Here is a 72,089-nt window from a genome sequence, read left to right as displayed (position 1 = left end):
TCTTAAGTTAAAGACATACAATGCGGAATCCAGAAATGTTTTTAATTATACGGATCTTTTTTTAAACTTTTTTGTTTCCTTTCTGATGTATAATAGGAAAGAATGAAAAATACTTTCAGATTGCTTGAATTGCTATTTAACTCATTTAAAAAATTCATACAATTTTTGTTCGTTGTATTGACCAAAGGGGAAGACGAAATATGGTTTGTGCATGAACCACTGTTTTCTTGTTTAATTCTATCTCATCTATTAGAATGGTTTGGATAAAGAACCACATTTTGTTTCCGAAATGACTTATATAATTGAGCACACCCTTATTAGTTAAATAACTTAGACTAAAGTGTTACATGCCTGGTAAATAAATCTAGTTGTATCATCATTTCATTTTTCTACATTAATATTTATCAAACGAAAAACACACATAATTCAGGAAAATATATGCATAAATATTTTATTGATATCTCTCCTGAGGTACACAATAAATATCCTTTATCCCGCCGCAAGAATGACGAGTGTGTCGAATGGTTTAAAAAAATAAATTTTGTAGATTTTTTGTCTGATTGTTGATTCAAGTCGAGAAAATTGATATTTTTGTTCCTGATTGCTGCTTCTAGTATAGAAGATCGAAATATTTTTTTCCTTCTTCTTATTGCTTCAAGTAAAGAGGTACGATAGAATTTTTTTCCCCTGATTGTTGCTTCAAGTACAGAAAACTGATAGATGTTTTTCTTCTTCTGATTGTTGCTTCAAGAAATGGATTATTTGTTTGATTGTGCTTCAAGTAGAGAAGATCGATTGAATTATTTTTTTTACCTACCATTACCAAATAAGGTTTCTCATTAAAACCGACCCATCATATCAGTATATTGCAATCAGTTCATATTATCGACCTTAGTATGCATGTTCGATAAATTCTATGCATGGTGATCTGACGTCTGACAGTTCTTTTCAAGACTATCATGTTGAAAAAGCATCGTATGTAATTCCCAACAGTGGCCGATATTAGAGTGTTAGAATGCTTGTTTTCCATGGCAGCTTATATATCTACAAATTTATCTTATAAAAAGTTTTTTTATGGACCTTGATTGGTAGTGTGGGACTTTTATTAACGACTTGTATAAACTATATGCACTTCTTAGAACTTGGTTTAGTGTTAATCAAAGTTAAACAGTATATATTATTTGGCATGAACATAATTATTATTTACCAAATTGAACTTAATTATAAGAATCTGGAAGCAAACTACTTGTATATCTCATGTTTGTTGCTTAAGTTGTCATATCAATCCATTTCCTAATATTACCAAGCACATTTTATATGTTAAATACTCATGAATTAGAATGTATTGAAATAAAAAAAATATTCCACTAAATGTAAAAAAAAGTAATAAAAACCCCAATCAGATGCGGATCCAGGATTTTGAACCCTGAACAGTTGGGGCAGGTATGGACAAAAGGTTCAAGCTTGATACAGCTCTGAATTTTGATTGTGATTAAATATTTGACATGCACAGCACAGGTTTCTGCCACAGAATGAATTAATGTGGCCAAAGAACTGAAAAATCTGAAATTGGATTTTACCTTTTATGGTCCAATATCCAAAATCTAAATCCATGGTTAGAATCAGCATATCCAAATGCACCAAGAATTTAATTTATCTATTTTGTAATGGACCATAATATCCAAGTATACCAAGAATTTAATTATAATTCATTAATGGACAATACATATTGTGTATTAGCTCTGTTTTTATAGGAGTTCACTTCATAAAAAAAATCGTAAGGGTTCGATGGAACCCAGTGTCTTGCCTTCTTTTGTGGATGACGACAGAAAGAAGGATCGCTATGTTTCGCTTTTGCAACAAAAGTCTCAGGCTCACCAATAATGGGGAAAAATTTTGTTAAAATTTTCCTCTAGATTTTATCTTTTGATTGTATGAAGCTTCTGTCCAAGTTTGGTAAAAATCAAGGATTGTTTATGAATCTTATAAATGTTTTGAAAAATTTAACTGCAGACTGTATGTAATATTAACTGGAACAAAACTAAGTCCATTCATAAGTTATATAGGGAAACTTTAACCACAGAGTGAATGTAATGTTAACTGGCAAAAAAACTAAGCCCATTTATAAGTAAAATACTGATAAACCGGATTTTTTTTTTACAAAATTTACTTCTGGATACTATCTTATGATCATAACCAAGCTTCTATCCAAGTTTGGTAGAAATCCAGGATATTTTAATAAAAATATTAAAGTTTTAAAAACTTTAACCACTGAGTGAATGTAATGTTAGCTGGCAGAAAAACAAAGACCATTTATAAATAAAATACAGATAAACGGGTTTTTTTTTACAAAATTTACTTCTGGATACTATCTTATGATCATAAACAAGCTTCTGTCCAAGTTTGGTAGAAATCCAGGATAGTTTAAGAAAGTTATTAAAATTTGAAAAACTTTAACCACAGAGTGAATAATTGTGGACACCATCGACAACAGAATGTAGGATCGCTATGTCTCGCTTTTGTGACAAAAGTCGCAGGCTCAACAAAAATGTATATATAAATTAATGTGGATCTATTTGATAATGGGGCTAAAAATTCAATACACTACAAACTACTCCGAGTCTGAAAAGACCAGTTTTTGTGCTCGACCAGTAAAGTCGAGCACACATTTTACTCGACTAGTCTCGACATTGTCTCGACAGTACTTAACTGTACTTAATTGTACTCGACTAAGTCTCCACTTTACTTAATTAGTCTGATTCAGTACTTGATGATCTTGGTGTAGTCTGAAATGGTCTCGACCAAGGCTCGACCAGTCTCGACCTATCTCAACCAGTCTCGACTAGTCTCGATTCAGTCTCAACCAGTCTCGACCTGTCTCGACTAGTCTGGACCTTCAAATTTAGTCTTCACTGGTGTAAATCAGCTCATCTAACTAAATTATATATAGATCTTACAAAATACCAGTCTATTTGGTAGTTTGATTCATTACTGTGAAATGAAAGAATTTAATTAATAGGTAAAAAAAAAGATTAAATTCAGATAGGCATCTATAATTTTTTTTATAACTTTTTCAAATCAACTTGGATTTTCATCAAACTATGTAGCTATCTTAGTAATATATTGATCTTACTGAATCCCAGGTCATTATGTAGTTTGATGTATTGCTGTCAAATTTAAGATTTAAATTAATCTAGGTAAAAAAAGCTAGGATTTGCAGTTCGGACAAAATTCAGACAGTACACTTTAATATTTTTTATAACTTTTTCTAATCAACTAGGATTTTCATCAAACTATTCAGCTATCTTAGTAATATATTGATCTTACTGAATCACAGGTTGTTATGTAGTTTGGTGTATTGCTGTTAAATTTAAGATTCAAGTTAACCTAGGTAAAAAAAGCTAGGATTTGCAATTTCTGACAAAATTCAGATAGTACACTTTAAATTTGTTTATAACTTTTTCTAATCAACTTGGATTTTCATTAAACTATACAGCTACCTTGGTAATATATTGATCTTATTGAATCACAGGTCCATATGTAGTTTGGTGTATTGCTGTCAAATTTAAGAATTAAATTAATCTAGGTAAAAAAGCTAGAATTTGCAGTTAGGACTATATTCAGATAGTACACTTTAATTCTTTTAATTACTTTTTCAAATCAACTTGGATTTTCATCAAACTATACAACTATCTTAGTAATATATTGATCTTACTGAATCCCAGGTTGTTATGTAGTTTGGTGTATTAATTGCTGTTAAATTTAAGATTCAAATTAACCTAGGTCAAAAAAGCTAGGATTTGCAATTTCGGACAAAATTCAGATAGTACACTTTAATTTTTTTTATAACTTTTTCAAATCAGCTATGATTTTCATCAAACTATACAGCTATCTTAGTAATATATCAATCTTACTGAATCATAGGTCATTATGTAGTTTGGTGTATTGCTGTCAAATTTAAGGATTAAATTAATCTAGGTAAAAAAGCTAGAATTTGGAGTTAGGACTATATTCAGATAGTACACTTTAATTCTTTTAATAACTTTTTCAAATCAACTTGGATTTTCATCAAACTATACAACTATCTTAGTAATATATTGATTTTACTGAATCCCAGGTTGTTATGTAGTTTGGTGTATTGCTGTTAAATTTAAGATTCAAATTAATCTAGGTAAAAAAAGCAAGGATTTGCAATTTCAGACAAAATTCAGATAGTATACACTTTATTTTTTTTATAGCTTTTTCAAATCAACTTGTTTTTTCATCAAACTATACAGCTATCTTAGTAATATATTGATCTTACTGAAACCCAGGTCATTGTATAGTTTGGTGTATTGCTGTCAAATTTAAGAATTTAATTAATCTAGATAAAAAAAGCTAGGATATTTGAAATATATCTTTTATTATAATTTGGGATAAAGTATATATGATATAGTTATATAATTTCTTAAATGTTTTATCCCTTTTTTATATAGATAATATGAATATATCAAAAAGGGATCAAACTTTAAAGAAATTATTAAAATATTTCTTCTGATTAGTGGTGATGTATAAAGCAATACCTCCTGCTTGGGGAAACTTATTAAAAAGATCACACCTACCAGAGAGTTTTAAATTCTAAATAACATTCATTCAAATTGCAACATCCTGTTAAACTTAAATTGCAGGGCTTTTTGAATTCACTAGATAAGTAGTACACAAGTTTAAGAAAAGTAGGGCTTTCTTTTTACCTGTAAAACTCACTTGTACTGAGGTAATTAAACCATATTAAAGTGGTTCTTGTATGCCATGTCTTTAAATTTGACAAAAATTATTTTTAGATATGATTAAAATACATTTTTACTGTAACTTTGGAACACATTTCCTTTTTCAAAAGGTTATCAAGGATTGTTATGAAAGTTAATGATATGAAATTCTTGTTTTAACAAAAAAAGGTGTCTTTTTTTAAAATTTCATAACCTTTTTCAAATCAGCTTGGTTTTTTATCAAACTTTTCAGCTATCTTTATTATATATTTATCATGCAAAAAAACAGGTTGTTTTGTATATTGGTGTATTACTGTCAAATTTAATGACCTAGTTAATAGGTAAAAAAAGGCCAAAATTTTCAGTTTTGACAAAATTCAGATAGATACCTATAATTTAGATATTTAAATTTGACAGCAATAAACCAAATTACCAAATAACCTGTTTTTTTGGAAAAATAATATATAATAAAGATAGCTATAGATTTGGATGAAAATCCAAGTTGCTTTGAAATAATCTAAAGTGTACTATCTGAATATAGTCCGAATTGCAAATTCTAGCTTTTTTGAACTAGATTAATTTAATCCTTAAATTTGACAGCAATACACCAAACTACATAATGACCTATGATTCATTAAGATCAATATATTACTAAGATAGCTGTATAGTTTGATGAAAATCCTAGTTGATTTGAAAAAGTTATGAAAAAAATTAAAGTGTACTATCTCTATTTTGTCTGAACTGCAAATCCTAGCTTTTTGGACCTAGATTAATTTAATTCTTAAATTTGACAGCAATACACCAAACTTCTTAACAACCTGGGATTCAGTAAGATTAATATATTGCCAAGGTAGCTGTATAGTTAGATGAAAATCTAAGTTGATTTGAAAAAGTTATAAAAAGAATTAAAGTGTACTAACTGAATATAGTCCGCACTGCAAATTCAAGCTTTTTTGACCTAGATTAATTTAATCCTTAAATTTGACAGCAATACACCAAACTACATAATGACCTATGATTCAGTAAGATCAATATATTACTAATATAGCTGCATAGTTTGATGAAAATCCAAGTTGATTTGAAAAAGTAATAAAAAAAAATTAAAGTGTACTATCTGAATTTTGTCCAAAATTGCAAATCCTAGCTTTTTTGACCTAGATTAAATTTGACAGCAATACACCAAACTACATAATGACCTTTGATTCAGTAAGATCATTATATTACCAAGGTAGCTGTATAGTTTGATGAAAATCCAAGTTAAATTGAAAAAGTTATAAAATGATTTAAAGTGTACTATCTGAATATAGTCTGAACTGCAAATTCTAGCATTTTTGACCTAGATTAATTTAATCCTTAAATTTGACAGCAATACACCAAACTACATAATGACCTATGATTCAATAAGATCATAATATAACTAAGATAGCTGTATAGCTTGATGAAAATCCTAGTTGATTTGAAAAAGTTATAAAAAGAATTAAAGTGTACTATCTGAATATAGTTCGAACTGCAAATTCAACCTTTTTTTACCTAGATTAATTTAATTCTTAAATTTGACAGCAATACACCAAACTACATAATGACCTGTGATTCATCAATATATTACTAATATAGCTGCATAGTTTGATGAAAATCCAAGTTGATTTGAAAAAGTTATAAAAAGAATTAAAGTGTACTATCTCTATTTTGTCTGAACTGCAAATTCTAGCATTTTTGACCTAGATTAATTTAATCCTTAAATTTGACAGCAATACACCAAACTTCTTAACAACCTGGGATTCAGTAAGATTAATATATTACCCAGGTAGCTGTATAGTTAGATGAAAATCTAAGTTGATTTGAAAAAGTTATAAAAAGAATTAAAGTGTACTATCTGAATATAGTCCGAACTGCAAATTCAACCTTTTTTGACCTAGATTAATTTAATTCTTAAATTTGACGGCAAAACACCAAACTACATAATGACCTGTGATTCAGAAAGATCAATATATTACTAATATAGCTGCATAGTTTGATGAAAATCCAAGTTGATTTGAAAAAGTAAAAAAAAAAATTAAAGTGTACTATCTGAATTGTGTCCAAAATTGCAAATCCTAGCTTTTTTGACCTAGACTAAATTTGACAGCAATACACCAAACTAGATAATGACCTTTGATTCAGTAAGATCAATATATTACCAAGGTAGCTGTATAGTTTGATGAAAATCCAAGTTGATCTGAAAAAGTTATAAAAAGATTTAAAGTGTACTATCTGAATATAGTCCAAACTGCAAATTCTAGCTTTTTTGACCTAGATTGATTTAATCCTTAAATTTGACAGCAATACACCAAACTACATAATGACCTATGATTCAGGAAGATCAATATATTACTAAGATAGCTGTATAGTTTGATGAAAATCCTAGTTGATTTGAAAAAGTTATAAAAAAAATTAAAGTGTACTATCTGAATATAGTCCGAACTGCAAGTTCAATCTTTTTTTACCTAGATTAATTTAATTCTTAATTTGACAGCAATACACCAAACTACATAATGACCTATGATTCAGTAAGATCAATATATTACTCAGATAGCTGTATAGTTTGATGAAAATCCTAGTTGATTTGAAAAAGTTATAAAAAAAATGAAAGTGTACTATCTCTATTTTGTCTGAACTGCAAATCCTAGCTTTTTTGACCTAGATTAAATTTGACAGCAATACACCAAACTACATAATGACCTTTGATTCAGTAAGATCATTATATTACCAAGGTAGCTGTATAGTTTGATGAAAATCCAAGTTAAATTGAAAAAGTTATAAAATGATTTAAAGTGTACTATCTGAATATAGTCTGAACTGCAAATTCTAGCATTTTTGACCTAGATTAATTTAATCCTTAAATTTGACAGCAATACACCAAACTTCTTAACAACCTGGGATTCAGTAAGATTAATATATTACCCAGGTAGCTGTATAGTTAGATGAAAATCTAAGTTGATTTGAAAAAGTTATAAAAAGAATTAAAGTGTACTATCTGAATATAGTTCGAACTGCAAATTCAACCTTTTTTTACCTAGATTAATTTAATTCTTAAATTTGACAGCAATACACCAAACTACATAATGACCTGTGATTCATCAATATATTACTAATATAGCTGCATAGTTTGATGAAAATCCAAGTTGATTTGAAAAAGTTATAAAAAGAATTAAAGTGTACTATCTCTATTTTGTCTGAACTGCAAATCCTAGCTTTTTGGACCTAGATTAATTTAATTCTTAAATTTGACAGCAATACACCAAACTTCTTAACAACCTGGGATTCAGTAAGATTAATATATTACCCAGGTAGCTGTATAGTTAGATGAAAATCTAAGTTGATTTGAAAAAGTTATAAAAAGAATTAAAGTGTACTATCTGAATATAGTCCGAACTGCAAATTCAACCTTTTTTGACCTAGATTAATTTAATTCTTAAATTTGACGGCAATACACCAAACTACATAATGACCTGTGATTCAGAAAGATCAATATATTACTAATATAGCTGCATAGTTTGATGAAAATCCAAGTTGATTTGAAAAAGTAAAAAAAAAAATTAAAGTGTACTATCTGAATTGTGTCCAAAATTGCAAATCCTAGCTTTTTTGACCTAGATTAAATTTGACAGCAATACACCAAACTAGATAATGACCTTTGATTCAGTAAGATCAATATATTACCAAGGTAGCTGTATAGTTTGATGAAAATCCAAGTTGATCTGAAAAAGTTATAAAAAGATTTAAAGTGTACTATCTGAATATAGTCCGAACTGCAAATTCTAGCTTTTTTGACCTAGATTGATTTAATCCTTAAATTTGACAGCAATACACCAAACTACATAATGACCTATGATTCAGGAAGATCAATATATTACTAAGATAGCTGTATAGTTTGATGAAAATCCTAGTTGATTTGAAAAAGTTATAAAAAAAATTAAAGTGTACTATCTGAATATAGTCCGAACTGCAAGTTCAATCTTTTTTTACCTAGATTAATTTAATTCTTAATTTGACAGCAATACACCAAACTACATAATGACCTATGATTCAGTAAGATCAATATATTACTCAGATAGCTGTATAGTTTGATGAAAATCCTAGTTGATTTGAAAAAGTTATAAAAAAAATGAAAGTGTACTATCTCTATTTTGTCTGAACTGCAAATCCTAGCTTTTTTTACCTAGATTAAATTTGACAGCAATACACCAAACTACATAATGACCTTTGATTCAGTAAGAACAATATATTACCAAGATAGCTGTATAGTTTGGTGAAAATCCTAGTTGATTTGAAAAAGTTATAAAAAAAATTAAAGTGTACTATCTGAATATAGTCCGAAATGCAAATTCAAGCTTTTTTGACCTAGATTAATTTAATCCTTAAATTTGACAGCAATACACCAAACTACATAATGACCTATGATTCAGTAAGATCAATATATTACTAAGATAGCTGTATAGTTTGATGAAAATCCTAGTTGATTTGAAAAAGTTATAAAAAAAATTAAAGTGTACTATCTCTATTTTGTCTGAACTGGAAATCCTAGCTTTTTGGACCTAGATTAATTTAATTCTTAAATTTGACAGCAATACACCAAACTTCTTAACAACCTGGGATTCAGTAAGATTAATATATTACCAAGGTAGCTGTATAGTTAGATGAAAATCCAAGTTGATTTGAAAAAGTTATAAAAAAAATTAAAGATGCCTATCTGAATTTAATCATTTTTTTTTTACCTATTAATTAAATTCTTTAATTTCACAGCAATGAATCAAACTAACAAATAAACTGGAATTTTGTAAGATCTTTATTTAATTTAGTTAGATGGGCTGATTCATACCAGTGAAGACTAAATTTGAAGGTCCAGACAAGTTGAGACAGGTCGAGACTGGTAAAGACTGAGTCGAGACTGGTTGAGACAGGTCGAGACTGGTCGAGCCTTGGTTGAGACCATTTCAGACTACACCAAGATCATCAAGTACTGAATCAGACTAATTAAGTAAAGTCAAGACCTAGTCGAGTACAATTAAGTACAGTTAAGTACTGTCGAGACAATGTCGAGACTAGTCGAGTAAAATGTGTGCTCGACTTTACTGGTCGAGCACAAAAACTGGTCTTTTCAGACTCTGAGCAGTTTGTAGTGATATATGACTACACAGTTAGATTTGTTATTCTCATCAGATTTTGTCAAATGTCTTATCGTTTGTAGTTGTAAATCTTGTTTTTTTCTGTTGTATTCATGTGTTATGGTAAAGATAATTAATCACCCAGTTTATTTATTAGATTTTAGTTTGGGTCAACTAAATTTATACGATATATTTGGTTTACAGTTTGATTTAGAAGAAACACCTACATAGCTAGATAATACAATTATTTATCTTATTACTACCACAATTTTAAATTAATTAGTATTGTAATTTGCATTGTTATTAATAAATGTTATACGAGTATTACAAACCTAATCTTGAATTCTATCCTAATTCTATCCTATTTTGGGGAAATAAAAAAAAAAATGCATCTACTGTACATGTACATGTAGCTGTAGCCTTTTGCTAAAGATGTTCATTGCCAGCATGGTTTTCTGTTCTGTTAATCCACCAATCGTCTATGGAACTTTGCTGTATTATGCATACCAGTGGATTGAGAAAAGTGCAGCAGATTTTACAACAATGCATGCTGACTGTCACCATGCTCAAACCAGTGAATTTGCATTTCATTGATACACAAAACTTCAAGTCTCACTCTGTTGAAAAAATTAAAATCATCATTATAAACAACTTATATACAATTAAAAATAAAATGCTCCGCAGGACGCAGCTTGATACGACCGCAGAGGTCGAACCCTGAACAGTTGGGGCAAGTATGGACACAACATTCAAGCTTGATACAGCTCTGAATTTGGATTGTGATTAAATATTTGACACAGCATAGGTTTCTGACACAGAATGAATGTGGTCTAAGAACTTAAAAATTTTAAATTGGACATTCACCTATTATGGTCCAATATCCAAAATCTAAATACATGGTTAGATTCAGCATATCAAAGAACCCCAAGAATTCAATTTTTGATGAAATCAAACAAAGTTTAATTTTGGACCCTTTTGATCTCAATGTGGACAAAAATGATAACAGGGCCCAAAAATCAAAAATCTAAATACATGGTTAGATTCAGCATATCAAAGAACCCCATATATTCAATTTTTGTTGAAATCAAACAAAGTTTAATTTTGGACCCCGATTTGGACCAACTTGAAAACTGGGCCCATAATCAAAAATCTAAATACATGTTTAGATTCAGCATATCAAAGAACCCTAAAAATTCAATTTTTGTTAAAATCAAACTAAGTTTAATTTTGGACCCTTTGGACCTTTATGTAGACCAATTTGAAAACGGAACCAAAACTTAAGAATCTAAATACACGGTTAGATTCGGCATATCAAAGAACCCCAATAATTCAATTTTTGATGAAATCAAACAAAGTTAAATTTTGGACCCTTTGGACTTCAATGTGGACCAATTTAAAAACGGGATCCAAAATCCAAAAACTTAATACACGGTTAGATTCAGCATATTACAGAACCCCATATATTCAATTTTTGTTGAAATCAAACAAAGTTTAATTTTGGACCCCGATTTGGACCAACTTGAAAACTGGGCCCATAATCAAAAATCTAAATACATGGTTAGATTCAGCATATCAAAGAACCCCATATATTCAATTTTTGTTGAAATCAAACAAAGTTTAATTTTGGACCCCGATTTGGACCAACTTGAAAACTGGGCCCATAATCAAAAATCTAAATACATGGTTAGGTTCAGCATATCAAAGAACCCCATATATTCAATTTTTGATGAAATCAAACAAAGTTTAATTTTGGACCCTTTTGATCTCAATGTGGACAAAGTTGATAACGGGGCCCAACAATCAAAAATCTAAATACATGGTTAGATTCAGCATATCAAAGAACCCCATATATTCAATTTTTGTTGAAATCAAACAAAGTTTAATTTTGGACCCCGATTTGGACCAACTTGAAAACTGGGCCCATAATCAAAAATCTAAATACATGGTTAGATTCAGCATATCAAAGAACCCCATATATTCAATTTTTGTTGAAATCAAACAAAGTTTAATTTTGGACCCCGATTTGGACCAACTTGAAAACTGGGCCCATAATCAAAAATCTAAATACATGGTTAGATTCAGCATATCAAAGAACCCCATATATTCAATTTTTGTTGAAATCAAACTAAGTTTAATTTTGGACCCTTTGGACCTTTATGTAGACCAATTTGAAAACAGAACCAAAAATTAAGAATCTAAATACACGGTTAGATTCGGCATATCAAAGAACCCCAATAATTCAATTTTTGATGAAATCAAACAAAGTTTAATTTTGGACCCTTTGGACCTCAATGTGGACCAATTTAAAAACGGGGCCCAAAATCCAAAAACTTAATACACGGTTAGATTCAGCATATTAAAGAACCCCAAGAATTCTAGAATAAAACCCCATTGAAATTGATCAAGAAATAAGCAATTTATACAAAGTATCTTCTTTTGCACAATACTGTGCAATTGATTATTTCTTGCTATTGCGCAATACTGTACAATTGACAATTTCTTGCTATTGCGCAATATTGTGCTATTGGATATTTCTTGCTATTGTGCAATACTGTGCAATTGAAGATTTCTTGCTATTGCGCAATACTGTGCAATTGAAGATTTCTTGCTATTGTGCAATACTGTGCAATTGAAAATTTCTTGCTATTGCACAATACTTATTATATAATAATTTACACATCCTGTTTGGTGTGTATCTCCTACCATATCATTATTATTTGCTTTTAAATATAAATCAGAAATAACCAACTTAAAATGGAAAATTTTAAAAGAAAAAAAAAAGGAAAAAGAGAAAAAAAAAAGAAAAAAGAAAAATCCCCCCCCAAAATTTTTTGAACCCCCTTATGATTCATCACCCCCAAACTCCATCTCAGCCTTCCCTTTGTGGTATGGTACCTTGCAGTACAATTTCAGAGAGATCCATACACTTGAACACAAGTTATTGTCTGGAAACTAGAAAATGCTTATTTTTGGCCCCTTTTTGGCCCCCAATTCCTAAACATTTCGGGCAATTACCCCCAAACTCAATTCCAGCTTTCCCTTTGTGATATGGAACCTTGTAGTACAATTTCAGAAATATCCAAACACTTACACACAAGTAATGGTCATGAAACTAGAAAAATGCTTGTTTTTTGCCCCTTTTTTGGCCCCTAATTCCTAACATTTTGAGGCAATTACCCCCAAAATCATTTACAGCCTTCCCTTTGTGATATGGAACCTTGTGGTACAATGTCAGAGAGATCCATACACTTACACACAAGTTATTGTCTGGAAGTTACAAAAATGCTTATTGTTGGCCCCTTTTTGGCCCCTAATTCCTTAACTGTTGGTACCATAACCCCCAAAATCAATCCCAACCTTCCTTTCATGGTATTGAACCTTATGGTAAAATTTCATGGAGATCCATTCACTTAAACTAAAGTTAGAGTGCGAAAACCAATGTGTCTTCGGACGACGCCGGACGACGCCGACGACGACGCCAACGTCATACCAATATACGACCAAAAAATTTTCAATTTTTGCGGTCGTATAAAAAAACTGTAGAAGGTTCTATTTGTGCATGTATAACAACAACACTTTAAGGAATGCTCCAGTAATTTATTGAGATCAACATGTTTTGATGGCTAGACCACCTTCATTAGGATAAAAACAAATAATAAAATCCTGCTGATGTACAAAATCAGGTTGAGAAATTAAAACCTCACAATCTTGCTATGGTGAGTAACGATATAAATAGCAATTGAAAGAGAAAGTGAAAGTAAGTTAGTATATATGGAAGTAAACTATAAAAAAAAATATATAATGTTTTTGTTGTTAAAATGTTTTTTAAAATTATTCTGCCATCAGTGTGTTAGCACACTTGCACAGTGGAACGAATAATAGAATTATTATCAGTTGTGTTCTGTGTAAACTTTGTATTCAATTAATGTCTTTATTTCCAAATATCATGAAGATAGACAACATTTCATTACAATTTAGACTGGCTTCCCTTGGCCAGAGGTACTACTCTCAACGTGTCTGGATTGCTGTAAAAGAGGGACGAAAGATACCAGCTGAAAGGACAGTCAAATTCATAAATCGAAAATAAACTGACAACGACATGGCTAAAAACGAAAAAGACAAACAATAGTACACATGACACAACATAGAAAACTAAACAATAAGCAACACGAACCCCACTAAAAACTAGGGGTGATCTCAGGTGCTCTGGAAGGGTAAGCAGATCCTGCTCCACTTGTGGCACCTGTCGTGTTGCTCATGTTATAACAAATCTGGTAAATAGTCTAATTCGGTAGGTCACATTCATGAAAGGGAAGGGGATTGTAGTTACAACGTAAGAAACGTATCCGATATCAACTGTGAAATGGTTATTCCATAACGGTCAACCAACTCGTGATGGCGTCCGTAAAATTTACGAAGGGATGATTTCAACTTCATGGAAGGGGGGATTTTCTATTTATCTATTTTTACTTCATTATAAAGCCAGGATATACATGTATATTCATTTTCTATAGTGCTTCTTAATAAGGTGCTAAATATAATATAATGTGCCAACATACGCATGATACAAGTAGTCTAGCTATGACTGCAATTTTATGAAACATTTGTTTAATGATTTAATTAAATGAAAATGATGAATGTCTTGTGTGTGTTGTATAAAATGTGAGTTTTACTGTGTTTGTTTGTATTTTTCATTGGTATTATATATAGTGACCGTATATTGGGCATTTTTGGGAAGGTTGACACATGGTTGAAATCTTACAAAACATGTTTAAACCCACCACAATTTTTAATTCTAGTCAAATCAGCACCTGGTTAAATCGGCACCTGGTCAAATCGGCACCTGGTTAGGCTGGTATAGTCAAATCGGCACCTGGTTAAATCGGCACCTAATGTAGTCATTTCGGCACCCATGTAAAATATGTGGAATATGCCTATTTTTTTCATTAAAATGAAGGTGTTATCTACAAATATTGACTTTAAAACATCTTTGTGGATTTTAATATGTTTTTTTGTTGTTGTTCAACTTAATATGTCTTCAAGGTATTGGATATTTGTTATGCATGTTTTGAACAGTTGAGATCTTGCATGGCTGTTGGTTTTAATGCTGTTTAAACCTTCCTGACAGGGAAATGTAGGTATAAGAATTATTCATTTTGTCCGTTTTATTTAGAGATGAATATTTTGCATGCTCTTTGGTTCATGGTTAATTGAACTTTATAAAAGTTCCAACTTTTAGTTGAAGGGGGATGTCACCCGTATTACAGGTTCTGTGCTACCAGCCTGAACATTTTTCACACTGTATTGCCTCTTGTCTCGGCCTAACTACTTTGGTATACTTAATACAGCCGTTGTCTGACATTGTGATAGTGATGAGGGGGGCTCATAGTTTTCCCTTTTATTGGTTCTAATTTTCTCATGATTTAATAACAGCTTGGGTAATGGCTTTATTGTTTCTTATTTAAGTTTTTGAAGAAAAAACATCAATAACTACCTGTTTATAGAGTTAAAACAATAAACATGTTAATTGTTTAATTGATAAAAGTTATTACTTAATTAATTAAAAAGAAAACTAATCAAAACATCAGTCAAAGAATGTTGAGAAAACTTCAAACAAATTAACTTATGTATTCTAACTGCTTAATGATTAACATGTGATGATTTTTTTTTATCGATTTAATCACAGGCACTTGTCTCAGAAAAAAATTCCTATATACCTTTATATAACAAAAGGTACTTAACTCACGATTTAAAAAATGTCAGCCGGAGATTGACATACTTGGGTAGGATTGCTATGGATGATTCCGACAACAAAAGTAGGCGTGTTATACACCATTGTGAAGATAAATCAATTTAGATTTACGACATAACAAGTTTTAGTGGGGTTGACAGCCGAGAAATTGGCATATAACGGAATTTCGCACCGGCTGACATTTTTCTAAATCGCGAGTTAAGTACCTTGTGTTATCATGGTTATATAAAGGTATATAGGAATTTTTTTTCTGAGACGAGTGCCTGTGGATTTAATTGATGAAATAAATCCCACCTAAATTTTGTTAAACCTAATTAGAAATTGAGTTTATACATATGAATAATTATTTATATTATATCAATTATTATCTGATGCAGATTTGACTTTGAATAGTGCTGATTTGACTATAAATAGATGCCGATTTGACCAGGTGCCGATTTAACCAGGTGACGATTTGACTTTTCTTTAGGTGCCGATTTAACTTGTATCCCACAATTTTGTGTCTGTCCCAAATCAGAAGCCTCTGGTCTTTGTGAGTCTTGTATGATAGTTTTTAATTTTGGTTCATTTATGTGGCATGTGTATGTTTTGGAGTTTAGTGTGACGTCCATTTTGGCTAAACTATCACACACTTTTGTTTTGCCCGCCTCTGGGTTTGCGATATTTGACATGTCTGATGTCTATGCCAATAACTAACAGTTCACTTCAATACACCTTATAGCTATTCCCGGCTGACCCTAGAATCTGTCCCACTTGAATTATTGACGTCAATCGTCATACAACATTGTACAACAATCACTTTTACATTTTGCGTCATATATTTTGTATTAGGTCAAAATTTTACTGGAACCTGTGTGTAGTACAGTAATGGTGGACAAATAGCGATAAGGTATATGGTAACATAAAGACTATAGACTTTACAAAAGTGAAGTTCCCAAACTTCTTTCCCCTCCTTGTTTATCTTTTTTGGTACCTTCTCATGATCAGTTCTTGTCACTTATATTACATGTAGTGAGGCTGCAAAAGTCACAATGGGTGTGTATTTTGAGGTGTAAAAAGCTCCACGTGGACATTAGTCATTAAAAAATTATCATACATACATGTACTATAAATCATTTTCATATGAAAATATACGAACAGCCGACTGATCTTGAAATGTTTATTCCCTGCATCTAAAAATTATAGCTCAGACCATCACCTAGTCTTCTTTTAAATTGTCTACAGTTATAATTCGCAGATATACAAGCTCCATGTTGTTCCTCTCAGATCCAATCATGAAACTTATTCAACTTATGTGATTGCATCCAAAGGGAAATAACTCGAAATGGTATTACAATGTACTAAAAGATGGCTAGCAGAACCGATCTCAAATTACGACAATGCGTTTTAGCTATAAAAAAATCAGAGAGGGGGTATAACACTATACATTTATTTCCCGTGCCTGAGTGATATATGAGTTTGTTTACCCAAGAAAAATCATATTTCACGAGGGCATTGCCCGAGGGAAATATGACTTTTCGAGGGTGAACAAATCTTCATATCTCACGTAGCCAAGGGAATCGAATGTTTTATTCCACTGCCTATACTTTTTTTTACTTCTGAATATAAAATTTACACGATTGTCTTCTTATTCGTTTTGTTTAACTAAACACAACAAACACAATGATAATGAGTACCGCTTTAAAGTTAATTAATTAATTATTTATTCTATTCTATTTGTTTTTATATTTGAAATATTTTTTTAAATAAACCCTATCAAAATAATTTATTTAAACACTAATCGCAGGTAACGTCGCATAAGGCAATCCTGACGTTCAGAGGGGAATATGATACTCAGAGGGGAATATGAAGTTTTGTTCGACATCACGTGTGATAGTTTCAACCAATCAAATGTTGATTTCGCTATCAAAATCAATATGCAGTGGAATAACAACATTTATTATAAAATACAAGTCGTGGTTTCTAAATTCTAATTCAAAGCCAATTACAAATTGTAAATAAATCATGTACTCCTTGATAGTATCAATTATTGCATAAACATGTATAATGTAAGGGAATGACCATTCAACTTTAAAGGAATAAAGAGGTGGAGATGGGGGTATTTGGGTGTAATGTTTTTTTTTCTTAAAAAATATATTCTGATCCCCAATATGATAGCTACAAGTACGTTGAAGCTAAACAGTAACAAAACATGATTGTTTAATTTCAGTTCAATTGTCAGAATGCAATTTAAGATCAGCAACCATAAATTACATTTATCAAAAAATTGTTGACTCCTGTCAGCAAATATTAAAAATAGAGTTTGTTTCGCAAAAAACTTACGATTAAGATTGATCGTAAGTCATGAACAATTCAGTATACTTACAAAGTTTTTTTTGTGAAACTGACTCCTGGCTTGTATAATTAGGTCTTTCCATTTTTCTGTGGAAAGACCTATTGTATTTGTTCTGATTATTTTATTTTCTTTCTTCAGCCTAATTTTGTTCTTGCGATAAATATTTGTTTCGCAATATGTTGCTTAGATATTTGTATATGATATCGAACAGTTTATGCACCTTTGAAATTTACCCTGCGTAAAAAAATACTTTTCTTTGTAGGAGTTATCTCCCCGAACACTGTTTTCCTTGTGACTGCATCTCCTCCGTAACCGTAAAAGAAAGCGACAAATTTATTTTATAAAATTGCTCGTTATATCCTTGGCATGATTTGTCCTAAGCGATATGAACACTCCATATGAGAGTTATTTCCCCTTATGTATTTGATATAAGTGATATGCATTTCTATCTTGTAAACCATAAGTGATAGAGACCTAGGATCTTTTGATTTGAGGTTCTTGGTCCAAAAAAATGAAAATTAGGTCAAGGTAAAAGGTCAAGGTCATATTCTAATTTTTGAATTTGGCTTATTTTCACTTATTTCCAAAAACCGTATAAGATATAGACAAATTAGTTTTACTAAATTGTTAGTTGCGACATGTCGTAACACGTAAATTTCGATTGCAATGGTACGTTGAACGTAAAAGGGAGTTTTCTCCCCTCTTGTATTTAAAAATATGCGTATCGTGATATAACTCATTAACCAAATATAATTAAGACCTATGGTCTTTTGATTTGAGGTCCTTGGTTAATGACCTTGAAATTGATCTCAAGGTCATAGCTTAATTTGACGTTCTAGATTTTGACCTTTGCTTTTACTTCATATGTTTATATGATAAAGCCATGAGACTTTTTGCAGTAGGTTTCAAACCATTTAACCTTGAAAAAAAACAACCGGAGGTGACCTTGTGTAAACCGGAAGTAGTTTTTTTTTGTACTTTATTAATATAAAAGTATATAGAACCAGATATTTTTGGAATCAGTGTCAAGTAAATATTCAAATAGAATCGGAAGTAACATTTTTCAAACCGGAAGTAACAAATTATCTCCCTTATTTAAAAAAAATTATATAGAAACCATATATTTTTGGAATAAGCGTACAATAAGCTATCATTTGACGATTGAAATGACATTTTAAACCTAATTTTACTACTTTTAATATTAAAATACATGGTTTTTGGTGGAAAGACCTTCAATTGTTCTCTGAACAATTGGTTTTTAATTATGTTGTGCTTTTCCATTTCAGTCATAGGATATTGAAAGACAAATTGAACCGTACATTAGTGATGGACATTAAATAGAGAATCTAAGCAGACAACATAATACCACTTCATATGTTTCCGACAAAACCATTGGAAGAAAACATAACAGTTTTGAAGATAAAAAGGCACTTTTCATCCAAAACATGGCAGTAACTGAAAGATTGCATTACATCCAAAAGAAAAGAGGAATTGTTTGGTGTTCAAAACCGACATTCACTAGCTGCCACATTGCAGTGTCAGTTGTTTGCGATTGCTGCCTTACCAATAAATAGTGATCCTTGGATATTAAAAGATGAGTTGAAACTTATACCAGTAATGGACAGTAAATAGAGAATCTTAGCAAACAGCATAATACCACATCTTATGTTTTTAATAAAATGTTTGGATGGAAACAATACTATTTGGAGGATGAAAAAGTAATTTTCATCCAAAGCAAGGCAGTTACTGAAAGATATAATTAAATCATAAAGGAAAATGGCAAAGTGAAATGTTTGACTTGCAATTTAACCTACATCATGTACTGCCACATTTGTATCGGTTGTTCGTGATGACTGTCATTCCAGCAAATGTTAAAACATATTATTTAGTAACCTATCTATAACGTAATTATTTTTATGTTTTAATAACGTTGGTTGTTGTTGTGAATTTTAAGTAAAATTTTTAATGTACATGCAGCGTCATAATGATAAAATTGGTATTTGAATGAATTTATAGTGTTTAATTGATATGATAGAGTTTTTACCTAAATATCATTTTTGAAAAACATTAGTTTTTATAATATAAATTTAATGTTTAATAAAATCAACATATACTAATTCAATGTTTAATTACTACACATTCTATAACTTAATGTCCCACACTTGTGACATTATTTTTTAACCAAGAAACTAAGATAGCATTCATTTACAAGTTGTCTTATGTATAAATGCACAATGAAATATTTCCGCATTTTGATTTGCAAAAATAAAAAAAGTTAAGTAATAAGTAACACTGGCAAACTAACTCATTCAGTTGTATAAATATGCATTTCTTTCAAAATGTCAATCCTCATTACCTTGTTCTTATGTTGGTGCATAATTTTTTTTTTATCTTTCAACATACAGCCATGTAGGTTTTTATGACTTATAAAAGAAGAAATTATGTACTCACTATGCTTAAAGTCTGCATTTTTTAACTCCCAAAGTATTCCATGATGCTTAAACACATTACATACATTGTATTAATTTAAAATGACACAAAAAAACTTAAAATTTTTATGTTTTAATAACATAAGTGTAAAATTAAATTCATAATGTTTTATTAGCAATGTTGATCTGACTTAACCAAATGTAACATTAAAATATTAATTTTTCATTTATATAAAATTATTACTTTTTAAAAAATAGATTGACAAGTTCAACGACTAAATAAAGTTTTTTAAAAATATATTTTTTTAATTATTTTTTTTTAAATATATTTTTAAAACAGTATGTCCCATCTTAAATAATAGTAAATCACACACTTATTTTGAAAATATAATTTTAAAAGCAAAATTTACATCAACTTGGGGAGATAATAAGCCAATTTCAGTATACCAAAGTCACCTTCAGTTTCAAATAATAGCTAACTTTACACTGATTCCAAAAATATATAGTTCCCATAACCTTTTTCTTCAAATAAGGGAGATAAGTTGTTAAAAGGTTACATCTGGTTGACATTTTCAATGTCATATGTCTTCCAACCTTATTTTTAAGACCCAATGGCTCTATCATGTATAAATAATGAGATAGAGTAAAGGTCAAAATATAGAACGTCAAATTTACCTTTGCCCTTGAATACATTTCATGGTCATAAAGCAGGGACTTTAAATCAAATGACCCCAAGTCTCCACTATAATATCGGAAATGAGTTCTATCCCAATACAGCTAATTTTAAGTATAAGAGGGGTGGAAAGTCCCATCAAAAGTTAACGCACCCTTTATAACTAAAATAACATTTTGAGACATGCTGCAACTAACAAAATAAGGAGAAAAAATTGTCCATACCTAATCATGCTTATGCGGTTTCTGAAAAGAAGCAAGGATAAGCCAAAATCAAAATTTATAACCTGACATTGACCTTTGACCATGAACTTATTCACTGAAAAAGGGCAATAACTCCTTAAGTGGTCAATTGACAATTTTGGTCATATTAACGTTTTTGTAGATCTTACTTTGCTGAACATTATCGCTGCTTACAATTTATATATATATCTATAATAATATTCAAGATAATAACAAAAAACTACAAAATTTTGTTAAAACTACCAATTCGGTTGCAGCAACCCATCAATGGGTTGTTCGATTCGCCTGAAATTTTCAGAGCTGATAGATCTAGACCAATTGAACAATTTTACCCCATGTCCGATTTGCTCTAATAGATTTAGTTTTTGAAATATAAGCGAAAAACTGCATTTGACCCCTATGTTCTATTTTTAGCCATGGCGGCCATGTTTGTCAATGGATCAAAACTTCGGATACAATTTATAAACAAGATACCATAAGGCACATTTAGTTAAAGTTTGAAGGTAATTGGCCCAGTAGTTTCAGAGAAGATTTTTAAATGTTAGCAAACTTAATGAACAAATTGTGTAAAATTGTCTTTAACGGGCAATAACTCCTTAAGGGGTCAATTGACAATTATGGTCATTTAACTTTTTTGTAGAACTTACTTTGCTGAACATTATTGCTGTTTACAGTTTATATCTATCTATGATAATATTCAAGATAATAACACAAACCTGCAAAATTTCCTTAAAACTACCAAATTTAGTGGCAGCAACCCAACAATGGGTTGTTCGATTCGTCTGAAATATTTAGGGCTGATAGATCTTGACCAATTGAACAATTTTATCCCAGTTAGATGTGCTATGAAAGCTTTAGTTTTTGAGAAATAAGCCAAAAACTGCATTTGACCCCTATGTTCTATTTTTAGCCAAGGCGGCCATGTTTGACGATGGATCAAAACTTTGGATACAATTTATAAACAAGATACCCTAAGGAATATTTATTTTAAGTTTAAATGTATTTGGCCTAGTAGTTTCAGAGAAGAAGATTTTTTAAATAGTTTACGACGACAGACGACGACGACAGACGACGGACGACGACGGACGCCAAGTGATGGCATAAGCTCACTAGTGGCCCTTCAGGCTCTGGTGAGCTAAAAAAGCGTATTGGAGATGGGACAAGAAAAACAAACAATAACAACAATTTTGTCTCAATCATTTTCAGATTGATCATACGCATGTGTCCCCCCTTTTTTGTAATTGTTTATAGACAAGATTCGCCCCCATTTTATAGATTGTTGCCCAACTATTCAGGCTTATACATATATTGATGAGAACAATATATATTTTAATTATCTAACACTGAATTATCAATTAGAATGGATATAAAAGTCGTAGGATACAGATGTCAGGCAATTGTTAACGACGATCGTTGTTTCTTCTTTCAGGAATACTTTTGTTTGTTGAAGTCGTTATTTCATATAATTGAATAAAAACTTACATTAATTTACGTATTTCAATCATTGTAAACCATTATCCGACGGCTAAATGATGATATAGGTCATCGCTTGGACATCCTCCATTTTGTTTTAAAACGAAAACAAACATTCAAATGCCCGGATGTGTATATCTTTTTCAAGCCGATCGAAAACCATGCATATATATGTCAGGATCGATTATATATCTTAGATTATTTCTTAACGGATAAGTTCCGATGCTTGTTTGAAGTATCAAAAAATGAAAGATATATTAAACTATCATTTGAGTGCAAATTTCATAACATATATATGGGGGAACCAATAATTAATCGTGATTAAAGTTAGTGTACACTTTAACTCGGTTTGTACCGATTTGGTGCAAAGTGACATATATAGAAAAATGGGGGTATGTCACTTCAGAAATCAATATCTTTCTTATTCCTCAATAGTTTTTTACCACCAAGACCGTTTTGTGATCGCAATATATCGATCCTTCGTGTGGCATTAATTTGATATTGCTAATATTTATACTTTTTTTTTTACATATACCTAAAGTTAAGGTGTACAGCTCAACTGTACAGTATACTGAGGTGTACAGTTAATGTCCATTTGTACCCCCGAGGTGTGCATTTTACTACCCAAATGTAGGTATATATATATATATATATATATAATTTATATCAACGTTTCACTGTCTTAAAATAACGTATAGGATTGGAACCATTTTTTTTTACTTTGGTAAAGATTTGGGATTTGCATATACATGTATGAAATTTTTATTTGAAAAATTTACAGTAATATTTCTTATTTGAGGCAGCACATTTGCTTTATTAGTTTTATTCAAAATTCTAAACAGGAGTATAAGACGAGGAATTTTTTTTAAAGTATCATCTATAATAATAAATTCTTTCGTTTTATTAAGTTCATTAATTTATCAAATATTGTTTTGTTAAGCTATATGAATGTTCACTCCCATGAGCAGCATCATGAGGATATGAATATCACAAACGTAAGTCTAGAGGATATGACTTAGGTAGACTGATGTTCTTGTTCGGTGAATGCTCGGCGCAGAACATATTGAAGTTATCAATTGGTTTTATCAGATCTTCAACGTTAAACTGTATAGATTGGATAAATACATTTATCATAGATACCAGGATTCAAATTCTATACGCTGGACGTCTACAAAAGACTTATGAGTGATGCTCGAATCAAAAAAGTCAAAAAGGTCAAACAAAGTACGAAGTCGAACACCCAAATTCTGAAAGGTTTCGATTCATAATGGTTATCATCATTTATTCATACATTACAATTTTATCACAAACTTTTTGATTTAACATAAAACATACTTTAACTACTGTTGACAGTGGTACGTTTTTTATCGGCAGTTATAAAAACTTCATAGCTGAGAAAATCCTGTAATAAGAGATTTTATTTAAACCATTAGAATCTACAAAATGCACAATAATAGTATTCCGTCTTAATTTTTGATAATGTATTATTCAGCTCAAATTTTCGAGCCCAGTTGCCACCAGGTTTAATCATTTTATTTTCGGATACAAATTTCCTAGAATCTTAAATCTGACTTTGCACTTATAATTTAAGTCATGGTGTCATAAAATGTAATTGGATATCCTGCATGTATTATGCTATATCATAAAATAATGTCAAATTGCTGAAAGATTCCATTAATTATTAAAATCTATCAATTAGCATTCATCATAATATCATGCTACCGGTGTGAGGAAGATTAACCCATTCCAAATCGGGCTTACACCCTAATAGATGTATGTATTAGATACACACTGAGGAAGTTAGCCAGAATTGGTGTATCTAATTTACAGCAAGATATTGTTGTCAATGCAGAATGATAGTTTTCAATAATTTAGGAGGGGGTCTATGTTATTGAAAAGCATGATAAATGCAGGGTATTCAATTTCAGTTAACGACATCTTGACTTAAATAAACTCATCATAGATATAAAGTATATTATACTTGGACTAGTAAATATCTTGGTAGGAGAACAGGTTCAAAGATTAGCTGATATCCCAATTGATTTGTACGGAACTACCGGTTTGTATATATTTTAAAACTCATGCTTCTTTCAATTATGCAGTTAAACTCTTAGAACTCTAGAACTATTAATTTTGTGCTTAGAATATTTATGCAGGAAAAAGGTCGTTTTAGATTCAGTTACCTAACAGTTATCATTCTTCCTAATACAGTTGGGATCTGTTCTAAACTCTTTTCAAAATTGTCAGAATAATCTGTCATTGATATTTTTTTAAGTCCCAGCAGGTAGGATTAAACTTAATATCGTACATGTTGGAAATAAAATTTTAAAAAATTTTGACCAGTTCATGACATGTATATCCAGATTGTAACAGGAGGGAAAATATTTCCTAGATAATACAAAACATGTTTTTATTTCAGGATACGTATATGGAAAGAGATTCGGTGAGTACCTTTCGTACATTTTGTATATTCATATTGGTTACAAATAAACATACCAAGTATAATGAGATTGGAAGTCCCCATTCTGGACTTTTCAATAATTACACAACGCTCGACTCAAATCTCAGAAATACAACTATTAGTATAAAATATAACACAAAATCAAAATAAAGAATAAACCAACACTAAATTCAAAACTGAAATATAATTAAATGATTAAAAAAAAAACAAAAAAAACATAGAATCCCCTTAAAAAAAGAACAAATACCCACAAACTCATATAAAAAACACTAAACACTAACCTCAAATAAGAAAAAAAAAGAACAAACAACATACATACAATAAGGCGTTTTTTTCTGTATCTTATCTAGATATATATTCACATTTATCAGTAATCCCGTTGTGCAAAAACTTATCTAAAACTAAACATATCTTTATATTATGAGATAAGATTTTAATGAAGTTTCATTTTAAATTTTAGGAAAAAACATGCCAGACACCACATACCCCATAAACCCTGCATACGTATTAGGTTGGTGTCAGTATAAATCGTTTTCCAGCGACTATGCTATTTAAAAAATATATATATACTGAAATGCATGTACAATGCACATCTGTAAATTTGTTGGCTGGTAATCTGTTTATTAACAGACAAAATTATAGACACTTATGAAACCAACTAAGAAACTTAACCAGACAGCAAATGGTTTTAATGGAAGTTTTTTGTAAATTGTCAGAGAATAAAGTAAAATAATTGCAAAAGAGTTATCGCATTTCAGCAATAGTTTGAGAGTGATTGATTGTTGTTTGCTCAACATCAAGTGACAAATATTTATTGCTTCACGAGGTATTACATGTAACGTCCCCATTACGACAAGGTGTGGCTGTGTATTTATACACATACCTTTGACACGGATTTACGTTTGGAAATTAAACGATTTATAAATATACTAAGAGCTAACTAGATACGATTTATTATTATACTTAGAGCTCACTAAAAGAAACCAACTTCTGTGTCTCAGGCAATGGAAAACTAAGTTTTTGCAACAACAAAATACCCGATGTATTGAATTTAAAGAGACAATGAATTGTTTTATTATAAGACGACAATTATAACTTTTCAATATAACTTAAAACAGATATTTTGTTTATTTTCAAAATAAGACATTAGAAATTACATTTTTTGTGTATCCACAAGATATTTATTCCCTTTGATAACACCTGTACCTACCCTATAGCGCCAAAGGGTGATTGCTGTCAATTACGTAATTAAGAAATTATTCTTTCATGTCATGCTCTATGCTAATTTTAACATGGGTGAACATTATGTTTGTCAATATCTTTACACAGAGCTTTGGTTCCAATAAGTGTAAATCCCGAATTCCCCAAAAAATAAAGGCCCAACCCGACGTCCCGAAAAGATCTGTTCTAGAGTTCAGTTTATTTAGATTTTCAGGAATTCAAATCAAACAACAATATTTTACACAAATTCGTCTTCAGACATGTAAATTGATATAGGTTACTAACTGGTCTGGATTTTGATAGAAAATAGCCAATGAAATGCATAAAATATCGTATGTCATGGGTCACGCACGGACTGTCTTACTTTATAGGGATGCTTATGCGGCACATTAAAGATAAGATTAATTTTCAACCAGACATTTAACCATTGTACATTAGAATAAATTCACTTCAATATATACGCATCTTATCTTGTCGATAGACAGTTGACTTATAGCCACAGTAGAGACCTTGATGAAATTTGAAATTTAAACAACTCTTAATTTTCACGGGAACGAAGATTTGCAAGTACGTTGTAGTGATTAGATAATCAATGTAATTTTAAAAATAAGACTAGCTCTAGCTCATAATGAAGAAAATGTGAACCGTCTAAGAGCAAGAAGGTCTTCTCATGTACCCGAAGTTTTGTTTGTGGACATATGTTGTTGGCGGATAAAGTCGCACTGATTTAAAGCAATGTAGGGTCTACAGAGAAATGACGATTTAAGGGTTTGAGGTATATATCATTTGAATAAAAAATATTATCTATGTAGAATTATTGCTGTCATTTTAACTTGATTCAAACTCAATTATGTATATTTTATTGTTTTATATAAAAAAAATTACAGTTCAGTTGCTTGCCATACAACTATTGTCAGCAAAATTATTGCACAGAGAGGAAGCATATCCTGTATTTCGGTACAGAAAATGAGCTAAAAATATTTACTGAAAAAGTGATAATTGTTAAAGCCCGTGAAATACATGTGTACATCAAATTAATTTTATTACGAAAATAGAAAATAGAAAATTGTGCACTCTGAATTGTGCATAGCAAATAGTGATGTTATCGGAACTTTTCATTGTTAAAAGAGAAATTTTTTAATGGTCTGAAATCAGATAATTCTGTTTAAAAAGTTGATTTGTATTGCAAATTGTTTTACCATAAAAAAATAGTTTTGGAAAGGCGGAATCTTCAAAAGTCTACTTGATACTAAGATACTGAACTGGAAATGTGTCATCACTATGAAGGTATACACCTCTTTATCATGCATATGCAAATGAAAATATTCATCCTTATTTTGATTATTTGTTAACTTTCCTTGTTATATTTGTCATTGTCGATATTTCATATTTGGTCTGCACGATTGCATTGCATAATTAAATAGCTGCTTCTGTTATCTTTTTTTTTTTTTTCTCAAAGGTTAATTTTAATTCCTTCAACATGTGACCTCATCATTCTACATTTTGGGCGCCCGCTTACATGTGTACCCCCGCCTCATTATTTATGTGCCTGTCCCAAGTCAGGAGATTGTAATTTAGTGGTTGTCGTTCGTTGCAGTCTATCATATTTGTTATTCATTTGTTGTTTTATGTATTCAGGCTTTTGTTTTCTCTTTTGGAATGCTTTACCTTTTGTTATGTCTGGGACTTTAATGGCTTGCTATGCGGTATGGGTTTAGCTTATTGATGAAGGCCGTACGATGACCTATATAGTTGCTATAACATCTACGTCATTTGGTCCCTGGTGGAAAGTTATCTCATTGGCAATCATACCACCTCTCCTTAGTTTATATTGTACTTATACCAAATAATAAAATGATTGTTTAAAATTCCATACGCTTTCTGAAAAGATTTAAACTTTATACAGCAAACAGTTACATAAAATGCTTATACCATGTGCAGCTAATTATTTGAAATCGAAACCTTCCCTCCAGGGATTGTAAAAATAATGTCTTGCAAAAACCAAACCATTTTTGGGAAAACAAACTTAATTCCTACATCCCAACATCTGTTTGACCGATGCAAGTCACATATTTTTGTGCGTTATAAATTACACCAAAGACTTTCTCTATTCAAAGAATAAGTTTGAAAGTTCATAATTATTACCAATTCACTATGATAAAGAAGGCTTATAATGTATAATGTCTTTTGGATTCAAATTAATTAAATTTGGTTAGCGATTCAAAATTTTACAAAAACATGTAAAATTTGCACTTTTGTATCAAAATATGCCTTTATCACCAACAGATAATATTTTAGATTGGGAAACAATATTTAAGAAAAATGATAGACTGTTGGATAATCAGTTACCAGTAGGATTTTGCAACTTTTAGATATTTACCTTGCAAGTTAAAAAAAAAATACAGGGGAAATTTGCCCCATCTTTTTGCATCGAAGAACATCTGGCGAAAACAATATTTGTTTTATCTATCATATTTTTGTTCATAAAAGACATCGTTAGTTTTTAGTAAAAATTGACATTTAAGACTAGTACGTGAAATGCATTGCCTCTTTTACAAATGTATATTCACACACGTAGCGAAAATGCATAAGTTTCAATCGACAAAGAGAGACACGTTTTTACTAACTTTTATCCAAAAGAAAACTTTCCCTTTATACACAATATGTTCAAGCAAGTACAATGTAATTTTACATTCATGCAACTCCTGATCACTCTTCTGATCATATTTAAATGAAATCAATGGATCTCATAAATTTTGCGACTCCACAATAGCTTTCACAGTTAATTAGTATTTGAAAGATCGGTACTAAATATATCATGCTGGAATTTTCTTTTTTATGCACCGATTTTTTTTTGTCCTTTTTTGAAAGAGGGATGCATTTTTTAAAAAATAAAATGTTTAACTAAACGTCTTGAAAAATGCATTGCTTGTTTTGAAATGGAATGGGAAAGGTGGTTATTTCTACTGAAAATTATTTTTAATTTGATAAATTTATTTTAAAAATATTTTCATTTAAGTTGTCCCGAGATGACGTTCAAAATACGGTTGTCAATCAATTAAGAAGGCGGGGCAAACGGTCATTGGTATCCAATGAATGGTCGACTGTACAAAGTGTTGAAGAGCGGTGATGCTCAAACACATCGAATGACATTGTCATAAATGAATGACAATGTTGTATAAACAACAAAAGGGGCTACTACATAATCATGATTGTATAATCCTAATTCAAAGTAAAGTTGAAATTGACTAGTAGGTTTGCAACCACTGTCATGATGAAGGGTGTAAAATGAACATAGAGCATGGCATTATACAATTATTTCGATTCTAACAGAAAAAATGTAGAATGTTTGTACTTCGAAGCGGATCTTAATTACATATTCGAAAATCAAAATACAACAGACGTTGCAATTATAATTGTTAATTCACGCACATGCACCCTAGGTTTTATTGGAATATGATTATGGCTTTGTTTACGAAGAGCGTCGTATTAGAATATAGATTTATACACGAAGATAACGTTAGGTTTAATCATTATTTTTTTCTTCTAGAATCAAGAAGTATGGAAATATTTGTGCACATTATTTCCCCCCTAGTTATACGTTTATACCGATATTGCATATTTTAAGGCTAACTTTGATGTTATAGACACTTCAATCCACAAGACCTACTTATAAATGAATATCTCGGAAGGATAATTTTTTCTCTTGAGGAACTAAACTCCGTTATAGATCTGTTTCTTATTGTTTTTAAGCAGGTTTGTACGGAAAAAGAACATCTAATAACAATCCAGACCAGTTCCCGTGGATGTGGTAGGCAATGTCTGACATGGTGTAAACCAAACATGCTACCAAACGATCACAATTTTTCTGTTTGATGAAAAACTTTGCAAATATTTCTTTCTTTGCATTTTTAATGAACTTCACCCGCATATATATATATCTACAAGTTAAAATGCTCTTTGTTATAATATAGCATTGTTAGCACGAGTTTTTTTTAAATTAAACTTAGTTTGTTTTTTACTGTCTTGTTTCTTTAAAAGCAATGTCTCAAAACTTGCCATCATTTTTAAAAATTCATACAGAATACTTGAAGGACAGGGGGAAAAAGTCGAAAATTGGGACAAATGTATAAACTTGCCATTTATTGAAGCAGTTTTCAAATACAGTATCGATTTGTTTCTTTTTTCAAATTGATAACTTTTCCTTTCGGTTCTCTTCATCAGACTATCATTGTGAGAACCTTCAACGTGTCCATTCTTCGACACTAGCGATAAATTTATAGACAATGGACCATTTAGAAGATATGAATGAAACTTGAAATGCCCCAGGGTTGTTCTAAGGTTAATAAACCATTCATAATAAAGCTCGGAATGCATCAGTATTATATCTGATGATGTTATTTTCTCCGCGCATACTACTGTATGCGATCACTCAGTAGCTGTCAAGTAATTGGAGAAATTCACACGGGTTTGTCTTAAATGCTGGAAATTGTGTACTAGCTGAGGTAAGAAAAGTGTTTGTGATGTCAATGCGACAGCAACATCAACAACAGACACATACTAACAAACAGCAAAAGATACATAAAGGACAACCTTCGATCTTCAATTGTAAACATGCATCTATTCAATATTTCAAGTGCTAAATCGACTAGAGTCTAGAAAGGTATAGTGACCTAATTAAACAGAGACTGTAAATGATCTGCCATCAACACAAATTCCCCAAAATGACAAACAATTATTAAAATGTGACAAAAGATATCCACTGACTATGTTCCGTTCTTGGCACAGTACTTAACATGTAGCAGAATTAAACTAAATGTTTTTAAATCTCAACCATCTCCCTTCGAATCTCGATCGAAAGGCTAATAAAAGAACATACATAAAACAGGTCATTGTTTTCACATTTTGTCATACCGGGGCCTTTCATATATTACTATACTGTATGGGTTTTTGCGTATATGTTTATGGTATCTGTAGTAAGGTGCATATTATATGTCATGGCTACCTCAACAGTTGGTACCATGGCCAACTTTTGAAAGCCGTGATATTGTTGTTACTTATGAACAGCCATCAGCATTAAACCTGAATAAAGGTCTGTAAATCTAATGTCAAAGGTCAATTATCAAATGTCATATTTACATGTAAAAAGAAACCTAAACACCAATACATGTATACTGTTGTGCTTACTGTAAATTTTAAGGAAGGATTTGGCCAACAAAACTGAACAGGTATGTACTCAGTGTACCGCATAATTAAGGACAAGGTCAGGTGATATGTGACCGACTGATAGGTACAGGATACACATTACCACTTTACCAAATATTGTGTAACAAGGTCTTAATCCAGGTATTTAACAATAAAACAAAATGTAGATATTAACGCCGCCATCGAAAACTCATAATCAGGTCTTGTCTCTCTTTCAACCAGGTGAGACAAAAAAAAGAAAGCCATGATCTCTCGACTATCATTTTTATGTATTCTCAAACATTCTTTTCTACAAACACTGGACCGATTATATCTGAAAAAACTCGTCCTTTAACTACATTAAAATATAATTCTGAAATAGAGGGATAACTCTTTAATGGTTCCTAACCTGTTTTCAGTGTTGGTAATCTCACATTGTTGCTATGCATGATATACATTAATACTTTATGTGCATGTCTTTACTAATTGAACAATCCTAATGTGTTAATGTAAAAATTTTACACTAATTTCACATTCAAATATCGTGCCTTCTAGACTTCACGTATTGCTTTTTCAAGAAGTTACATAATTCATTGATTTTGGTTCGTGGTCTTGCTTATATTATCCATTAGATGGTTGAATGCTAGATTGTTTCTAAATACTGTCGTAGTGCCTTCATACATAATTTCATTAATTCTGATACACAATACCAATCTTTTTATTCTTATATTTTATCATAATTTGCCAACTCCGTGCTGGAAAATGTATGATAAAATAATTTCTAAAAATTGTCTTCTGTCGAGCAAGCAGTGAAAAAAAAAACAAAAACAAAAGAAAAGAATTTTTTTTGAAAAGCAATGTTCATTCTTATTATGATATAATGTTGAGATGGTACGACTCTGTATTTGCAAGAAAAATGAGTCGCTCATTTAAGAAGCTGTTCAAATCCTGGATAGGAAAAGTTTGTTTCCAAGGCAGAAATCCTTTGTCCTCACAACCCTCGACAGAACCGACGAGTATGGTGTAGGAGATAATTCAGCTTTGATTAGCAATTACCTAAGACTTGAAAAGTATCTAAATGTATCTAGAAAAAATATTCCTCTGTGTTGTTTGGTTCAGAACATCCGTCGTTTCATAAACATGAATATGGGCATTTTAGCTGCAATTCAGACCGTTCCAGCATTTGATATCTTCTGATTGCACTAAGACAGAAATCAATCAACTGAATATGGCCTTCTTCGAAAATTGATTCCAAAATTGTTAAATCGAGAAAAGATTACTTTACGGTAGACCGCAGATTTAGTAATTTTGATATTAACTTTCGATTAAAGACATAATTGTATTATTATAACTAGATATGAGGAAATAATACTTTTTAGATTCATGCTTTGAAATTTTAGAGTCCTTTAAATGTGCTTACTATTTTATCTTGATAAAAAGATATAATACAAAAAAAGGCAAACATTTAAAAGTTAAATAAAAAAATGTATAAAGTCTATTAATTATAAAGACAAAAAGTGTAAATATAGAATTAATAACATAAAGGCACCCTCACACATGCATGCACCGGAAAACATTTAATATGAAGTTATTTCGTCGACGTGCAAAAACGGGGCCTTTTTTAAGTGTTATTTATACTATATACTTTTATTACCAAACACCTACTTTCAGTTTGCCGCGGGAAAAGGGACTTATTTTTGTTAATGGAAAGAAACATCTGCTGTGATATCTTTCTTATTTCATTAGTGGTTACTGTAGTTAAGTATGGTAATTACTATTATTTGTTATAACACGGCTTTGTACACTGAACAGACAATATCACAGGAAACATTCGAAAAGGAAATCACAAACATTAGCAACTAGATAATTCGAATTGTGTAGTATATATACTAATACATATTCAAGAATTTACTAAAAACACTACCACGAGGTGTATAAATAAACGACCATTTCCTTCTTGGGACGTTGACTTCGAGGTTTCTATTTCCTAGAAGCTGAAATGACACATATAAAATAACATTTTATGAACCGGATAAGAATTTCGACAATCAATGTCCCTTAGTGACTTTAAGGACCAAAATATTTGATAATCCAATGCATAATACAGACCCTAAAGAGCCGATAAAACCAAACAGGAAAAGTAATGCCAAACAAAGTGGGACAAGGAAGCAGAGCGAGGTAGATAGATTCCTTAAATTCAGTGATAAATTATGAGTACGAGTTTTAAGTCAGGACAAATACAGAGAATCGCAAATTCACTTGGCATGATTTTCAAAAAGTGTCGCTGGTATATATAAGCAATACTTAATTTCTTCGGAATATGCATTGTAATTTGATGCTTGTATTTTATTGGTTAAGATTTTCTTTCTACTTTATATTGATATCAATTATGAATTATTGTATGGCTGTATTCCAGGATACGTTTTTCTTCAAAAACGATTTATCTAAACATCTAAATTAAATGATTATTGTATATACTAATATTTTTACTTACTTTTGGTGTTGTGCTTTTACTCTGATATATTGATATATGAAAACAAATTCTCAAGACATCTTCCATATGCACAAGGATTCGTAAGCTGGATTTGGTTGTTCTTTAAAGATAATTGCTTTCAATGTACTATTATCAGATTGTTAAACATTTGACTTAGAGCTCCGTTGAAGAGAAATATATTTTTGAATTGCACATATGGTAGCACTATATCAACACAATTTCTGGTGGAGTGTTAGACCCCAAGACTCTCAAAGCCCGATACGCAATGCGTTTGTACTGGCATGATATTACTTTAATAATTTGTTAAATATCACTGTTTTATATCTGTATGATTTTTTTATATATCAAAGTTATCTATCTGTATTATTTAATGCTTATAAATGTACTAGCTGATATTCAGAGTTACTTCCCTCTCACCATATACATTTGAAGCTACATTCTAGTCAGGATTCTACTTTATCTCCCTATTACGCCACTTTAGTTTTTCAGTCGTGAAAATGGAAGCTCTTGTGGGGATGGCACAATGTCAATTTAACTCTTTAAAACCGAAAATTTATCCACATAGCCCATTGGTATCCTTAAATGACAGATGTATTATAATATGCTAGCTATAAAGCACCATTTAATGTACTTCAAGGCCTTTTGTCAACTTGAAACTATTCCATGATTGGTTGTCAGGGGGAATTTTCGAAAGTTAAAAAAAAACCACTAAAATATTTCAGTTTAAATATTTTGTGGAAAGGCAAACTAATAATTTGAAGGTTGAAGACTAATTACCTTAGATAACGCACAAAGATCCACAAGTGAAGGCTGTCGGTAATGGCTTTTAGTAAATAATTTAATGTTCATCATATAGCATGTTTATCTATTGTCATAAAAATTCATAATATCCGATAAAATTATTAACTTTGGCTAACTAAGTCCTTTCAATTGAATAAAGTAACATTTATTTTAGTGGAAAATTGTTTTAACGTTAACTAATCTCCAATTAAAAATAATTACACAGCATACATGTTTTGTCTTTAGGGAACCAAGTAATGCAAATAAATCAAGACAATGTGTCTGCTTCGTTTGAATTCTGACATAATTATATACACCATATTAAAACAATAAATGTATGCTTTTACAAGTAGCAGGATCAATACTGTTGGAGGTTAGATGATGCGGACAACAACTTAAAGCAGTGTATTCTTGACAGCAGAATGACTACAGATGTCAAATGAAACATTACTGTGTTATTCACCTGAATAACTTACCTAAAATTAAAAGTAGACAGAATACTAGATATATATACAATATTTCCTTAATATGACTTAAAAGTGAACAATTTCAGGATTAGTTTGAGGCAAATGCGCAATCTGTACTCTAACAGTAGGATGCCCCACCAAACTAAGAACCTCATACTAACTGATGGTTTAAACGACCTTGACTGGCTGGTAAGCCCTTGCAAGGTCGGCTCGGTGCCCGAAGGCGTTTGCTGAGCATTAAATAATTTGTTGTTGTCAAGCTGGGTAAAGGCGGCCATTTTGGTTTTAAGTAGATAGATTTTGGTTTGTTTACTACTGTATTGTTGTTTGGTTTGAAGTATTACTGTCTTCACAACGACTGTTTCCAAGGCCAGGTTGATTAACACTCCCCCATCCACAATGGGTTTTGGAGTGTATGCTGACGCGGACGTTAACATCAAGACAGAATGCAGACTGTACAGCGTTGAATTGGTTTCTGTCATCGAAAATAGTACATCATTGAGCAATCTATTAGTAGTCCAACATCGTAGTTTGCGGGTAGAGAGGTGCTGACTAAGCAAGTCCGTTCAGCAGTATTGACTGAGACGTGACTGATGATGATGACGTACCTCATGATGAATGGGGGTTTTAACGACCTTATAATGTAACGAATAATATTTATAAAATTATGAAAGGTTCTTTATGTTGGTATATAATAGTTTTAACCATTCGAAAACAAATAAGTAAAACTATAGATACACATAAATGTCTTTAAAAAACCAATAACAAATACTAAACTCTATTAAATTTATAAATTTTGTAATGATTTAAAATTAAATCAAATAACTATACGTAAAGATGAAATTATAAACCTGTTCATGGGAGACAATAAACGCATTGATTTGACTTGTTGGAATTATTGAAACCTAGAACAAAGGGATGTCACTCTTGCATACAAATGCTAACCCACAGTAAAGTATATTTGTTTGAATTTTGTTTAGACCTACTCAGAAAAATGCACTAACTACTTGACTGCCATAGCTCATTATTACCGTGTTTACACATTAATATAATATAATCGTAAATTATTTGCCTCTCTAACAGTATCGTTTTTTTTTTAATATTATCACAACTTTCTAATATTTGACTATATACCCTTATCCCCACAGTGTGGGAAAGGAACTGTACATTTCTTATTTTTTTGGTCATTCGGGAGACTGTCAAGCGGGGCTCCAACATTCGAAAAAATAACAAGTTGCTTAATGGAAAGTTTGATGAACTCAAATGGTGCTACATATAAAGTTTTTGCTTCAAGATTTGGTTACGAAAACATTTTACATGTTAATATGAACCAATCAAATAATAAAAACGATATATGCATCCAAACGTTTTCCTTAGAATAGTGGAGCTCCGAGTAAATCCATCAAAACTGGCACACAACAACCTCAAAAAATGCAAAAGAACACAGAAAAAACAATCGTTGCTACCAGAATTTTCACATGTACATTTTCTGATATATAGTCTTACCTATCTGAAAGTTTAAAAGCCATTATCCCAGTAAAAATTCAAAGACTTTCAATATCACTATGTCGGATATTTTTTTACTTTACAATCGCTTGCGCGTTTACTATACAATCACTTGGGCCTTTCCTGTACAATCGCTTGGCCACATTCATAAAATACATTGCTTAGGTATTTCATAGTTTGTTCCTTGTCTGCTCTATTATATTCATCTATGGTATTTGAAATAAAAGTGAACATAAATTCAGTCATTTTTCCGATTAAGATTCTATCAAGGGCACCTTTTAAGGCACTCTTAGAATATCTTTATCAGAAACAAAATCAAAAATCGATCAATAAGTATACAAGACAAAAAAGAAGGACAATACAAATGTAGAGAAATCACTAATGAGAAAAATAAAGCTCGTACAAAACAAATAATTTGAAACATTACTAGGTGCTCCCGAAGGATAAGCATATTCTGAAGTTTGCTTAATTTATTGTTTACCAACATTTTAAAACAATACACCCAACATTATGACAGTTGTTACAAAGCTGCTTGTCAATTTCACCTTTATTTTGAATTAGGATTTAATAATCTGAGTCTATGTAGTAGCCCCTTTTGTTGTTTATACAACATTGTCATTTATTTATGACAATGTCATTCGATGTGTTTGAGCATCACCGCTCTTCAACACTTTGTACATTGGATACCAATGACCGTTTGCCCCGCTTTCTTAAATTGATTGTAAACCGTATTTTGAACGTTATATTGGGACACTTTACATGGATTGACAACCGTATTTTGAACGTCATATCGGGATACTATACATGGATTCCAAATAAATCTATCAAATCAAAAATAATTTTCAGTAGAAAATCAAAGTAAACTACTTTATCCATTTCAAAACAAGCAATGCATTATTCAAGACGTTTAGTCAAACATTTTATTATTTTTTTAAATGCATCCCTCTTCCAAAAAAGGAAAAAAAATGGTGCATAAGACAGAAAATTCCAGCATGATATATTTAGTACCGATGTTTCAAATACTAATCAACTGTGAAAGATATTCTGGAGTCGTAAAATTTATGAGATCCATTGATTTCATTTTAATATGAAAATAGTGGAGTGATCAGGAGTGTATATGAATGTAAGATTACATTGTACTTGCTTGAAAATATTGCGTATAAGGGGAAAGTTCTCTTTTGCAATAAAAGTCAGTAAACACGTGCCTCTCTTTGTCATTTGAAATTTATACATTTTCGCAACGTGCGTGAATATACTTTTGTAAAAGAGGCAATGCATTTCACACACTAGTCTAAAATGTTATTCTTTTTAAAAACTCACGATGTCTTTCGGATATTCATCGGTGCTAAAAGATGCGGACAATTTCCCCTGTATTTTGTTTAACTGGTTAGCTAAATATCTAAAATTTTGCATCGCTAACCAAATTTAATTAGTTTGAATCCGACAGACATTACATTATAAACTTTCTTTATCATGGTGAATTGGTAATAATTATGTACTTTCGAATTTATTCTTTGAATAAAGAAAGTCTGTGGTGAAATTTACAACGCACAAAAATATGTTTGACTCGCATTATCTATATGCCTGTCCCAAATCAGGAGATTGTTATTTAGTTGTTGTCTTTCGTTGCTGTATATCATATTTGTTACTCGTTTGTTGTTTTGTGCATAATTCAGGCTTTTGTTTTCTCGTTTGGAATGCTTTACATTTTGTTATATCTGGGCCTTTTAAGGCTTGCTTATTGCGGTATGGGTTTTGCTCATTGATGAAGGCCGTACGATGACCTATAGTTGCTATAACATCTACGTTTTTTATCAGATATTTTTACGTTGAATGCAAACGATATGAACCTACGAAGTCTAATATTATAGGACAAGGGGTGGAGTGAATTTTTTTTTATAAAACAATTAAATATACATAATTGAGTTTGAATCAAGTGGAAATAACAGGGAAATTCTACATAGATAATATTTTTATTCAAATGATACATACATTGTACCTCGAACCCTTAAATCATCATTTCTCTGTAGACCCTACATTGTTTAAGTCGGTGCTACTTTATCCACCAGCAACATATGTTCACAAAACAAAACTTCGGGTACACAAGGAGACCTTCTTGCTTTAAGATGGTTCACATTTTCTTTATTGTGAGTGCTAGAGTAAGTTTTGACCTTGGCGTCTTATTTTTAAAATTACTTCGTTGATGAACTTATCAAAGTACTTGCAAAATCTTTGTTCCCACGAAAATTATGAGTTGTTTAAATTTCTAATTTCATCAAGTTCTCTTCTGTGGAACTGTCTGACGGGCTTCAAAGTCGACAGGATTAGAGGTTAATGTATTCAGGTTAATTTAAGTGCTACGGTACAATGGGGAAGTGTCTGGTTAAAATAAATCTTATCTTTGATGAGCCACATTAGCATCCCTATAAAGTAAGACAGTCCGTGCGTGACCCATGACATACGATAATTTATGAATTTCATTGGCTATTTTCTAGCAAAATCCAGAATATACCTATATCAATTAACGTGTCTGAAGACGAATTTGTGTAAAATGTTTGTTTGATTTTAATCTCTGAAAATTTTAATAAACTCTTGAACAGATCTTTTCGGGACGTCGGGTTGGGCTTATATTTTTGTGTGAATTCGTGATTTACATTTATTGGCACTCGGGAATCAATGATTAATTTTTCAGGATTCAGCATAAAATGCTTTATTTTTTCGGGATTTCGGTATTCAGCTTTTGTATTTTTTCCCGGAAATTCGGGATGCCACCGCTCCTACCGCTCTCTCACTCTCTTCAGTAAGCAATGTTGAGGAAAAAAGGAAAATCATCCTGTATGAGAATTTGAATTTCTTAAATATTTGCATTTCTTATAAAATCACAAAACCTGCAGATTTTTTGTATTTTTTTATGTGGAATGACTACAAAATAGGGGTGCATACGACTACCCAAACTTAATCTACAATTCATGTTCGTTACTAAACACTTTTAATGCTGAAACAATTAGAGATATCAATATTTTTTTCTTCAAATATCAAATACTGGTTCCCAACTAAATGTCTAAATATATCTGGAATATTTTCCCTCATATTGAGTCCTATCTGAAGTCAGTTCATAGTATCCTAGGATCCTGGCCCACTGGTCGACAGTAGTCGAAGTATTAGATTGTGTCAGGACGCCATGCTTAGTTCATACGACCTCAGTTTGATATAGGCGTGGCAATCCATAACATTTATTCAATCAACTGTTCACTGATAAAGATTGGCGTGCGATTGTAGTCGAAACAATGTAATTTATATAATGACTTTGTGATAATTTCAAGACAGTTACATTAATATCAAAAGGTAATGTACTTTATTGTGGTAGCTGTGGACTACTAGTTCAAAATAAAATTGATTTCGACAAGTTGCTTTGTAACCACTGTCATGATGTTGGGTGTAAAATGTATGCATATAAACAGTATAACACCACAGAAAGTTTCATCTGAAGACCGGGATATTCTAACTTGATACAGACATTCGAATGTGGAATGGTGGTAGCTATTCACGGAATTAAGAAAAGATACGTATAATTATGTCAACAAACATCTAGCTAGAACAGGTATCAAAATGTCAAAATATCAACAAAACGAATGCAGAGTCAAATACTGGAAGCTAGATAAGACTAATAAAAAGCCAAAGCTACTGAAGGAACTTTGCCGTAAATACACATGTGATAACTCGTGATAATCCGTAAATAGCTCGTAATAACTCTTAACAAACGTTAAACCGGTCGTAAAGGTTGCAAAATCGTATAGATCATTGAATTTGTGTGATCTTTAAGTACTCGTAAGAAAAATCCGTGTATGTGAAGGGGCATAATAGAAATCTCACGGTAAGTAAAAACTGTTCATGAATTTGACAGAATAGATAGCAGTAAGCATTTCCTGCTTGAGTGTCATAATTATTTACACAAATAAATATTCCAAAAATGTAAACACTATAAACTCTTCTGTTCCATTGCAATATCAACTCCTTTTTAGCCTATATTGACTTTCTCTTTATCTCGGATTTGAGAGGTACAGCCTTGAAACACACATCCGCCGCCGGTAGAAACAAAAAGATCTGATGACATTTTTTTAACCATCTATATAGAAGTTATTTCCTTTTTTTCGGTTGACCCGGGGACGGATTAATATTAGAACAATACTGTTTCCGAATCCGTTTCAATGTGTATTACTGCGATCATATTTTGTATGTCATGTCTTTCAAATATAATATGTTTAAACTAAAAACTAAATCACGAAAACAAAATGATTCAAAATGATTTTAATATCAATTTTGTCAAGTTTTTATTAAGTATATTTGAATCATTGATTATGAGTCAAAGATAATTTCTATATCCTTTCCATTTTCGTTTACCAAAGTTTTGTATTTGGCCAAGCGATTGTACAGGAAAGGCCCAAATGACTGTACAGTAAACACGCAAGCGATTGTACAGTCAATGAAATATCCGACATTGAGGTGATGAATTTCTTTGAATTTCTACTGATACAATGGCTTTTAAACTTTCAAACAGGTAAGACTATATATCAGAAAATGTACATGTGAAAATTCAGGTATCAACGATTATTTTTTCTATGTTATTTTGCATTTTTTTAGGTTGTTGTGTGCCAGTTTTGATGGATTTACTCGGAGCTCCACTATTCTAAGGAAAGCGTTTGGATGCAAATATCGTTTTTATTATTTGATTGGTTCATATTAACATGTAAAATATTTTCGTAACCAAATCTTGAAGCAAAAACTTTATATGTAGCACCATTTGAGTTCATCAAACTTTCCATCAAGCAACTTGTTATTTTTTCGAATGTCGGAGCCCGCTTGAAGTCTCCCGAATGACCAAAAACTTTTAAAAAAAACCATATTGTTCCGTTCCCACACTGTGATTCCGATATCGTCAGGTAAAATCCCTACATCATAACCTTTAAATAAAGGGACATTAGCTGTCAAATTCATCTTCACCGATTTTACTCGAATTCTCATGTTTGATTTATAACATACTAAAACGTACATCCAAATTACAATTTTTTATGTCTCGTAGCTAGTGCCCCTTTATGCAAATATGACCGTATTTACACCACAAATTTCACTCAATCGACTGTTTTGTGAAAATTTGTCTTTTATTTAAAAGTTTACAAATATCTCGAAGCGCCATACTATAATTTGAGTATGAACACGTACATAAGATGCGCAAAATCCGAAATTATGCACCGACCATTCAGTGGGAAATCTAGTGACAAAATATAACCTCCCATGTAAACACTGAGAAATTTGATCTTTTCAATGTTTGTCTTGTTTTAGCAAGGACGATATCAATTATATATGCACGAGAAAACGTTTTTGTAAATAGTAAAAATAAATAACAGATTGAAATAAAGGCAAATTTTCATTTAGTGTTATCATTTGTCCTCCTTAAATAGCAAACGACGAGTACAGCAGGTTATAGGAGCTTGATGTAAAACTGGTTTAAAATGTTGCTATGCGAATAAATTCCTAGAGTACCAACCTTCAATTTATTTTTCTACTGGCTGTATACCTCTCTTGAACTTGCCAATTAACCGTATATGTATATAGTTAGATCAGAGAAGTTCAGGGAAAAAATTCCAAAGGATTCGATTGATATGCAGCAAAGATTAACACTTTTGAAATTAAGTTACTAAGCAAAATCACACGGATATTATCCCGATGTAAACATTGAATGTGTATAAATCAAGAAGACCGCAAATACACGTACAGAAATCGAGTTGACCTTTTCTTAAAATTGTATGAAAAATAGTAAAATATCTTTTAACGGATAACCTTACTTATTTAAATAATCTTTTTGAAACAGCACAGACGGGATTTTAAATTGTTGTATTCATGAAAAGATAATATTTCTATTGAATGTTAACGTAACAAGAACAGACTGGTGTACTCGAAAACTTAGATGTGAAAAATGGGTATATTTTGGGAAATTGTAGCATGATAAGGACCCTCTGGAACACTCCAACAATTGGTGACCTGAAAGATCTTTAGATTTTGTATGTACATGATTTTTCCGATTTTTTTTTTATCACTTTGCAGCAAAGATTAATATTTTTTAGATTTCAGTATTAAAAGCTTCTTTTGGAATTATCTCGATAACTGGACATAACAAATCGTGTATTTGCATGTATATTTCTAATAAAACAGTCTAATAAATAATTTCATTAAAAATTACGATTGTTGTTAAGAAATAACGTTTGATCAGTATCGTCACCGACATTGTTTTATTATTGATTTTCCCAACTTTTTTAGAAGAAAAGTGAATTTTCTATTGTTCTCGGTCACTAGATTTCCAACTGCCATTAAACTTTAAAGGTCATAGAAAACAAAAATGTAAACAATTCAAATATACCAACTTGCTATTTTTTATCTTCTCTAATATAAACATTTGTTTAATTTCAACATGCTACCAGCCTGATTCACTGAAGGCTTAATTCCATTAACCATTTTTTTTCATATTCACGTGCAATACTCAATTGAGCCGTCGAAATTTTGATAAAATAATACATGTTCAGATGTTATAATTATGTTTTGTATTGAAAATAACAGTATTAAATTGTTAAATGTATGCAGTCGTCTAATGAAATCTCTAATTCTATATATATAAAAAAGAAGATGTGGTATGATTGCCAATGAGACAACTCTCCACAGGAGACCAAATGACACAGAAATTAACAACTATAGGTCACCGTACGGCCTTCAACAATGAGCAAAGCCCATACCGCACAGTCAGCTATAAAAGGCCCCGAAATGACAATGTAAAACAATTCAAACGAGAAAACTAACGGCTTAATTTATGTACAAAAAATGAACGAATAACAAATATGTAACACATAAACAAACGACAACCACTGAATTACAGGCTCCTGACTTGGGACAGGCACATACATACAAAATGTGGCGGGGTTAAACATGTTAGCGGGATCCCAACCCTCCCCCTAACCTGGGACAGTGGTGTAACAGTACAACATGAGAACGAACTATAAAAATTCCATCTGCACGTGTATGTATATGTGTGTGTGTTCTACCCCTTCGCTACTAGTATTTACTTTCGATTGTCTGGATTGGGAATATGCATAGACATACAATTGACCATTTCCTGTTTTGATTTTTTCCAGTATTAAAACTTTTGGTGCTTTCGTCACATTTGTTCTTCAAATACCTGTCGTCTTCTGAAAATTACCCCATCACTAATACCACGCGCTTTAATAAGCTGGGGTATAATAACGGTGAAATAAAACTGATGCCACATATTAGCCATCGATTAGTTTCAACAGTATTAACTGATTCTGTGCAATACATTTACCAAATTAACGTGAGATAAACATAGCTTAAGATCTGTTTATTGTAAAATTTGTATTATCGGTAAAAAAACAAAAATGCATTAAAAGTTATCTTAAAACAAACTATACGTTACTAAAATAGATGAATGGAAAGAAGCAATTTGTTAATATAAAGGAGATATAAAAGAAAATTATATAATTAGCTAAATGTCTATGCCCATGGCCTCTCCATCCGTCGACATGATAGACATCAAAAGCCAAGAAAAATCATGGTAAGGATTATAATACATCGTTTCCAAAAGGTTCCAATAGGCTTCTGAAAAATAAATACTAATAAATCACGGATTCGAAACAATTTAGAATACACTACTTATATATATAAACACAAAAATATATAAAAATATTTTCATGTGTATTTTCCGACTTTGTTGTGTTCTTGGGTTGCTGTATTAACCTTATAATCTTCTGTGCATATCATAACACCCACTTAAAGCAATCATTGATGAACAATAAATATAACAATTTTACCATGACTGCAAGTGTTAAATTCTAAACAAATTAAATAACAGAGATCAGAGAAACAAAAAATAATCGGCAAAACAAATCCAATGATTTTGATGTATAATTGTCTCTGTGGCAAAAACAAGAAATTGTACACAAAAATACCTTTAAATTACATCTTATTTAATTTTTTTTTATTAAAACATATATTGTAAAATCTTTTAGATCTTTGCCAGTCTGTGAGAACTATTTTTTTAATGTAAATTATATATAATGTTGATTCATTCGTTTGACCGGCGTGTTATATTACAATTATAGATGTATCCATTTTAAACAAGAGTTCCGTCAAGTTCAGGTAATTCTCAGGATTAACACTCAAGTAAAAAGACAAGTAAATTATTGTTAATTCGATCATACGTAAAGCAGTTTGTTCGCGAAAACTTAATACCATTTGGTAGCGCAAACGTAATACCTGCCAAAATATAATTTCGAGCAAATTTAAGTCGACTGTTTTGACATCAACTGATACTCATGCTGATCATTCGCTTTGACCACAGGTATACTATTACTTAAACAGATGATTTCATTTTTAAAATAAACCAAACTATTTTACAAAAGTTCTGAGTGGTGTATTTTCAAGATAAAAAACTAAATATATATATATCAAACATAATAATATAATTAAGAGGAAACTCGAAATTATGACGTATGTCTCATTAAAAGTCATACCGGCATTTGAAGAGACATTTTAAAAGGGGTTAAATATTGAATGAAATATTTTGATGAAAACTGGCTTTAAATTGTTGAGTGTGAAGTTCAAGTATCACTATCGAGGCTTATATGTGAAAAAGATTACCAGAAACTTGAGTTTAGAAATCAAGAAGTACACTTAGTCACAGACTACCTTTGAAATCAACATAAGCCTAAGCCTTTCATACATACTGATAGTTACCTCGGGGGCCAAGATGCTTCATATGTGCTGGTACAATGTTACTGGTCGTGCCATGGGCATCAAATATAAACAAAAGTAAACAAAAAACGAGCGTAATCATCCTATAAAATAAGAGGAAACAAATGTATGCACTCAAACTCGATAAAAAAATATTGACACAGTTAAAACATTATAAAGATTTATCAAGAGTGCACACGCTGAAATGTCTCGCCTGCGTTATTGATCATGATTTAATTTATATTAAAGTGTTTAAGAAAAGGGTTCTACAACAAGATTTAAATAAAATTAAGATATCAATGATCTATGTAAATGATATGAAGGTCAGATTAGCCCTGTCAGACGGACATGTAAGCCTTACAAACATATAGTTAACCTGTTGCTCATAGTATCACACCTAACCAGAAACTTTACTTTGACCAATGAACCACGAAAATGAGGTCAAGGTCAGATGACGTCTACCAGACAAAAACACACTTTGCAATCATTCCATTCACAACATAAAGTTAACATATTGTTTATTTTTTCGGAGACACGGCCTTAACCATGAAAATATAACGCTGACGTTTGAAACATGAAAATGAAGTCAAGGTCAGACCACCCTGCCAGACAGACATGTACACAATACAATCATTTTATGCACAATATACAGTTGACATATTGTTTATAGTACATGAAAAACAGATATTACATGTACCACGAAACTTAACATTGACCAATGAACAATAAACATGATGTCAAGGTCAGATTTACTCTGCCGGACAAACATGTACACCATGCAATCATTCCATAAACCAAATATTGTTGTTTACCTATTGCTTATGTTATTCACCAAATGATTCATACAAATAAGGTCATGGTCAGATGAATCCTGTGCGACAGACAATCATTCCATACACACAATAGAGTTGACCTATTCCTTATAGATTTATGACATACGGATTTGACCACGGCAGCTTAACTTTGATCGATGATTCATGAAATGAAGCCGAGATCGGGTGAACCCTGTCTGACGGACATGTAGACATTGAAATGATCATATAAACCAAATATAGTCTACCTACTGCTTATAGTATCCAAGATACGCACTTGACCACGAAAACTTAACATTGATCACTGCATGAAATGATGTCGAGGTCAGATGTATCCTGGCTGACGGACATGTAGGCCTTACAAAGATCCCATTTACCAAATATAGATATCCTACTACCCTTAATAAGTGAGAAATTCACACGACAATTGAAACTATTAATATTATATTTTAATCTCGTGAAGTTATATATTCCCTTAAAGCTACTATTTTTAAACACATATTCTTGAATTATTTTTATTTATTATTTCATTTTATATGAAACTTACAAAACAGTTATTGTCGTCATGTATTATATTCATAAAGTAAACTTACTTTATAATGGCTTTTCCAAAATCTTATTTTTCTTCTATAACATAAACAATTTATTATTGTATCATCTACCATAGGAGTTAGTTCAGACGGCTGCGAAGTCACCAGAAAATTAATATATAGCTGCTGGCAGAGTCTTACACAAGACAAATTAGAAAAAGGTGAAAACATAATCACTAAAATATTTTAACTTACAATGTACGCCTTTAACAGCGTTATGTCAAATCTTGTTTTTTTTAAACAAAAACAAGTGATTTATCGGGAAATTTGAAAAAGAAAATGTCCAGCAAGATATAAATGTGCTTCTATTGTGTGTCAAATCAATTTCAGTACAAAGGTATTTTTGTATTATAAACTTTTCGTTAATTCAATAATACCTTGCATGTACAAGTTTCATGCTCTCAGTATTATATAAAAGGTCGTGTAAAGATATATATATGTCAAAAATAAAATAGTAAGGAAATGACTCTACATACTCTATCAATAAAACACTGTAAAAAGTTCGCTGTAATATTGCGATATTAATTCTTTATTCTCTATACTATGTCTTTGAAGGATGATTAGAAAAAAATGTACATTTCATCACATGGTAATGTTAGTATCATTTTGCCCATCAAGGGCCAATAATTTCTTTATTCTTTATACTATGTCTTCAAAGTATGGTTAAAAAGAAGCAAAAATAAACAATCAAATAAAACATTAATTACAATGTAGATTTAAAATGTTCATTAAACAAGGTATAATTGAGATTTTCGATAGTTTTTAATTTTGGAAAAAAAAACTCACCAACGATACCAAAAGGCTTATAATTTGTACGCCAGCCGCGCTTTTCGTATACAAATGACTCATCACTGACACTTGAATCCAAAATGTAAAAAAAAGCCAAATAAAGAACGAAGTTCCAGAGCATTGAGGCCCCTAAATCCCGAAAGATTTTGTCAAATGCAGGTAAGATTATCAATTTCTAATGGGAAGAAAATCCTTAGCCTTCAAACAATTCAAAGTTTTGTAAACAGTTAATTTATGACTATGACTATATCAATGATAATTCATGTCAACACAGAAGTACTGATTACTGGGCTGGTGATATCCACGGGTAGGAAATAAAAAAATCAAAAGGACAAATAAGATACGAAGTGAAGAGCATTGGTGACCAAAAATTCCGAAAGGTTTTGCAAAATACAACTATGGTTATCTATTCCTGAGTCAGAAAATCCGCAGTTTGTTTGGAACTATTCAATGGTTTGTTGACAGCAAATTCATAGATATGACCATATCAATGATATTTCAAGTCAACACAGAAGTGCTGTCTACTGGGCTGGTGAAAATTACCCTCAGGAAAAAAAAAACCCACCAGCAGTGCCATCGACCAAGTGGTTGTAAAAAATCTCATCTAAGATACCACGGTTATAATTTTGTACGCCAGAGTCGGGTTTCGTCTACAAAAGACTCATCAGTGACGCCCAAATAAAAATATTAAAAAGACAAATAAGATACGAAGTTGAAGAGAATTGGGGGCCCAAAATTTCGAAAGGTTTTGCCAAATACAGCTATGGTTATCTATTCCTGAGTAAAAAAATCCGCAGTTTCTTTTGAACTATTCATTGATTTGTTAACAGTAAATTTATACATTTGACCATATCAATGATAATTCAAGTCAACACAGAAGTGCTGTCTACTGGGCTGGTGACAATTACCTTCAGAGAAGAAACTGCCACGAGCAGTGGCATCGATCAAGTGGTTGTAAAAAATCTCATCTAAGATACTAGGCTTATAATTTTTAAAAAAGTTAAAAGGCCAAATAAAGTATGAAGACGAAGATACTTGACAAATACAGCTCTCCGCAAAATGTTCTAATTGGCTATATTTTAAATAGCTGTTTGCTGATTTGCACTTTCCAACTATTTTAAACAAAATCTAATAATAGAATGCTAAACGCATCCCTTCCCACAGGTTTTCTGTCATTTCAGACAATCCAGTCACCCTGAGGTTTTCCTTCCAAGATATCAGATTAGCTTTATTTTCTTTTATATTTTGAAAAGCACTTACATTTTCTTTCAACTTTAAATTTGGCAAATTGACTGCAAGACCTTTTTAGAGATTTTGCCTATATATCCTTTAATTATAGTCAACGTCCTGAAAAATGTGAAATGAGCAAAATGCCTCTGACTCCTGCCTGAAATATATAATCCTATGTAAATTTTCATGAAATTGCAGTGCATCCATAGGACTATAAGTCGTTTGTCTAGTTTGTAAAAATAAGAAAAACACTCACGGTTGAAAAATCTTTGCGAATCGAAATGATACCTTGTTATTTTTCAATCAAAATCTTTATCATTTTTTTTTATTTATCAAAGAGCACAAGCGCTGGGGGCATGGACTTTTCTTGTGTGTTTATGATTTTTGATAAATTTTCATTAAAACATGTAAAATTAATCTTATCCATACAATTTTACATTAATAATTACTTCAGTTTATACGTACTGCTCCTAATTTTTATTTTCCTCGTAGAAGAACCCATTTAGTAAGTTGTAAGATCGAATGGATAGGAACCAGAATGAATTAGATAAGTTGATTAAAGAATAAAGAAAAATGAATCAATATTACAACACACACACACTCACACACACAAAGGGTACATGCCCCAAGCCCCTGAAATAGATGAAAAGAAAAAAAAAGATACTGAGGTGACAATAAAATGAGAGAAAAACAGACAATATCGTGGCAAAAACAAAACAAAGAAAATAAAACCAAAAAAAGGCAAACAAGAGTCAACAAAACGCTACACAGAAAACTCAAGATAATATACATTGGAATGATATGATAATTATGCTCATGTATATGATTTTTTTTCAGAACAACTTGTTGATACATCTTTGTAAAATTCAGTAAAAAAACTACTAAAGAAGTTTGAGCAAATTTTGCAATGAAGGTACCGATACTGATGAAAACTGCTATTCAAAAAGCACCTTTCTTCGAACCAAAGAAAACCTCCTGCCATCCGCCCGAAGCGCTAATGACATGCAAAGCATTAAATACATCTAATACAATTATAGCAGAGATGTTGAGAACAATACAACGTACGGGGGTTGATAAAATAAGACATTATTATCCTTCCATTGCAGAAGGAGAACTTGTAAACATTACGTGGTTTACAGCATAAAGTCAAATTCGATTTTATACTGAGCTTTGCAAGGTATGTTTCTGACAACTAAAATAAGTTAACTAGCGAATTGTAATTTTTGTATTTCATAATGTGATTGTTGTATTGTTGCATTTGCAGTATGTCAAACACCAAAGAATAAAAGGGGTCTTACTGATGAAACTTTGAGACTTATCCAAGTATTTATGAGATAGACACTGACAGTTGCCCAGTAAGTTCAATACAAATCAATTTAATCAAGATTAAGGTCCAGTGATCGACTCCTACATACTCCATGTAGTAGTTGGTTTTTTTTTTAAATTTTGCGCTCGAATACAAATAAACAATGCTGTTATGAACAACATATAAGTTTGCATCATATTAAATGTAGCATGTCAAATTGTTATTCAATCTTCTTCAATACATCAACATTGAAATTTAAAATTCTTACGAATGTCTAAACTGCTGGTAGTCTGTTGTTATTTATGTATTATTGTCATTTTGTTTATTTTCTTTTGTTTCCTATTCTGACATCGGACTCGGACTTCTCTTATACTGAGTTTTACTGTGCGTACTGTTGTGCGTTTGTTTTTTCTACATTGGGTAGAGGTATAGGGGGAGGGTTGAGATCTCAAAAAACATGTTTTGCGCCTGTCCCAAGTCAGGAGCCTCTGGCCTTTGTTAGTCTTGTATCATTTTTAATTTTAGTTTCCTGTGTATAATTTGGAGTTTAGTATGACGTCCATTATTACTAAACTAGTATACTTATTTGTTTAGGGGCCAGCTGAAGGACGCCTCCGGGTGCGGGAGTTTCTCGCTGCATTGAAGACCCATTGGTGGCCTTCGGCTAGTGTCTGCTCTATGGTCGGGTTGTTGTCTCTTTGACACATTCCCCATTTCCATTCTCAATTTTATTAGTCTTATAGGTAGTCCAAATTCACTAAAGCAGCAATCAATATTTTTTTTATATTACAGGTTCAAGAAATATCATAGTGTCGTCATGGTCATCATTTTATCGACCTCCATCTGCCACTGGTTTATCACTAGATTACTTCAACAGTCACTAGAACCGAATTAACAAACAGTCAAATCTACATTAATGATAGTGGGAGATTTTAATTTATTTTAAAAATACAAATATCTTTTATTTCTAATTATATTGTCCATAGAAGGCATTTCAATTAATATGAATCACAAAGACAAAAGTAATAATAATAAAAATGAAATAAAACATACAAGCCTTAACATTCTTTTTGATAAGTAAGAATTTGAAGTTACTGAATCAAACCAAAACAAACAAAAAAACAATGAAATACACAAATAAAAGTCGGAAGAGAGAGTCATCTGTATAAAGAGTAATAACTCTAGTTTTATTCAACCGAATGAAAAAAACACAAAAAAAAAACACCGTATGTCTACATTTAACAAATATATAATAACCAGTCATAAATAAACAGCGACAGATTATATATATATTTATCATATACTTATAGTAAATAACTTATAATTTTACAGTATGAAAATAGCATTAAATTTACGTTAATTCCATATTTTCCGAAATGTTGCTTAGCGGTCTGATATGAAAAATTATCAACTGCTTCCGGCTATTATCGCATGCCTTTCATTAACTTAGTCGCATGGCATTCCGACATTACTCGTCAAATTCCGGAAAATATACCGCAATGGTACGTTTTCAGTGAAAAACATAAAGTAGGGTACCAAAATATTATTAGGAAATAGGAAAATATAGTATGTAAAATGCAAAACAAATGATACATTAAATGCATTTTTCCAGCATAATATAGCAAGTTACTTTACAAATGTTGACTTTTTCAAACAGTGTTCATTATGTTTTGTTGATTTTTTTATCTTCAATATAAAAATATATTATACTGTTGTTTTACTCCCCTGTGATAGAAAGATTTCATATCGGATGTGTTTCATTTGGCGTCCGTCGACCGTAAACTTTTCACTTTTGAACTTCTACTTGAGAACCACTGAATAGGATCAATATATTATATTTTTCTCCATTGTTGAAGCATATGATAAAAAGGAAGTATCTATAAATATTTCGGATAACAGATATCCTTCATCAGTATGATTATGATGTAAAATGAATCATAGCAATCTAGTCTGATTTAACTATAAAAAATTTTGAAGTTTTACAATTAAAAAAGGACAACGCTTGTACAATTCTAAAATTTCAAAAATGACGTAGGTTAGGTATTTACAACAGAGACTGCATAGATATGCTTCTAACAAAAATAGTAATGTGCGATATGAACTGGTAAATTTGTAAAAGGTTAAGTAATTCACCGTGGCTGCGTATTTATACACCCCAAATGATAGCACCCTGCGATTTAAACTGGTACAAGTCTAGAATTTCAGAGTTGACAAAGGTAAGGAATAGCAACAGAGACTGTGTAGTAATATGTAATATAACCCAAATGAAAATCACTGCACGAATTAGACCTACACCTTTTCATTGATCCCATTTGGTGCCAAAGTTTTTAATTTTCTTACCCAAAATCTTTCCCGAGTGAGTCTATCCTCCCTAGACCAAGCAGTGTTGTGGTCTGTGATTGTAATGGTCAGTCGATTTAGATCTGTCTTAGTGTGACCAGGGGATCTGAAATGTCGAATGAGAGGAATATGAGTGGCCGTTCATGTCATTTGCGCGATTATATACGCGTATATAATTTTATACGCGTATATATACGCGTATATTACCTACATATACACGTATATTGTGGTTTTTAACGCGTATATGGCTGTCATATACGCGTATATTGTTAAAATAAACACGTTTATACTTTATTCCAATTTATTTATCATATACGCGTTAATATACGCGTTATTTGCGTAAATATGCGCGTTAATATACGCGTTATTTGCGTAAATATACGCGTATGAAATCATTATATACGCGTTAATAAACATTCGTTTGTCGTATTGTCTTAACCAATGATAACTGCGTTTTTAAACTGGTTTGTATATGACAACTGATGCCATATAACGAATATGGCTGCCAACTTTAGCGGAAACGGGGACAGAGAGAGATTTTTGCAGAGAGTATAAGAGACCGTTGATGATTGTTTCCGGCTTGGGACGACTGACGCCATACAAAAACAGATGTTTGACAGTATACGTTAAAGGTAATCGCAGGTTGCGACAAATCTACCTACGTACATTAAGCTGGTATGTTGGGTATACAGGGGCTGAAAGTAGCAGTGGCTGAAACATTGGTTCAAGCCTGATAATCTAATTTCGTGTGTAACTATTTCCTCATTGTGTAACACAGTAAGAAAATGTATTTTTTCTCAGCTTTTTATACTATATAAATCATTGTTAAGGTGATGATGATGGAAGTGTTTAATGACCTTGCCTGGCTTTACAGCCCTCGCACGGTCTATAGTTTAGGTGATGGGAGTGTTTAACGACCTTGTTGTTTAGGTGCCAACAAATGGAAGGTTTTTTTTTTTATCAATATTCGCCAACAAATGGCAGTACTTAACGACCTTGACAGTTTTCTTCAGGGGTTGATGATGGAAGTGTTTAACGAACTTGACTGGCTTTACAGGCCTCGCCCGGTCGGTTTTTCAGGGGGCCGGGGTGTTTTCCTCTATCTTGGATTTTGAAGTAGCAGATAACGTTGGTCTGGATATTTGATGAAATGTGCAAATTTGAAAGTAGTATGTAATCTATATAAAAGACTTTTGATGTAAATATAGAAATAATTACGGCTGTTATTTCTCAAATACACCTTATTTGGGTGTGATTAGATTTTTTTCAACTTTGCCAAATAAGGGGAGGTAAATCACATAAAGTAATTTTATAATAGAAAGTGTTGTGAATTTACCTATTTTGAAATATAGCAAGAAAATAAGTTCGGTGACCCATTTTTTTCTTTTTCTTATCTGAAAGCATGTTATAAGAGCTATCTTCTCACATTTTATCTTAAAGTTCTATCAAGTAGTTTTCTTTTTATCACACAAAATTTGATTTTCCATTCATAATCTATACAAAATCTGACAACCTGTAGCGTGAAAATAAGTCCCATACTTTTTATTATATTTTCTGCTCTTTGGTCGGGTTGTTGTCTCTTTGACACATTCCTCATTTCCATTCTCAATTTTATTAATTTATAGTCAGTGCATTGCAAAAATACTATTCGACCTGCGAAAGTTTTATTTTGATTCGGTTCACATATAACAATACAAACATAAGCTCTTAAGAGCTTTTTACCGAATATAAAGTAACACAAACACAACATTAAAACACACAACATGCAGACAGGATATATATCAGCACAGGCATATTGAAATACATGCAAAGCACTACTAAAATACATATCTAAAGCCAAAGCAATATACAAGTATAAAGAACCATATATTTTTAGAATCAGTGTCAAGTAAACTATCAAATAATAGATGAAGTGACATTTTTCAAACCTGAAGTAACAAATAATCTCCCTTATTTAAAAAAAAACTTTCCAGAAACCATATATTTTAAATCAGCGTACAATAAGCTATCATTTGACGCTGGAAATGACATTTCAAATCGTATTTTAATATTTTTGTATCAAAATAGATCTTTTCCGGTGGAAAGACCTTCAATTGTACTCTGAACAATTGGTTTTTAATTTATTGCATTATTGTTGAATGTATATGAAAACGAAATAAGTCACCCCTTTATCATGAATGTCACATCCTTTGAATAACTCATAAGTGGAAATAAACTGACAACGCACGGCTAAAAAGAAAAAAAGACTAATAGCCAAAAAAAAGTACACAAACATACTCTAAATGCTAGATTTAGATAAAAATTTCCTGATATGTTTAGTTCCTAATGACAATGTGGATCTCTTATTGTATTCTGTTTTAAGTGATATTTGGGATATCATTAGCAAAACATTAATTTTGCTATTTGTAGTTTTACTATGAATGTTTTGACCAATTTTAAGTCTGATAAGTTTGAGAAATTCAATTACATCCGTTAATGACCAGAAAAATGAACATGAATGAATTTTTACATTTTGTCATTTATAGAGAAAACAGGTTATCAGTCGAAACGCCTTCAAACTGACGAAAATGGTCACTATAAATATGATATAACCAGGGAACAGCTTGACTTTCTTTCGAGATTTGGTTTCACTGCGCCAATGATGAGCGAGGTACTTGGTGTGTCAGAATCAACAGTTAGAAGGAGATTAAGGTACATGTTTAAGTTAACATCAAACTTGTTAGCTTGGTCAAAATCTCTATTTGATGTGAATGTTGACAATTTAATAATCTTCTTTACATGTAAATGATATGTGTATATTGTATTAAAAGTATGCATTTTTTTTTTAAACCAATAATACAAATATAAAATAAGAAGATGTGGTATAATTGCCAATGAGACAACTGTCCACCAGAGACCAAATATAGATCACCGTACGAACTTCAATAATGAGTAAAATCCATTTGCATAGTCAGCTATAAATGGCCCATATTAAATTACAAACGTAAAACAATTTAAACGGAAAAACTAAGGGCCTGGTTTATGATATTTTGGGGCTCTGTAAACAACATTTCCATAAAAATTGGGATGCGATTTCCTGTTTGAATTAAATTCTCTACAGGTACAGTCAAACTTACAAACCACATCTTTGTATAAAGACTACTAATAGTCATTCGCCTCGCACCAACATACAAATAAAATTGAGAATGGAAATGGGGAATGTGTCAAAGAGACAACAACCCGACCATAGAACAGACAACAGCAGAAGGTCACCAACAGGTCTTCAATGCAGCGAGAAATTCCCGCACCCGGAGGCGTCCTTCAGCTGGCCCCTAAACAAATATATATACTAGTTCAGTGATAATAAACGCCATACTAAACTCCAAATTGTACACAAGAAACTAAAATTAAAAATAATACAAGACTAACAAAGGCTAGAGGCTCCTGACTTGGGATAGGCGCAAAAATGCGGCGGGGTTAAACATGTTTATGAGATCTCAACCCTCCCCCTATACCTCTAGCCAATGTAGAAAAGTAAACGCATAACAAAACGCACATTAAAATTCAGTTCAAGAGAAGTCCGAGTCCGATGTCAGAAGATGTAACCAAAGCTAGTTATTATTGCATTTTAAACTAGAACCTTTTTTTTTAAAAACAGAAATTTCAACATTAGTTTAAGGCAAATAACTGATATAACAGATGAAAACCTTGATCAGAAAATCAAAGAGGTTGCTGGTACTAACAGACGAATAGGACCAAACTCCATACGTGTTAGATTTGCTGTTTCTACCCAGACAGCGAGTACGAGATGGATGTTCAAGAGTTGATCCAGGTGTCATCCAGATGGATGTGCCATAAGGTCGTTATTGAGAAAAAAATATCCAAAGAAGAACTTACAAAGTTGCAGGTCCATAGAGGAACTTATTCAGGAATGACAGATACTATCAAGACCTGCTAGAAGAATATGGAGTTAAAGATAATAATAATGGTGGTAGTGATAGTGAAAACGATGTCGATGCAATTATTTCTGTTGTTGAATGTGATGAGGAATTGTTTAAAATGACCGTACAACTTCTTGATCTTGACTAGGACATGACCTGAAGATTCCCTACCACCTTTTGGTATATGACCATAGAACAATTAGTAATGTGGTATCCATGTTATCAAAACATTATTATATAATTAATAAAACTCTTTCGATTCACTATTACCGAATTCACATTACTAGGCCCATACTACCTGCCTTTTTTTTATTTCTAAACTTGGCATCCTGGTTTTTAATGTTGTGCTCTAAAACACATACTTCTAAAAAAAAAAAGGTTCATTGGAAGAAACCAAGACCTTGTTGATAAATATTCCGTCTAAACTTCACAAATAATACACGATGGTCTTGAAGTATAGATTCTAGGTACTGACTTTGTTTATCATCTAAATAACGTGTTATAGTATTCTTTTATTAGCCTTTGTAATTTATTACTCGAACTGTTTAGCCTATTTTTTGGCAGTGCTCATTTGACATGGCTCGGTACGTGGACATCCCGTCATTGTGTTAATTGTGCTGTGGTATTCTTTTCTTTTGTTTTTGTTAAGGCGCATTGTCTATATGCCTTTTTGTTTGTGTAAATATAAAAAAGAAGATGTGGTATGATTGCCAATGAGACAACTCTCCACATGAGACCAAATGACACAGAAATTAACAACTATAGGTCACCGTACGGCCTTCAACAATAAGCAAAGCCCATACCGCACAATCAGCTATAAAAGGCCCGAAATGACAATGTAAAAAATTCAAACGAGAAAACTAACGGCCTAATTTATGTACAAAAAGTGAACGAAACAAATATGTAACACATAAACAAACGATAACCACTGAATTACAGGCTCCTGACTTGGGACAGTCACATACATCGTTTGTAAATTTTGCTTCTATAGAAAGAACAATTTGTCCTTCTGCCATTTTGACAACATAATCATAAATTTACTATCTGAATACAGAGTGAGTACATACTTAACATAGTTTCACTAAAAAGAACATATCATATGACATACAAACTTTCCAAGGTGGTTTTTGAAGAATAAATTAATTCAGGCTACCGAACCATTAGTTGTTTTCATTGCAAGATGTTGTGTTTTTGTCCACTAATTGTCAAATGCATCTCAATGATATCCTACAAATTGCCCGAAACTGAACAGGCAATTTGTTGAATTTTGTTTCAAAATTTCAGTCATTTTACAAATTGCCTAAATTCAGAAAATGCCTGTAACATATACAAGGCATACAAGGTCATGGCGTTTCTTATACCAGGGGCGGATCCGGGATTTTAGGTTTAAAGGGGGGTGGGGCGCAAACTTAAATTTTCGCCGAGCTTCGAATTTTTTTAGGTAAAATTATCGAAATATTCTTTATTAAGCTAAGGACAACATTTACTTTGCAAATTTTTTTTGGGGGGTGGGGGAGGGAGCGCACGCTCGCCCCCGTATGAATCCGCCCCTGCATACTGTTTATTACTAAATTCTTTGGTTGTGTACTGACTGATACTTTAGTCTGGGAGAACAAAGTTAGTTGTAATTGGCTTTGAACAAACTTTTAGTATTAAACTCCAATACTCTTATTTCGGTGCTTTGTGTCTATTGCCTTAATGTTAGTTGTTTCTTTTGAGTTAATTTAACTGCAACTGGCCGGATTTTTACAGTTTGTTCTTATGTTGTACTGTTACACCACTATCCCAGTTTAAGGAAGAGTTGAGCGCTCACAGATATGTGCTTGTCCCAAATCAGGAGCTTGTATTTGTCACTGGACGTTAAAAATAAGCAACCAACAATCAATCAATTTAAAATCCTGATTATTTAAGGGGAAAACCAATTAGTATTTATTATTTTTTGGGGCGATGGGTGGAAGACAGGAGGATTTTGAAAATGAATATGGTGGCCTAGCAAGACTTGAAAAAATAGGCATGATTAGCAATAGATTAAAATGAATAATAAATCTGCATAAAATCCTCCTGCCCCCTTTCTTTCCCCAGAATACCAAATAGTCGTCCCCTTACTGTTATTGTCCGTGTAGTTCTTATATTTATCCAACTCATCATCCCTACTAAGGCTGCCATGCCAAAAAACGTTTATCACACAGCACACATTCTATTATAGCTGCATTCATAAATTTATTAATGTCATTTAGACTAAACGACGCCATGTTTGTTATGTGCCTCTGCCGTCTAAACTACCTATTTAAAAGGAAGAGGTAGAAGAGAGCCAGAAGATCTTCCCAATGCAAAAAAACAGAAATGGACCTCTTCTGGTTCACTACCGAAGAACAAAAAAAAACACGCCCAAGGATTATAATTTAATATGCCAGTTATGTCCCCTTTGTGAAACCAAACGCAGTAACATGGACAGTTTTGATTGGATTTGAAATATTTGACACCTTCCCAAAAGTAACGCGTTTATATACGCGTATAGCACAAAGAATTTACATTTATTATACGCGTTTACACAAAAAAAATCATTTTCAGCAGTAACATGTATATATACGCGTATATTTTAACAATAAACGCGTATAAAACGACAATATACGCGTTAAAAACAACAACAATATACGCGTATATGTAGGTAATATACGCGTATATATACGCGTATAAAATTATATACGCGTATAAAATCGCGCAAATGACATGAACGGCCACTCATAGAGGAAGGTCTGGCTTGCATTCGTAGTCGTTACGATGGCCGTTCATACGTTTATGAAATGGCTGTTCTGACTCGCCAACATACTGTTTACCACATTTACACTGTAGGAGATACACAGCATTTGTAGTCTTGCAATAAACATTGCAAAATATGGTGTATTCTGTACCTGTGGAGTGACTGTTAAAAGTCTGGATATTCAGTATTTGCTTGCAAGTCAGACATCATTTGTTTCCACATCCCTTGCAAGTGCCCACAGACAAAGAGCGTGAATTAGAGGATAAATCAGCTCTCACCAGCAAGTCTTTAATGTTTGGGCCCCCGGAAAGCCAGTACAGGTGGCTCGGGAGAGATTTTGGATAGTTTAGGATGTTTTCGATATCTTTACAATTTTCGCGGAAAATTATATATATATAAAGTGCATATATACATATATATGTTTTCGTATGTTTTAAGTCCGATTTTAATCATGAGAACCGGAACCTTATGTGAGGAGAAATTCTACTGCATTTCCCAGTTGAGGGGTAAAAAAAGGTAAGAATTGGTATGTATGCAAACATTTCTAGCCGTCAGTAAAATTGGGTCTCAGTGGCCCAGTGGAATAATCTGTCTGGCTGTCAGACTTAACAGTGACCTGGTGACGGCAAGGTCTTTGAATGCTTTTTCATGTTTTAAGTCCAATTTTAATAATGAGAACTGGAACCTTACGTGAGGAGAAATTCTCACTATGATACGATATTTCTCAGATGAGGGTTCTGTAGAAGCTAAACTTATATTTGCTCGAGAGCAACAAAAACAGGGGGCAGGAGGATTTGACCCGAAGACAAAGGTATAGAGGTAGTACCTGTATAAAGTTGAAAGGAAAGGGAATTACCATTTGATTTTGTGGAGGAGGATTTTGAAAATGAATATCGTATCCAATGAATAAAGTAAGCATGCGTAGCAACAGATGAAAATGAATAGTCAATGCACATAAATGTGGAGACCTTCAATTACTTGACAATTAATAAGTCCAAAGATGGCAATACAAATTTATCAAAAGCAGACATTATTGGTGGCTTAACACAGAACTGCTCCAACGGGGTGTCGACTCTGCTTAAGGCACCCAGCAGTGTGTTCAAGACAGCACACTGGTACGGGATCAAGAAGGGTGTATGGGGATAGGAAGCTCTGAGGATTTCGAAAATAAAATACACAATTTTGATGTCAAAAATGTTTTTCTCAACAGCTTTTTTGTTATATTTTCTTTATAATTGTATGTAAATTGAAGATGATATAACTATTGTAGTCTTAGTATGAAGTCTTTGTGAGGATATGTTTACCTTTAAGAAGGATATCGATTGAAGAGAAAGTCCTAGTCGATATACTTCTTGAAGTTGATATACTCTCGTGTGGACCTGATACAAAGGCTACAATTGTTAAATTATTATTGTCGATACGCCAGAAATAGAACAGAAATTCATTTCATTAGCTGCTACAGCTGTGTCATAAAGTATTGAAGTTTTTAGATTTATTTTTTTAGATATTTTAAAAATAATTGTGCAATATCACTTTTCATTCTACCTTTGAAAATACAGATGAACATGTGACTCTTTCTGAACAAATCAGATTGGTTAGAATAAACAAGATAATAATATCATGTGCATTGTGTTATATTCACCCCTCATCTTTAGTCATAGTTAAAATTTACCAAACAGGAAAAGGGAAATTATGTACATATTGCAATTTTGTCTGAATTACTGAAAGTTTAAAATTATTGTATCTCATCAAGTCTTCTTTTGAAAGTTCTCCAATATTAGGATCTATATATAGCTTCGACTTTTTGTTGAATCTGATGAATTGCTAGACATAGTTTGAGTTTCTTCATGAGTACTGTCACGAGACAATGACTCCATACTGGCAGAGTCAGCTTCTGTTTCTGATGCATCCATTTCGTTAGAATGTCTTTTTGCAAAAATAAGAATTTCTTGGTAGAGGGGTCTAAATACAGCGCAAACAACATTTTCCAACAGACCAAAAAGGTGAAAAAGTATATTTTAACAAAACGCATTTGACTAGCAGGTCGAACAACGGATGTTCTTAAACCCTGCTGACTGTCATGGCAATTGCGAAATAAACGGATCACCAGATGTAACATAATGGATCTTACTTATTTATTTGATACCAAACAGAAAACAATAAACGTGCGGAAAAGTTGGTATACCGCAAACATGAGGTGCAAAAATTTGTACACCATATCCGGATTTCGACAATTAATGTCTCTTCAGTGATGTTAGGAATCGAAACGGTATTATATATTGATTTTGTTGTGACAGTATACGTAATAGACATTGACATTTTATAGTTTTGAAAGTTTTTTCACCTGATTTCTATGATAAGGTGGAAGTTTGTTCTTATTTCAAGAGAGGGGCACTCAGCATATATCTATTTGTGCATGTAGGGACATCTACTTGCTTTTAACCACAACTTTGTATAAGTTTTGTATACATATACATTTTATTTACATATAATATGATTAATCAACATGTCTATTTTCAGGATCTCCGATTCATGCAGTTTGGCATGTTTGTTAGTGGTGTTCATGAAGGGCCGATATAACAAAGTATATCAATGGTTTGAGCTCTCTGTCTAACTGTATTATTAAAGTGCTTTGCATTGAGCTCAGTTCAGTGTTATGCATATTCATTCTTTGTGAAATTGAGATTCATAAACAGACAACCATATCTACATATGAACAACTGTAAGGTAAGATCATTGAAATTGTCAGCACAAGGAATTATTGAAACAGCATCCATAGAACATATAAAGTAGTTAAAAGGAGATTAAAGATTTTATTTACATTTAAACCAAACATTTTGCATCAAGATAGCCAAATAAAAAAAAAGCATTGAAATATACCAAACATTGCTACCTGGAATTGGTGGTTTTGTAACACTTACTTTTTTAACCATCTGTACTGCCTACTGAAGAGTCCTGAGTGGAGCTCGTCATTCAGTCATATATATAGACACAAGGCCTAGTCAGTTACTAAAATTATCTTTCATTGTTTATCATTCATTAATTGATTTCTGAATTTGTGTTAATGTTAATCACCAGATTACAGCACTGTTTATCTTTATACCACAACAAAACTTCAACCTACAGGTTTGATTTATATCTTTATCCACATAACAAAAACATTGAAACAAGAATAATTCTGCAATACTTTTTTTCATTTCAAATACAACAGAATCATGATAGTTCATATTTCTTTTAGTCTGCACTATTTGTCATAATTTATTTCTAGATACTAAGATACTATTATCATCACTTTGAACTATAAGACATCTTCTAAGAAACAATTTTGAACATTTAAACAAAATCTATCACTTATGATACTGGTATGATCCTTAACTAATTTACAGTTTCAAGTAAGAAATGACCACCACAACAGACAAAAATAGACCAATACAAGAAGAACATACCTACAGGTTATCATCAACCATCTCCCATATTAAAATCACATAATGCAGAAAATGAGCTAATGTGTTCCTGTACTAATTTTGAGGTTTTGCTTTTGTCCAAAAGCAACGTAGTGGAAATATTTTAACAGATTCATTTGGTAATCCATATAACATGTACAAATATTGTCCCCTCCATGACAATCTTGAATATAAAAACTAAATATTGAATAACCGACACTGCAAATTTTTAGTGTTTGGTACTGGTCTGATATTCAGGATGGCTATCACTGTGGAACACAGTTTAACATAGAACACTATGGAACACTCAAACATTCAAACATACTATCCACACTGATCTGTGTCCACATTTGTTTTCATAACGAAAAGAATTCATATTTTTATATTATATATACATAGCTACGCAATATATAATAAAAACTATTATATATATTGAATCGGAGTCTATATAGATTGGCAAACCACTTCTGTTATACCTGGTTTACTTGATCAGCATCAACATCAAATATGCCTAGAAATAATAAATGAATCAAATCTACACCAAATCATCAACACACCAATAAGAAAAAAACGAACTCTTGATTTTATCCTTATCAATAATCCTCCTTATATAAACAAAGTATCATCTTTTAGGATAAGTGACCTCGATATTGTGAATGGCGAAGAAGACATCTGACTTAAAGGATCAGAGAAACATCACGTAAAGTACAAGGCAAACTGGGGATTTCAAAATTCATACAACCACAAATGTAAAAAGTAAAATAACAAAATTACCGAACTCCTAGGAAAATTCAAAACGGAAAGTCCCTTATCAAATGGCAAAATCAAAAGCTCACGAATGAAAAACAACTGTCATATTCCTGTCTTGTTACAGGCATTTCCTCATGTAGAAAATGGTGGATTAAACCTGGTTTTATAGCTAGCTAAACCTCTCACTTGTATGACAGTCGCATATAATTCATGTAAACAACCTTTGCAAACTATTCAGCATTCAATGTAAACAATCTTTGGGAACTATTCAACATTCAATGTAAACAATATTTGGGAACTATTCAACATTCAATGTAAACAATCTTTGGGAACTATTCAACATTCAATGTAAACAATCTTTGGGAACTATTCAACATTCAATGTAAACAATCTTAAACAATCTTTGGGAACTATTCAACATTCAATGTAAACAATCTTTGGGAACTATTCAACATTCAATGTAAACAATCTTTGGGAACTATTCAACATTCAATGTAAACAATCTTTGGGAACTATTCAGCACAAAACTTACTGAATCATTGGAATCAACTATATAATCAAACAAATGCTATAATACAACCATAGATTACCATGGATAAATAAAACACTCAAAACACTACCTACCATTAAAAATAAACTATACAAGACTCCGGTCTGTGTTTTTTGTTAGATGTTTTTTTGCGTTATATCGATCTGATGAGTAAAGCCCTTTTCAACTGATTTTAATAGTTTTTTCTTATGTTATGCTGTTGCACCGCTGTCCCAGTTTAGGGGAGGGTTGAACGCTCACACACATGTCTAACCCTGCCACATTCTTTACGTGCCTGTCCAAAGTCAGGAGCTTGTAGTTCAGTGGTTGTCTTGTCGTTGGTTCATGTCTGTCTATAATCCCTTACATCCACTTCATTTGAACTTTGGTGGATAGTTGTCTCATTGGCAATCATACCACATATCTTTTTTTTTTCAGAGGATAAAAGTTACACTGATAGATATATGAAACTTAAATTACAAGTACAAAAAGAACAAAAGTGGCATACTGGAAATGCATCTAGAAATAAATATGTGACTTACTCATTAACAAATCAGAATCTTATTCAGGCCTAACAACACAATTAATGACCCCTATTTGCGTTGTCCAATAGTTCCCTTTAATTATAGTGTATTTTTTGTGAATTTATTTTTTCTCTTTCTCATTATTTCTAAGTTTATATGGGTCGAAAAAGAAAGAAGAGAGTTGAAATAAACTGAAATAAACTTTTGCATATTTTATTTTAACTGTTAAGTGGAGGTAAGAAGTGATTAATTTAGGCTAGGTGCAAAAGGGTAATATTTACAGTTTTCGGTATATCTCTTGACTTGTCCATTCCAGTAGGACAGGACATGTTGAATCGACATGGCTGTACCAGATAAAGGGGATAGCCCTCATCCTAACATTACAGGACTAAACATCTCAACACCTGGCATAACAAAATTATTCAACATCATCAACTGTCATAACTTAAAAACTTTACTAAATTCTTCCATAAATACAAAGGTTTGGTTTGCAAGTTTGGCTGTACCTGTAGAAAACTTATTTCAAACGGAATAGCACATCCTAAATTTTAAGGTGAATGTGTTAACCGAGCCCGGAAATTTAGATACAATCCGGGTAAATTTATCAATCCTTTAAATAAACTTATTCTAAAAGGTTACCTATTCAACACTGTTAAATCTTTGAATATTGTTTTTATTGGTATAAATATTGATTTTGTTATCAGTAAATTAAAACCATACTAAATATTACACATATGTACTTTCACGGTACTACAATCTGTCGATACCTATATTTTGAGAACAGATACATGTAGCACCTATCCTAACAATCATATTAAAAAATCAATCGAAACTGGACAGACACGAAAAGATTGGAAGCATACTAATGTTGCACTAGTCTTCAAAATGGACAATTTCATTGACTTGCATATGCTGCAAGTGAATGGCACATATTGTTACAAAAACCATTATTAACCATCTTGAGAATAATGGCCTCCTGTATATTCAACATGGCTTTAGACGGTCATGGCCATGCGAAACACAACTTCTATATTTTATTCAAAAAACTATCAGCTGCAAACAACAATAGCACATTATAATTGACTTAAGTAAAGCATTCGATAAGGTTCCACATCACAGACTTTTATTTAAATAAAGCTGTTATTGCATTTCTGGACTTACAGTTAATTGGATCTCCCCATTCCTTTTAAAACGCAAACAAACAGTTGTCATGGATGGAAAGTCATCAAACACTGTCCCAGTCACATCAGAGGTGCCTCAAGGTATACTACTGTATTAGGCCAGGTCGTATATTTAGTCTAAATAAAGGACCTTCCATACTACCTAAATCATAGCAAACTTAAGACTATGTGCAGACAACAGTATAATTATACATAGGACGATCAGATCTCAAAGTGGCTGCAACAAACTTCAGGCAGTTGTTGATGCAGTATCAAAGTGGGAACATGACTGATTGGTGGCTTTTCACAATCTGTGGCGCAGAAAAAAACATGAGAATCATCCGCTAAATACCTTGGTATCACACTTCAATCAAATATAAAATAAGACAAACATATAAATGATATAACATCTAAATGTAACAAATCTCTTGGTTTTCTAAAACGAAACCTCAAAACATAAAACCATTCTACCAAGAGCCAGACATACCAAGCACCTATCCGCTATAAACACAGTCTAGCTTAGTCTGGGGCCCAATAACCGCAGAATCAATATCAACTTATAAAGATTTAGCTGGTCCATTAGCGAGCAGCTAGGTATGTCTGTAGTAGGTACATGTATCATACGAGTAGTGTATCTGACATGCTGAACATTCTGAATTGGTCACCACTATCAGTCCGTAGACTGTGCACTAGACTTGTGATGATGTATAATATCTCATGTGATCTAGTCGCGATTCCATCCGACACCATTCTTATACCTGCAGATCCAAGAACCAGAAAACTTTATCAACTCACTTTTAAACACGTATATACACGTAAAGATACATACAGGCATTCAAATACCAATAACAATATTGCAATGTAATACATTACCTTTTTCAATAATTAAGTCTTCGAATTCCTGATTGACAATCTATAGAGAAATCTAACCTCTGCTGTTCTCTGTACTCTCATTAATTGGCCTTTTAAAGTTTTTTATTCGAGCGTCACTGATGAGTCTTTTGTAGACGAGACGCGCGTCTGGCGTACAAAATGTAATTAATGATATCTATGATGTGTGTATTTAAGTAGATGTTTTATGCTTAAATGTGTTAACCGCTTTATTTGTTCATTTGCACTACCAAATAATTTGAACAACATAGCTGCAGTAAATTTGTTTATTTTACTTCATTTATTAATTTATGTAAATAGGCCACGTATGCAACTGTAATTGATCATCAGCCTGCTTGATGGAAAATTCTTTATCTAAAGAAAAACTTTTTTTTTGGAAAACCAACAAACCGCATGACATCCTTGTATTTACTTCTTAATTTAAACATTGTATTGTTCAAAAGACAAATGTACCAGACGGTCAACTATTTCAACTTAGTAACGTCTTCTAATGCTTTACTTCATAGCGTCGTGTTATCTGATGATGAATATTCCAAACGTTCTAACTGGCGATATTAAAGTTTTAACAGTTTTTTTTTCCATCCACGATGTATTTTCAATGCAGTTATCTTATTCTGTCTATTTAAATTGGTTGTGTTCACATTTACATGTACACTGAACAAATATGGCTTGTTGTTAATTGTGTAATCCGAAAAAAATGTAACATGTAAAATACAGTGTGTTAGAAATAATACTATAAAACTCATGCAAAAAAAAAAAACACCATGAAAAATCATAATTCACTACCCGAACTAGGACTCTTTTAGAAATTGTTCAAACGAAGCTGAATTTAATGAACTTAAGCTTGCATGAACACATATACTACAGTATTTTAAATGCTGCGTCCAAAAATCAGTACAAATGGTTCTTTCTTCCTATGGTCTGACGATTTTTGATACTTACTGGTCAATACCGCAAATACTGCCGATTTCAATTAAATGTTACGACAAGACTTCATAAAACCTGTTAGGAGTGTTGTTTGTTTCTTTTTTTTGTTGCTTACAGTATCTAACTAACACTTGTAGCTTTCGAAGCTTCATGTAGTAGCTAGGAAACTTTGATCGTGCTTGTTGCTCTATGTTTTAATGTCAGTTGTTTTCTCTCCCGAAAGAATCGGTGTATTGGTGGAGGAGGTCATCTTTTGTAATGTGTGGGAATTTCAAGAGCCTGTAACAATTTAATTCAGTGGTCGTCGTTGGAAGATGTTTATCAAATTTTTTTTCATATATTGTTTGAACATAAATCGGGCCATTGTTTTTTGTCGTTTGAATTGTTTTACATTTTGTTTCAGTTCAGGGTCTTTTATATCTTACTATACAGTATGAGTTTTGCTCACATTGTTGAAGGCCGTACGATAACCTATATACACTGCTTATATCTACGACATTTGGTCTCTATCGGATAGTTTCCTCATTGGAAATCATATCCAACTTCTTATTTTTATATACTACAAACTTTTACTCTTACTACAAATCGATCAAACATTTAATTTAAGTTATTGGCCGTTCAAATTCTTGTGGTTTGGTTATTTTTTTGATGTTTCAAATCTAATAAGCTTACAAGTGATAGCTTTTCATAAAGCTTGGCTGACTTAACATCATTAAATGTTAGAAGTCCGTTTCTAGAAGGTAGTTGGAAAGTACCTACGCCTTATTTTTAGCCTGGATTTTTATTATTCGTAATGTCACCAGTAACATAACATATTTTGAAATCAACTATAAAACCATTGTACCTATCGTCTACTTAATTTTCTATTGTTACTTAGAAATCGAGAGCTGTAGATTACTGCACTGTCAGTAAATAAAAACATTGCAAAAGTTAAATTAGTTTATTAAAGAAAATAAATAATTTGTGAATGACGTATAATGTACAATGAAATGGATGTGAAAATGTGCCCCGTAACAATCAATTCCTTTAGTTCAGCTTGTTATCAACCCATCATCAACATCATCATGGGGTCTATATCCATCTGACTTCCCCACATTAAAGGAAGCAATCTATTCATACCAGATTGGCCAGCCTGTCCTGCTGAAAGTAGATAAATACAAATATTTTGTAGGTTGATAATTTGAATATAATTTGAATGCTATAATGATTGTCTAATTATTCTTGTTTTACAATATGTAAATCTTGAGAATTTTCAGAACTATGAAAAGGAAACTTGAATATCTCCGAGGCATCCTTCCGTCCATTTGATAATTCCAACATCTCTATATCATCCTCACATTCTAGTGACATTCATTGAAAGATATCACGAGGTCAAATGCAAATGAGATACATTTTGACCAGTATATTCCAGTTTAAAGCCGAAGCCCGTAATTTTAAGTGATAACTTTACGACATTAATTAACATTTATGTCAGTTTACGGTTATTTTGTACATTATAAATCATGGCCAAGAGATCGTGACATAGATTCATTATATAGCCATATTCATAACTTGTTTTTTATGAGAAATATGTAAGTAACACAAATTCATACATTTCACAACAATCACATTCGATGTTCGATGACAGCACTACTTTTGCGTCAATTGTTATTATTGAGATGTATCATTTGCGCCAAATATTATTTTTTAAATGAAACAATTGTGTCAGTATAAGAAATTTATTTGTGCCAATTTACCTGTACAAATATTTTATACATAATAATAATAACTAAATTTATGTACCTTTAAAAGTATAATTAATGAAATAATTGAGATTTGTTTTGCCTAAAAGATGAGTATACAATAAAAAAGTATACGCTCTTATGTTAGGAGTTATTTCCTATTGAAGAGGAATACCTGAAAAGAAATAATTTGAAATTTCTCAGGCAATCCAAGCAGTGAGAAAGAAGGAAACTGTACCCAGCTCAGCAAAGGATTCAAAAATATATAGTTTTAAGAAATTTTACATGAAGTTTGGAAATAAAGATGAAGATTTTGTTTTAGTAAAGGGGCATTGTGATTCTTGGTTGTGGAGCTGTAGGGTGGAACATTCAGGTGATGTCCGAAGTGTTAATTTGTACATTAAATATAAAGGAGGGTTGATTTTTGTTAATTTGCACAATCGTTAACTTTATTTTGTCGCAAATGATACTATGCATTTTCTAAAATTAGTGGAATAAACGTAGCATCTGCGCAAAAGGGCGCATTTTGGCGCAAACGGATTTCTCACTTGTTCGATAAGGTCTTATTAAAAATTGACAATTATAAGTTTATGCCATTGTTTCAAACGGATACCACTAAGGTATTAGTAAAACATTATAATACTGAAACATTTAAGTAATAATAAAAACAGAAGTAGTCAAAGATTTAATTTTTTTAAAGTGATAAAGACGATAACACCAAAGACAATTAATTAAACTAAACCCATAAATAGACAAATACTAAAGCTTACCCTACCAATAAATAAAAAAGCCAATGACGTTTTAAGGGATGGAAAATATCCTCAAATTATTGTAAACATATTTTGGTCGTGCAAACAAGACCCAGTTTTTTTTCAGAAAGCCATCCCCATTCAACATGAAAATGAATCGAAATTAAAGAGGATGAACAAAGTTGAAATGAATACACGTCTAAAGAAATGTACAATGTATAATATGAAAGAATGAACAAATAATTTTCATTTAAATAGAAGGGGGGTGATTCTGTTCAACATCGTAAAATTAGTAATTAGACAAATAATCCTTACCACCAGCGGATCCGCCTAGTGAATTTGTATTCTGTGCTACTGAAGCATCTTGTCTTGATGGATTCATCATATGCCTCAGGAACATCATGCTTGCCAAATTATCAAATTGTGCGAAAGCACTTCCGGCCAAACATACCACGAAGAACAAGGCTACAACTTTTTGGATCATTTTGGAATCTGTAATAAAAAGACTTATAGAATATCCTTTTGAAAATGTGAAGTTTGAAAGTAAACTGCGAAGATCCAAAGAATAAAATTCCAGTGATGAAACATTCCTAATTAAATCTTTATACATTTTTTTAACCCTAATAACAATAATAAAATAATAAATCACAATAAAGATAGAAAAAATTAAACTGAATGGAGATGTGAAATATAATATTTAGTCCTTAACAAAAAGGTAAATACTAGTAAATAAATGCTTACTTTAACTGTGTTATCCGTCTGAAGCAAGATAAGTTCTGTGACCTTAAGCTGAACGTTTCGTGTTTATATACTACTCATAACTGGTTAAAGTTACAGGTGATGAAGATTGAATAATTACAGTACACGAATGAAGCCACAGGACAAACACGTATATTGTTGCCTCCGGGTAATTTATAATGTTTTTTGATCTTTTGTATCTCAATCAGCATGTCCAAAAACTGGTAAAATCAACAGATATACAATTGTCATTTTTCTTCTTACTGGTGTTTAACACATGACCAGGGTGTGATTTATGTCAGGACTTCAGACATTACTAATTTTATTGTATCTGTAATAGTGATATAATTAAGATCTTAGAAAGTAAAACTGATGACCCAACAATACAGTCATGCAGAAAGCATGACGTGTTTAAAAATTAAAAAGATCTCAAAACCGGCTTGCTAGAATATTAATGTATATTTTTGATTTGTCGCAAAACTTTCATCTAAATGGATGATTGAAAACCCATCTTTTATCAGTGGGAAGGTTCAATTTCATAAAACCAGGCTTATCCGATTATAGTTAAGCCGAAAGTGCTTGTACTTTTTCATCCGTGCAATAAAAGAGTGATTATGAAGAAAAAAATCATGAAACATAAATCAATAGTAGTGATGTTTTTTACTTTCCCCTCCACAATGCATAATTAAGTCTTTACCACACACACATACACAAATGATGAACACACTCTGTCTTTTGTTTCTCTCGATGCAGACCATTTAAAGTCATATTTATGTGTAACTAATATGATATATATCAATTATATACAATATAAATAAAATAAATAAAAAAGCCAAAGACGTTTTAAGGGATGGAAAATATCCTCAAATTATTAAAAACATATTTTGGTCGTGCAAACAAGACCCAGTTTTTTTTCAGAAAATTATATACAATATATATATAATTGAAATTAGCATGCAATATATTTTATATAAAAGTATTTATCATCGTTAAAATTATTGAAATAACTTGCTTGTCTATGTATTTAGGAATAAGACAAGGTTTTCCGCTGAAGCAATACATATACCGAAGAAAAACAACATGATGGAAATCTTCAAACCGATAAAAAGTTATTTTCGTGACATTTTCATTTATTAGGCTTTCCCTGTTTTAAATACAAATATTTATGAATTTAAACGTTGAATGTTGTTGAAATGGGCTTAATCTT

At 31.7% G+C, this 72,089-nt stretch overlaps 2 long non-coding RNA genes across 2 annotated transcripts; both read right to left on the bottom strand.

The window, feature by feature from the left end:
* Positions 1 to 44,412: 44,412 nt before the first annotated feature.
* On the bottom strand, positions 44,413 to 47,201 carry LOC127728823 (uncharacterized). Its single transcript, XR_007994388.1, has 3 exons — positions 47,108 to 47,201; positions 45,706 to 45,806; positions 44,413 to 44,568 (listed from the first exon to the last, which is right to left on the bottom strand). It is a non-coding gene; the product is annotated as an uncharacterized LOC127728823 (long non-coding RNA).
* Positions 47,202 to 68,600: 21,399 nt separating this feature from the next.
* Positions 68,601 to 70,996, bottom strand: LOC127728822 (uncharacterized). Its single transcript, XR_007994387.1, has 3 exons — positions 70,886 to 70,996; positions 70,460 to 70,636; positions 68,601 to 68,814 (listed from the first exon to the last, which is right to left on the bottom strand). It is a non-coding gene; the product is annotated as an uncharacterized LOC127728822 (long non-coding RNA).
* Positions 70,997 to 72,089: the final 1,093 nt, after the last annotated feature.

The sequence above is a fragment of the Mytilus californianus genome, unplaced genomic scaffold (assembly GCF_021869535.1).
Source record: "Mytilus californianus isolate M0D057914Y unplaced genomic scaffold, xbMytCali1.0.p SCAF_2, whole genome shotgun sequence".
Lineage (NCBI taxonomy): Eukaryota > Metazoa > Mollusca > Bivalvia > Mytilida > Mytilidae > Mytilus > Mytilus californianus.
Note: the sequence above shows the minus strand (reverse complement) of the source record. Positions and strands in the feature narration are given on the sequence as shown.